Here is a 64,601-nt window from a genome sequence, read left to right on the forward strand (position 1 = left end):
TCATGTTGTCTAGTTTCGTATATGCATACATGTTTAGTGTGTTTTCTACTTAGACTCATCATAATCTAACACTACCTTTTATACAAATACAAGTAATGAGTGAGCAAGTAAAAGTAGTTGCGGGATGCTACAGGGGTGCTATGTGAACCATTAATTTGAATCTCAAAGACTTTATTTTAGATTGATTGATTATTTAATTTAAAATTGTTTGTACAAACATTCATTTATTTGATAAATACTTTAAATTGGATATGTTTGAATACTTATAATACATAATGCAGTCAAATTGGTTTGTCTTTGATGGTACCATACTAGATCTAGTACTAAGAGCCTAAGACATGCTTGCATTTACACTTAGGCATGGGCACAATTGGAGTGTAATCATTGATAAGCCTATTATATCATTATGTATTAAAATTAATATTTAAAAAAATATCATATTTTCAGGTTAAAATTTTGAAACATTACATTGAAGGTGTTCATAATGAGAGTGATGGCACGACTCCCAAATTGGATCCTTTATGTAATGCTATACTAATCTTCACCTGTTTATCTTTATTCTACCTAAGATCAAAGAGCTAACTGCCATGGCATCCACCTTAAATCAGAATCGCTCAATGAACAAGTTTGTAAGCTAAAGAACATATAGTATTTAATCAAATTTTAACAGAGCATTCATATCTTTCTTCTACCTAAGATCAAAGAGCTAACTGTGTCCGCCTTGAATCAGAATCGCTCAATGAACAGGTTTGTAAGCGAAAGAACATATAATATTTAATCAAAATTTAATAGATAACACCGACCCTTACAGGTGCTTGGAAGCCCTGTTTTGGTATAAGAGACTGGTGTTGATGGGCAATTTTCTACTACATCATCACAAGGACGTTGCTGACAACTCCAACTTCATCCCCCATTTTCTTCTCTACTACCATCACCCCTCTTATCTCCTCCCCAATACCTGCTCCTAAACACAGCCTTTGTTGCATTCAGTGAGCAAAACCGGATCTAAATGCTAATTGTAGCCACTCGGTTGCAGCATTCTTACATCTGACCAACTTAAAGCCTGCTTATTATATGTACATGTCTATGAAGGTATATACATTATCATCATGGTTCATGGTATCCATATGCATCGAAGGTGGTCCCTTCAGGTTCAGTTTTATCCAAGGCTATCCAACCTAAACAGGGATGACAATGGGGCAGCCTTGGGGTCCGTCAACAAATGAAACCAAATCCGCCTAGTCAGATTTAGTTGAGCTTGTTCCATATCACATTAGATGAATGGTCAGGTTAGTACCAGGTTTCGCAACCAGTTTTGCTAAATCACTTGAAAATATCCAAATTCATTAAAATGTAGATATGGTTAGGCTGTTGTCCATGAGGATTTAATAGATATCCTATTGTTTCGGACCTGGTAAGATGCGGCCTAACTGAATCAGGTTCAAATCTAATCATGGCAGATCTGATTGGATTGGGTATTGTTACGCCAATATGTGAACTAAAGCTGAACCATTTATATTTCATCTCAACATTTATCGGTCAGGTGCGAATTTGGTGTTGGTGCTGAAATCTCCACGAGACATGTCCAAACTACAACAAATGAACCAAAATTCAAGTCATAACCTAATAGACAGAGACATTATAAACAATGAGTAGTGGAAAGGTTCCACACAGACATAGGGAGCCCTTCCATCTATGCGTTCACAAATGTTAGTGGAAAGGACGATACTCGAAACATTAGCTTGAGAAACCGTGTGGTTGGAAACATGCACCAATTGAATAATTTTGTGTGAAATAAAGGGACTCTGGACAGCACAAATCTCGCATATCACCATCCAATTTCCATGTGCATGAGAGTGCACACACACACACATGAATGGGTGCACGTTAGCCTGACTGAATTCGCTAAATCAGAAGTCACTAAAGGCCATGGTTATGCCCAAAATGAGCCATGGTTATGAAACAAAACTTTGAAGAACTGCACACACAAGAGAGACTGAATTAGGGTTACGCAACCAACCCCAGCCTAGAATCAAATGCATGATCCAACCAACCTGTGAAATTGGCCAACCAAATCGAGCCGCTTGCCCCACCCCTTCATTAAGTTGCAAAACACACATGGAGTTGAGCTTCTGATACCAAGTTAAGCTTGATGTGAGAGTGAAGATGTCTTCAACCACAAGGGCCTCCCTAGCATGGTGCTTTGGTGAACAGCAAGATAAGCCGCATTTAATCTGACCATCAGGTAGGCACGGAAGCATTAATAAACACTTAACAATCTTGCTTGCACAATAAAAAGTCATTGTATACAATCCAATACTTCAATCAAGTTAGAATACACAAGGGAAAAATCATAGCACATGACGTCTTTGCAAAATTTGTGTCATCTTTCCTCTATCCAATTCTTTAACATGGTCAAAATCATGATATAACATTAAAATGTGCGTGCACTACCTGCACCACACATAGTATGTCATAAACAGTATGGCAGTGCGTCGACTAGTGATTTCTGAAATTAACAATGGAAACATTGACGGAACAACATTAGAGATTAAATGGCCAGTGCTTATACTATATCACTTTTAAGAAAATCCTTGAGGAATGAACATGCATTATCTGGTTTATTTCTTCAATTCAACAACAAAGATAATAAGAAGACGAATTACTTGTTGACATCAGGTACTGCCAAGGGATCAAAGAGCTCCTCCTTTTGTTCTAGAGGCTGAACTACACCAGCCATCGCTGCCATATCATGAACACCTTCAGCCTGAAAGCAATCACCAGATAAGTGCTCAAAAGTAGAAGACAAAAACTTAAAAGCACCAATTATCTGTCAAATGCTTCCTACACATTGTGGGTCATCTTGACTCCTTTTCAATTTATTATCAATCTATTCATATGCACTAATCTGCATTTTGACGAATTACCTGATGATCCACGATGGCTTATCACTTTTACATACACTACATTTTCCTGTTAACCAGTGACAAAATTCCCTGAAACTCTCTCATGTCATATCAAAGTTAAGCATGCGAACCTAGAAGAATAACATACGAGTTATCTAATTATCTAACACCCAGGAACATGAGTTAGAAATAGATGGAATAAATGGAAAAAAAGAGGTTAATTTATTGCCTGTTGGGGGTAACCGCCATAACCAGTGTAAGCACCATATCCATACAAAGAAGGATCTTGAGCAGCAGCATATGAGTACGGATCATATCCTTGCCCATAACCATAATAAGCTCCAGCCCATTGATTAGGATCTGCATGTTGGGCCCAGCCACCAGATTGATCCTGCAAGGTCTCAGTGCCAGTAAGAATCAAACATTACTTGAAAATAATAATAAAAGCAAGTTCAAATTACTGGTCATTATTGGCAGTTAAAAGCAAAATAACACAGCTCAGACTGACCGGCTGGGTTGTAGGACCTCTACCCCAAGAAAGATGGACCATTTGCTGACCAATCATGGTCCCTTGTAACCTTTGTAAAGCTTCTTCAGCAGATGTCCTACAGCGAAAATAATAGAGAAGCAAAAATATTAAAATAAAATAAAAAAATCGGGAAAAGGATCAATCAACAAAAAGGATTTAAATATTCATTTGGATGTGACTGTCTATCAATAAGATGAGAAGAAAACCACAGGTCAATAGTTAAAGAAAAGCTAATCAAATACCTCGTGACAAACTGTACAAATCCACATCCTCTCCCTGAAGATATTTTAACATAAATAAGATCCCCAAACTGTACAAAGATCTGTCTCAATTCATCCTCTGAAACATTCACGTCCAACCCACCAACAAATATCTGCTAGGAATGAATAAACTGTGGGTGAGAACCTGTCACATGGACTCTTTAAAAGGGTCACCGCACCCGCGTCAATGCAACGCAGGTGCAGGTGTGGCAGTAAATAAAATTTGCCGCACCGGGTGCTGTCAAATACCCCTGGGTGCAGTCTGCACCTAGGGTTATATTTGACCAAAACAGACTCGATCAATGTTGACTGAGTCTATTTTGGTCCTTTAAAAAAAATGGGTTGAGGGCGTTAGGGCACAATCGTGCAACCACCATCCCCACCCCCACCCCGCTCCGACCCCTCCTCCCCCTCCCCGACTGCAACTCTTCTGCCAGTGGCGACGATGACGAGGAAAGGCCACCTCCCCGACTCCTTTTTCGACGACAACGAACCTAGGTCTCTCTCTCTCCTGTGTTTCTTGTTCTTCCTCCTCCCCTCATTGACGCAAGGGCCGAACCCACGCCAGCTGGGTTCGATTCTACTGAACTCAGGCTTGGGTTCAACAAAACCTGAACCATGGACCGGGTTCAACAGAACCAAACCCAGGCATGCTGGCTTCGGTTCTGCTGAACCTAGGCAGAACTGAAACCAGGCCAACTGGGTTCGGCTCTGGTGAACTCAGGCCTGGGTTCACCAGAACCGAAATAGATGGCAGAGCATGAACTCACAGTTGTATTGTTGGCATCAGTGTCAGCCGAATATGCTTGAACAGGTGGAGTGCTGTAAGTTGGAACCTGATAGGCGACTGCACATAAATAAAACAAATATAACAATAAGAACAAACATTGTATATGCAGAGCAAGTTGATGAAATACTGGCCATCATCTCACAGCTTAAAGGAAAGGAAGACTGTATATTGCTATTGAAGGTAATGCAACATGATTTGTCATAAAAAAAAAGAAGGTAATGCAACATGATATAGGACATTTGCAAGATTCAGAACCACAACTATGAAGGTGCGTATAGGACAGATTAAGAACAACAACAAAAACAAAACAATGAACAGGATCCCATATACTTTTGTTGGGTGTATGGTACACAGAACATGCAACTAGAGTTATGAACTGAAGACTGTGCAGCATACAAGAAGTTCACAAAGTATCCATGACTTTGTAAGCATGTGTAACACCCCAATCCGGGACATTTCGAGTCTGAGCTCATAGGTATTACTTCCTAGAGGGAAGAGTATAAAGTGAGCACAGTAAAAACATGGCAAAACAAAAAATTTATACTCACATCACAGTCTCGTGAACTCAAAGCCCTCACAGGCTATATCATTCATCTATATCATAAGTTCAATAAAATAAAACATAAAATAAAGTCTCATCTCCGTCTAACCGCCTAAGAATACCTGTTGAAAGAGTGGCGACTCTGGTCAGTCTCGGGTCAATCACCAGAAACCCACAGTTGTAATTATAAAAGGGAGGGTGAGTCTACAACTCAATAATAAATATTTATAAATAACTAAAGACTTTAACTTATACCTGTAGTACGCTCTAAGCCCTATTCTTAATTTAGTTTTACACCACATATCATACAAGTTTGTTTCTTTTAAATCTCCTCATTAATCCTTTCAAAACTCACAAGCTAGCACCCACTCGATGCTAACTAATGTACTAAATTGGCTATATTAGTAATAGCCTACTTTGGGTATAGCAACCCGTGTAGGATACCTTAATTTTATGATGTTGGTCAAATTATGAATCACTCTTTGTGATCACACAGGAGTTACGAGGCACTGGAAAGAGGACAAGTCGTTAGCTAATTGGAGAGTCAGACTAGAGAGTTATACCTGCTCCCCAAGGTTCGTGGTTCATCCTACATCCCGGTCTGCCTAGAGTATTAATTATTGTGTGAAACATAGCCCCTAGAATGTATTTAACAATTCATTGCTTTCTAACATGAACTACCTTGAGTTCACTATTTTCTTTGTAACTTAGGTAAGTTTCTCAAGTTCTTCCTAGGGTTCTGATATTCACCAAAAAATCTAAGCATGCAGACAATGTAGTGGCACTATATCAATAAATCACTGGCGGCCCACGCTTATGGCAGCTCTCACTCCGACGACCATCAGCTAGCTCTTTCCATATGTCGCCTCTTCCGGGATTTATGGGTGGCGACGGATGGAAAGGGCTACCTAATAGCTGTCGGAGTGAAAGTCGTCATAAGCGTGGGCCGTTGGTGATTTATTGATGCAGTGCCACTACATCGTCTGCATACTTAGATCTTTTGATGAATATCAGAACCCTACGAAGAACTTGAGAAACTTAGCTAAATTACAAAGAAAATAGTGAACTCAAGGTAGTTTATGTGGAAAAACAATGAGTTGTTAAATACATCCTAGGGACTATGTTTCACACAACAATTGGGACTCTAGGCAGACCAAGATGTAGCATGAACCACGAACCTTGATGAGCAGGTATAACTCTCTAGCCTAACTCTCTGATTAGCTATCGGCATATCATCTTTCACTGCAGTGTCTCGTGACTCCCATGAGATGACAAAGAGCGGTTCATACTTTAACCAACACCGTAGAATTGAAGTATTCTACATGGGTTGCTATGCCCAAAGTAGGCTATTACCGGTATAGCCAATTTAATACTGCAGTTAGCATCAAGTGAGTGTTAGCTTATGAGTTTTGAGAGGATTAATGGAGAGATTTAAAAGAAACAAACAAGTGTAAAATTAAACTAAGACTAGGAACTTTAGAGCGTAGTACAGTTGTAAGTTAAAGTCTTCAATTGTCAATAAATATTTCTTACAGAGTTGTATGCTCACACCTTCTTTTATAATTACAATTGTAGGTTCCAGGTGATTGACCAGAGTCGTGATTGTTCCAACAAATGTCCCTAGGCAGCTAGATGGAGATGAGACTTTATTTTATGTTTTATTTTATTAACTTGTGATATGGATGAATGATGTAACCTATGAGGGCTTTGAGTTTATGAGACTATAATGTGAGTATAAAAAAAAATTTGTCATGTTTCTATTGTCCTCACTTTGTACTCTTCCCTCTAGAAAGTAATACCCACCAACCCGAACTCGAGAGGTCCCGGATCGGAGTGTTACAAATTCGTATTAGAGCCAGGTTGGCATAAAAGCTACATCATTTCATCATATGTTCAATAAAATGTTGTCTCCAATAGATAGAAACTTAACCAGGGTCATTCTGTTGATAAGAATGGAGAATTGTAACCACTTAGATCGTATCGCCGTTGTGGTAACACGTATAGCCTTGATAATGTTTGACTTGGGAAAGTGGTTCGAGATATGGCATGGAACCGGTTGGAAGATCGACCGGTACTATCTCCAACACGAGGAGGACAACCACGACCCTGTGCTCGAAGAAGGCATCAATATCATCATCAAGATCCACAGGCGATCCAAGGGAGAGTCGTGGGAGATGACACTTCAGCTAATAGAAGAGGGGCATTTAGAACACGGGCTTAATGCGTGAGAGGAGGGAGGCCCATGATCAGTGCTCGGGAACACCACATGTCCCCTACTCGCTATAGAGCCGCGATGGCAGATCCTTCTCGAGTTGATCTGTCAGTATACAGAGAAGCAATGGGGTATCCAATATCCGTCAAGAGAGGGATTATACATAGAACTAGAGGGGTCATAAGAAGTGCACGAGGACTCTATATGTCTCGTGCAAGCTACAGAGAAGCAGTGGTTGCTGCAGCCATAAAAAATGGTCTGGTTATGATTGGGGTGTCAGCTTTCTAAGGTAGCTCATCAAGCTATCAAGGAGATGACGAACCCTCCTATACCCCAGAGTCTTAGAGTTCCTCAACCATTCTCTTGCTTCACCCTTGTACAACCTGGATTCACCTAACTACACTACTGCAACGCCCCCTTATCACGCTATATCTAGTGATGACGGTTATATGTGATAGTTTTAGTGAAAGTTCTTGTACTTAGCACTCATAATGTCATCATATGTGTATTGCATGAATATAAATAAAATGATTGCTAGAGAAAATTTGTTATATGTTGTGTGTTTATGTTATATACCTGTCTTGAATAAGCATAATTAAGTAATTATCGTGTAACATATTGCCATGCAGTACATTATAACTACTCGTATAAGAACTTCTTACTTATCAAGAGAGACTCATGCCGCTAGGCATGAAGTGGAACAAGTGGAGGCTGGGCATGAGAATGGGGAGCGAAGAAGTGCATTGTCTAAAAAAGCATCATATGCATCTCATACCCTAGGTAGTCGTACTCCACTAAGACAGGAAGCACAACGTCAAGAAGTTCCAACATTGACTCCAGTAAACATTTATGCGGAAAAGAACACAGGAATACCTCTGCAATACACTACAGATCGGGTCCTGTACGAACTACTGCAAACCACTCAAGCACAGCAGAGACAACCGCAGACCATCATCTCGGGTGTCACTTCTTGAGTCGAAAGGTTCAAAAATATACAACCCCCTTTTATATGATGAAATACCGGATGGCATATTAGCGGAAATTTGGCTAATGTAGTTAGAGAAAGCCTTAGATGTTATCCAGTGCTCGGAAGATCAAAGGGTTTGGGTAGCCATATCCAATTTAGCGAGGGACGCAGAACATTGGTGGAGATCCATCTGTGACACCTTAGAATCGAACACTTGTAATGGTCCAAGTTCGTAAAGAAGTTTCACAAGCAGTTTTTCTCTAGGACCGAGAAAATAGAAAAGGAAGAAGAATTCAAAAGGTTAAGACAGGGTAATATGATTGTGGCTCAGTACACGGCGCATTTTAACTCCCTCTTACGCTTTGCAAAGTCTTTGATGGCGGTCGAGAAGGAGAAATGCAAGTATTATGAGAGGGGCTTAAGGGCTGAAATCTTGAGGTTGGTGGGCCACTAGAAATAAAGAAGTACAGTCGGCTTGTGGAACAAGCTTCTAGGTATGAATTTTGGGACAAGAAAACGAAAGAAAATCCCAAGACAAAAGAGAAGCCAAGGACCAGCAATCAAGGCGTGAGACCTCTCAGAAAAAGGCTACGTATGGAGGTCGTTACCAGCAAAAGTACATGAAGTCCTAAGAAAGTCAAAGCAACGAGAATGACAGCAAGTAACAAGACAAGACAATAAGCGGACAATAGGCAAAGAGACAGAGGACACGAAATCAGACTCATCTTGGAGACAAGTGCAAAACTTGTGGCCAGAAGAAGCACGAGGGTCACTGTGATGTAAAGAACGTTAAGTGTTATAACTATAACCAGATGGGTCATTATGCTAGTAAGTGTCTGCAGCCCGACCGTAGGGACATTGCGAGCAAGAAGCAGAAGCAAGTAACAACAGGCCGAGTATATGTTGTCACACTTCAAGAAGCCCATGACAACACTGATGTTGTGGAAGGTACACTTCCTATTTCAGAAGTTTTAGTACATGTGTTGTTTGATTCAGGAGCAACACACAGTTTCACCACCCCATCTTTCAGATATTTGTTATCGGTTGCACCATCACACTTAAACATTCCTTATCAAGTAGAAACACCTACAGGGAATTTTGTCATAGTAAACACGGATTATAAAAATTGTGGTGTGTATAGACAACCATGAGTTATCGGTAAACCTTTTGCAATTAGAATTCAAGGATTTAGATGTAGTCCTAGGCAAGGACTGGTTGTCCAATCACCATGTCACTATTGATTGCAGAAGGAACTATGTTAGTTTTTAAAAACCCCAAGCTCTAACGTTTATATTTCAGGGCGTTAGGAAATTAACCAAGCCAGTTGTCATATCTCGTCTTAAGGCTTACAAATACATTCGAGGAGGATATGTTGGATTTTTGGCCTATATGAAGACAAAGGAACAGGAAAACTTCAAAATTGAGGACGTTGAGATAGTGCGAGAATATGCGGATGTATTTCTGGAGGAACTTCCAGGTCTTCCTCCTGACCGAGAGATTGAGTTACAGATCGATCTTGTTCAGAGAACAACACCCATCTATAAAGCCTCTTACCGAATGAGACCTGCGAAACTCAAGAAACTCAAGGAGCAACTTTAAGAACTATTGGAGAGAGGTTTCATACGACCATCTGTATCGCCATGGCGTGCTCCAATACTTTTTGTCAAGAAGAAGGATGGATCACTACGAATGTATATTGATTATCGATAGTTGAACGCAGTGACTATCAAGAACAAATATCCATTACCACGAATTGATAATCTATTTGATCAATTGCAAAGCGCGGTGTGTTTCTTGAAATTAGATTTGCATTCGGGATATCACCAACTAAAGATTAAAGAGGAGGACATGGCTAAGACAACCTTTGGTTCGAGATAAGGCCATTACGAGTTTCTTGTCATGCCTTTTGGGCTGACTAATACATCAGTTGCATTCATGGATCTAATGGATAGAATATTTAGGTTATACATGAACAAGTTCGTGTTGGTGTTGGCCGATGACATCCTTATTTATTCAGCTACGAAGAAGCAACATGAAGAACACTTGAGAATAGTTTTGCATACACTTAGAGAACATCAGTTGTATTCCAAGTTCTCAAAGTATACATTTTGGTAAGAACATGTATTTTCTCAAGCATATTGTCTCCAAGGATGGAATCATGGTAAGACCCAGTAAAGATTGAAGCAATCACAAATTGGGGTAGACCCAAGAATGCTACTGAGGTTCGTAGTTTCTTTGGACTGGCCAGGTACTATCGGTGATTCGTTGAAGGTTTCTCCTTGCAGCCCCAATGACTAAGCTTACCAAAAAAATTTAAGTTTGAGTTGAATGATAAGTCGAGCAAAGCTTTGAGGAAATAAAGAAACGGTTGACAATCGGCTTTGTCTTAGTTTTACCTTCTACGATGGGCAGTTTCACCATTTATAGTGACACTTCACACAGGGGATTAGGGTATGTTCTGATGCAGCATGGCAAGGTGATAGATTATGCATTAAACTGTTAAATTGTAATTCATAAGACAATGTATTAGCTATAGGGGTATTTTAGTCATTTCCACATTTTACGCATATTCATGTTTTTTAATATGATTGTAATTTGTCTTTTTTTATTTTTTCTTATTTTTGTAATTTTTTCATTTCTTATTTTTGCTTTTTTATGTAATATTTTTGTACACAGTCAGTAGAGTGTACAACAGTCAGCCACTGATTGTTGTACATAGTTTAAAAAAGATAGATGTTGGGCTGATTCCCAACAACTCTTTAAGTATGCTTATAAATAAGGGCTATGTGAGCCCATAGCAAGTATGTATTATAAACACTGTGCATTTATTGCACTTCTTTTGTAGTGTAAAGCTTATAAACATTGTGCATTTATTGCACTTCTTTTGTGGTGTAAAGCTAATAAACACTGTGCATTTATTTTGTGTCTTGAGTATTTGAAATATCAAGTTATTTGAAAACTTGATTATTTACAAGGATTCTTCACATGGTATCAAAGCAAGGTTGGAGAAAGAAAGATCGTGTGGATTCTCACTTTTTGGGTGCCTTGAAAAGCGTGCCTTCGATTTTTTGGTGATTGAAGTGGATCCTCTTGTTCATCCAATATTTTAGAAGACTCTTCTATCAAGAAATGTCTAAAAATCCTGTGGTATGTATTGTTTTTCATCATCTCTCCTATCTAATGGGTGAAAAAAACTCATTTTTCTCTCGGCTTCAAACTCAATAGGTCCAACTATCACGTTTAGGCCGGAAACATGAAGGCTCATATTAAAGGGAAAGGGTTTTGGGGCTATGTCCAAGGCTCGATTCCCGAACCGGAGCCAAAGATAATCTTGATGGAGAAAGGAAAAATAAAAATCCTTGAAGGCGAAGAAAGAGCCAAGGCTCTTGAAGACTACACCAAAAAGCATGCAGAATGGGAGATGAGAAATTTTAAAATCCTCTCATGGATTTTCTCATCCGTAGAAACAAGAATTAACGCCAATATTATCAAGTTTAAGAAAGCTTCTCAAGCGTGGGAGTACCTTGAGAAGATGTACACCTCTAGGGACTTGTCCCATAAATATTACATCTAAAAAAGGGTGCTAACTCTTCATCAAGGAGAGATGACTATAAGGGAGTATTTTGCCGAACTCTCTTCTATTTGGGATGAGCTTGCTATACTCGAACCCAAGTAGAGTGGAGAAGTCATAGAGCTTCGTCATAAACAATTGAAAGAAGATAGATTTTTTAATTTTTTGAATGGACTTTGGCCTGAATTCGAACAAATCCGGTCTTCTCTTTTATTCGCCTTCACTTCCCCCTCTCTTAAAGATGTAATTACTAAACTAAGTGGGGAAGAGACTCGTATAGGTATAAGCAAGAACAACACAAGTGTTCTAGCTACACCTTTCAATAATAAAGAAAATGAAAGAGTTAATGTCGTCTCAAGACTAAGGAGCAACCTAAGGACCTACAAGCCTCCACACTTTAAGAATCAAAACTCAAGTGGTCAAGAAAGGAAGAAGGATTATAGCAAGCTTTTATGTCATTTTTGTAAGGAACCGGGGCATATCAAGCCTATTTGCCCAAAATGAAAAAAGTTACTTGCCATGACTATTACATCTCAACCTTAAAAGGAAGAGTGCTCATCATCTTCAAATAGAGCTCTCTCATTGCAACAAATCGTGTATGCACTTCAACCTCTTCTAAAAGAGGTTATTTTCGGAGCCGCCATGTCAACCTCTTATCCTCCCGGTAAGACCTCTTGGCTTTTAGATTTGGGTGTTTCTTTTCACATGACCCCAAGTTTTAGTTTTTTTTTTTGAATACTCAAAAAATCTCTCTCCATCTTTTGTTTCAACCGCGGATGGAACATCTCTTGAAGTAAAAGGAATATGAAATTTTGAAAAACAAGGGTTCTTTATTCCAAAAATTAGATTTATACCCAAATTAAACTTAAATTTGTTTTCCGTTTCTCAACTCTCGGATCATGGGTATGATATAAAGTTTTCATCTAACAAATTTTGGATACAGGATCGCCGATTCGGGAGATTTATTGGGGAAGGCTCTAGGAAGAGCGATCTATATTATGTTGATTCCCTTTAAATTCCAAAGAACCCGTTTTGTAATGTTGTCCAACAAAAGGATATTAAGGTGTGGCACAAGAGACTTGACATCCAAATATTGCAAAAAATTCTCATTTACCTTTTGTTAAAAGTCTATATAAAAGTGATTTCACCTGTAACGACTGTATTCTTGAGAAAATGAAAAAATTGCCTTTTTTTGTCAAAGATCTATGTTTACAACAAAACCTTTTGAAATTATCCATTCGGATGTATGGGGACCGGCACCCATCCTATCAAAAGGAGGCTTTATATATTATGTCATTTTTGTTGACGACTACACGAGATATTGTTGGATTTATTTTCTTAAACACAAATATGAAGTTTTCTCGATTTTTAAAACCTATCATATGATGATTAAAAATAAATTTAATGGGAATCTAAAATTTTTTAGAACTGACTCTAGTGGAGAATATCTTTCAAGTGAATTCAAAAATTATCTTGAAAGTCATGGTATTCTTCACCAAAGATCTTGTCCGAAAACCCCTCAACAAAATAGATTAGCCGAAAGAAAGCATAGACATATAATAGAGACAACTCGAACATTACTTGTTTCTCAAAACATCCCAAAAGACTTTTGGGCTGAAGCGGTTTTAGCATATGTCTATCTGATAAATCGGCTACCTTCTAAAAACTTGAACAATATCTCGCCTTTTGAAAAATTGTATACCAAAGAACCCTACTACAGTCGGTTGAGAATTTTCGGTTGTAAATGCTTCGTTCTTACTGACAAGAACGACAAGCTTTCACCAAAAGTCATTGCCTACGCTTTTCTTGGATATTTCAAAACCCAAAAAGGGTTTCGTTGTTATGATATTAAGAATGACAAGCTATATGTTTTCAGAAATGTGAGTTTTCTGGAAAATGTTAATGGTTTTGAAAGGAGTGAACCCTTTGAAGAAAACATGGATTACTCTTTTTTATTTGAAATGTTAGCACATGATGATGATGATAGTGATGACGATTTTATTCATAATGATGTCAATGATAAAGAAGATGGCTCTTCCCATCCACCTATCTCTCAACATAGAAATGAAGGAGCATTGAGAGATCCTATAACATATACCCATAGAGATAGAAACTGTTTTAGGAGTGCAATTGAAAAATTCAGCGAACCCAGTGGGTCCAATTCAATAAATGATGAAAACCTACGAAGAACTGAGAGAAGTAGAAATATGTCTTCTAGGTTTATTTCATATGATTCGTTTACTCCTAAACATAGAGATTGTCTTAGCGTCATTCATTCCTATATAGAACCCAGAAACTTCGAAGAAGCCAAAAAGAATGATGAATGGCTGAAAGCAATGGAATGTAAGCTTTCAACTCTCAACAGGGCAAAGTTTTGGAAGTTCCAAGATCTTCCTAAGGGTAAGAAAGCAATAGGACGTAGATGGGTATTTAAGGTAAAAACTAAAAGTGATGGATCTCTTGAGAGATATAAGACTCGATTAGTTGCAAAGGGATATAGTCAAGAATACAAAATTGACTATGAAGAAACTTTTGCCTCTGTGGCCCGAATGGTCATTGTCCGATGTCTCATTACCGTTGCCTCAATCAACAAATGGAACATCTATCAAATGGATGTTAAAAACGTTTTCTTTAATGGTGATCTGAATAAAGAGGTATATATGGATGTTCCACCATGAATGGAGACTCCCAAAGGGAAAGTGATTCGCCTTCGAAAAACACTTTATGGTTTAAACTTTAAAACAAGCCCCAAAAGCTTGGTATGATAGATTTAACTCCGTAATGTTAGAAAATGATTTTTCTTCCTGTTTCACTAACACTGCCTTATTTGTTAGAAAAAACAATGCAAGGATTGTCATTCTGCTCTTATATGTGGATGATATGCTTATAACCGGAAGTGATTCTAAAGGGGTTAAAAGCATAAAATCAATTTTGAAGAATAGGTTTGAAATGTCTGATTTGGGATTTCTAACTTAGTTTTTGGGTATTGAAGTAGCATGCTCTCATAGAGGGTATTTTTTATCTCAAACTAAGCTTGCCTTTGAGATTATTGACAGGTCAGGTATTACGAATGATAAGGTTTGTGAAACTCCTGCTATAGTAGGAGCCAAAATGAAGATTGATGATGGTATTCATCTCTCCGATCCCACCCCCTACAGACAACTTATGGGATCTTTGATGTATCTGAGTATTACTAGACCAGATATCTCTCATGCAGTTCATACTGCAAGTCAGTTCCAACATGCACCAACATCAGTTCACATGAGTGTCATCTTGCGGACTGTGAGATACATAAAGGGCACACTAAACAAGGAAGTATTCTTATCCTCTTCTTCTGAATTAAAATTAATTGTTTATACTGCCTCTGATTGGGGAGGTGACCTAAATAACCGTCACTCCACCACTGGTTTTTGTGTGTTTTTAGGAAACTCGCCGATTTCATGGAGATGTAAGAAGCAGTAAAAAGTGTCTCTATCCTCAATAGAAACTGAATATCGTGTCATGGCGACTACTACCATGGAAATTGTATGGATTCATCAGCTATTAGAAGACATGGGGATCTCAATAGAAGGGTCCACCAAGTTATGTTGTGATAACAAGAGGGCAATATACATTGCCAAAAATCATATTTTTCATGAGCGGACTAAACACATTGAGATGGACTGACACTATGTTCGGGAAGCGTATCTGAAAGGAGTTATAGATCTTCCATATATAACTTCAGAATATCAGTTGGCAGATTTCTTCACCAAAGCCTTGTGTGCTCTGCGGTTTAATTTTCTCCTTGGCAAACTTTCGGTCATCTTGCCTTAAGTTTGAGTGGGGGTGTTAAATTGTAATTCATAAGACAATGTATTAGTTGTAGGGGTATTTTAATCATTTCTATATTTTACGCATATTCATGTTTTTTAATATGATTGTAATTCCTCCTTTTTATTTTTTCTTATTTTTATAATTTTTTCATTTCTTACTTTGTTTTTTTATGTAATATTCCTGTACATAGTCAGTGACAACAATCAACAGTTTAATAAGAGTCGTTGGGAATAGCCCAACAACTCTTTAAGTATGTTTATAAATAAGGGCTATGTGAGCCCATTGCAAGTATGTATTACAATAAGGAGTTGTCTCCTTAAGCTTATAAACATTGTGCATTTATTGCACTTCTTTTGTAGTGTAAAGCTTATAAACATTGTGCATTTATTGTACTTCTTTTGTGGTGTAAAGCTTATAAACAGTGTGCATTTATTTTGTGTCTTGAGTATTTGAAATATCAAGTTATTTGAAAACTTGATTGTTGGTAAGGATTCTTCACATAAACTACCCCACACATGACTTGGAATTAGTTGTTGTGGTGTTCGCTCTAAAAATATGGAGGCATTATCTATATGGCGAACAATTTGAAGTGTTCACCGACTATCAAAGCTTAAAGTATTTATTTTCACAAAAGGAATTAAACTTGAGACAACGGAGATGGCTTGAGTTCCTAAAAGATTATGATTTCGAGATAAAGTATCACCCAAGAAAAGCGAACGTAGTGGCTAATGCCCTTAACAGAAAGTCATGAGCATTAGCCAGATTAGCGGGATGGGATTTATTTTTCTCGATAGTTTACTAGAAAGCGAAAGCACAATGTCTTCCAGGTCGGATATTGTTCGTGCAAACCACCTTAAGATCTGAATTATGAGATCAAATTAAAGAGAAGCAACTCTCAGATCCAAAGTTGGAAAAGATAAGAACATGAATCTCAAAGAAGGAAAAATCAGATTATAAGGTGGACGATCAAGGAGTTTTAAGATTTTGAAACTGTGTATGCATTCTTAAAGACGATGGACTTAGGAAATTGCTATCAGAGGAGACACATCATTCTAAGTATTTTATCAACCCTGGCAGTACAAAGATGTACAGAGACTTGAGAGAATTTTTGGTGGAATGGAATTAACAAGGATGTCTTAATTTGTTAGCAAATGCTTGATTTGTCAACAAGTAAAGATCGAGTATCAAAGACCTGGATGATTGTTGCAACCGCTGCCCATTCTACTATGAAAGTGGGCGGATATTACGATGGATTTTGTCACTGGATTCCCAAAGACTAAGGAGTGATTGAATGCAATTTGGGTTATCGTAGACAGGTTGACAAAATTTGCATATTTTCTCACATACAAGACAACTTGTTCTTTTGAACAGTTAGCTCATATCTTTATTCGGGGTAAGATTGTATGGAGTGTCAGATTCTATCGTTTCTGATAGAAATTCAAAGTTTACCTCTAAGTTCTGACAAAGTTTTCAAGAAACAATGGGGATGCAGTTGAAGATGAGTACCACATTTCATCCTCTGACGGTGGGCAGTCAAAGAAAACCATCCAAACGTTGGAGGACATGTTGCAAGCTTGTGCATTGGAATATCATGACTCATGGCATGAGATATTGTCACTAATAGAGTTCGCATACAACAACAGTTTACAAGCTAGTATTGGTATGGCTCCCTAAGAGACTCTTTAAGAAAGACATTGAAGAACACTTCTACGTTGAGACCAAGTAGGCGAGAGAAAGTTGTTGGGACCAGAATTAGTTCAGTAGATAAAAAAATAAGTCAAATTTATTCTTGAGAAACTGCTAACAGCTTAGAGTCTCCAGAAAAGCTATAGAGATCATAGGCGACTAGAGTTAGAATTTGAACAAGGTAATCATGTTTTCTTAAAAATATCACCTTTCAAAGGAATAATAAGGTTTGGAATAAAAGGAAAATTGAGTTCAAGGTACATTGGGCCTTTGAGATTTGACGGAGAATGGGACCCACTGCTATAAACTTGCATTGCCCCCATCATTGTCTAGAATGCACAACGTGTTTCAAGTATCGATGTTAAGGAAATATATGTCAGATCCTTGATACATATTAGATAAGGTTGAATCAGTATTAAGACATTCACGAAGACTTAAGTATTAGTGAGGAGTCAGTCAAGATTTTGGAATTTAAAGAATATAGACTAAGAAAAAAAGTCATTCTGATGGTTTTAGTCAGATGGAAGCATCACTATAAAAACGAGACTACCTGAGAGTGCGAAGCAGACATCCGTGCAAAATTCCTACATCTGTTTTCAAGTAAGATTTGAAATGAATCTTCTTTTAAGGGGGGAAGAATTGTAAGTTGCCATTAAAGCCCCTTTCCCACGATGAGAAGTAATGGAAGGGTGGGGAGGAGGAGGTTACGGTGAGGAGTTGGTTCCTCATAATAAATGAGGATAGTGTAGGGGGTGACCCTCACATTCTCGTGGGCCTATAAGAATGCTCACGAATTCTCTCAACCTCCTCATTTTCAGAGGAGGATTGAGAGGGATATCAAGACAGAGAGAGAGATTGAGAGAAAGTGGGAAGGAGGAGGACAGTTGAAGAAGAGGGCAGTGCGGGAGTTCACGTCCGGTAACCAGTAAGTCTTCTTCAAATGTTCTCATATTTTTTAGATTATGTTCATGACATCGGCAACCATGGAGGTTGTCCATGTCGATGATAAATCCATTAGGGTCGGCAACCATTTTGGTTGCCAGCGCCAGGAACTGAGAGACGGTTGACTCGGTTTGGGCATGCCCAAAGCTAGTTTGGTCAGGTGTGGTAGGATAGAGAGCAGGAAGGCTCTCTGTCACTACTCATATCGAGTCCAGCTTGGTCTGGGTAGGGATGAAATCGTAACAGAAACAGGGAGCTAAAGCGTCTTGTCTCAATATACTCCAGTGATCGACTCGTTCTGGGTCTCCCAGAATGAGCCTAGTCGCTAACAGGCAAGACAGAGAGGGTAGTCTTTGTCTGAGCCATCGGGTGACCTAACTCAGTTTGGGCTTAGTCCAGACCGAGGCAGGCAACCATTGTCAGGTTGAGACGACAGGAGAAACCACCTGTCTCGGTCTGGATTTTTCCAAATCGAATCGGGTTAGTGGCCCAAGGCAGAGAGCACTTGCTCTCGGTCTGCATTTTCTCACAACAACTCTGTCTGAGCTTGTGCTCAGATCGAATCAATCCTGAAGGAAATGAGATAGAGAGGAAGGGCTCTCTGTCCCATTTGTTGGCATGTCCAACTCTGTCCAGGATCACCTGAACCGAGTCAGATTACGAGACTGAGACAATGAACTTTTTGTTCACTGTCTCGGCCGATTTTAGCAGACCAACTCAGTCTGAGTTACCCAGACCAAGTCTGGTAAAAAAGATGAACGAGACACGACTCTGTCTCGGTTTCATGGCATACGCGCAGACCAACTCGGTCTGGGTAATAACAGACCGAGCTAGGTCTGGCGCATTAGGGCAAAGAGGATTTTCCTCTCTATCTCGGTCTGGCGAAAAAAAAAGAGACGAAGATTATATATATATATATGTATTAACACACATAATTGTGGAGAAAACCAAGATAAGGAGTATTTTGATTTTCTACCATACCGTAGATCAAATAAGACCAAGTCAGTCCAGACCGGATCATGATTGGATCTAGTTAGCGGATTTGGATTCAATAGGACCAAAATGGAATAGAGCAAGTTTAGATCCAATTCGGACCCAAACCTAGATTGTATCAGTCTAGTTTAAATTTCTGCATCAAAGCGGAGAACCAAGGTCCGGATCTGTTATATTAGATTTGGAGCTAGCAAAGATCTGCAGTAAATGGATTTGGATCTAAGTCGAGGAATCCAGAACTGAATCAAGAAGGTTCAGGTTCAAATTAAACCTAGACCAGACAAGTACTAGGTTAGGTCGGTGAGAGGTTTAGATTCAAAGAATCCAAACCTTTTCGAGAAGGAAAATGACCTTTTTGCCCTTATCAATAATCTGGGCATAACCCTTCAATCTGTGCTCGAAACTAGACAAATCTTGTTGTGTTAGATTCGAGACACAAAGAGGAATCTGTCTGTCTTGTTTCCATAGTCAAACATACAAAATAGAAAAACGAATATCAAAAAACCATTCTAAGGAAGGTAGTTTGATAATTTTACAAAGTATGAGAAATGTCGGGTTGACAATTAAGTAAGTTTGATGTATTGAACATATCCTAATACATTAACAAGTGATTCAACTGCAGGTTAGAAGTTCAATATCTGCATTTCGAGGTAAGGGATATTATAAACATATTTAGTTAATAATAGAGAGACATTGTGTTACTTGTTTTCATGTATTTATAAGTTCTCAATACAAATTGCATGTTAAAAAGCTATGATATTTTAGACAAAAATACATATACAAAATGTAGAACAGGTTTTAATGAAAAGTAGAACTAAAATTGTATGCATTTAATAGAGACATGCATGCAAAATAAAACTCTCATAATAACTTAATAATATGTTCATGCATGTGTATTAAAATCATGCATATTTACTATTCTGCATTAGCACATGCATTCTTACGTGTTATGTTTCAAGTGAGATATTGTTGTTGCGTGATAATTGTTGTTAAATGCATGAATGATTAATTGAGTTATGAGATTGTTGTAGTTTATTTTCTCTGAAACTTACATGAATTTGATTTATGTTGTTTCTGAAATGAAATGGGGATCTTCGAAACACGAGCTTAGATTAACAAAAGCAAGTGTCAAGAATGACACTAAAGCATAACCCTTAAAAAGGGTATAACTGGAAACAAAATAAAAATAAAAATGTATTTTTTATTGATATGAAAAACCAATTGCTTAAGAAACATTGGAGTAAAATACAAGAGGGGCTGCACCCCTTTATAAACACAGCTGAAAGAGGACTCAATAGAGTTGTTGGGCACAGTCCAACAGCTCTATTTAGAGCTGTTGAAATGTGTCAGTCCAACAGCTCTATTAAGAGTTGTTGGACTGTGTCAGTCCAACAACTCTATTGCTAGTCAAGTCTGGACAAGACTTGACTAGCAACAGTCATTCTAGTTCAAACTGAACTAGATGACATAAAGACAAAAAATAAAAATAAAGGAAAAAAATTACAGAAAAGAAAGAAATGAAAAATGTATTTATATATATATAATAATATAATATTATTATATATACATATATGTACAGTTTTATATTTTAACACTCCCCCTCAAACTTACGGTACAATGAGCGAAAGTTTGTCTAAGAGAAAGTGAAATTGGAGAGCAGCGAGAGGCTTTGTAAAGAAGTCTGCTAACTGATATTCTGAAGTGACATATGGCAGATCAATTATCCCGTGTAGATATTCCTCTCTGACGTAGTGACAATCCATTTCGATGTGTTTGGTGCGTTCGTGGAATGTTCTGTTACTGGCAATGTAGATCGCACTTTTGTTGTCACAACACATTTGTGAAGCCTTTGTTGCTTCAACTCCCATGTCAGCAAGCAGTCGTCGGAGCCAAACTACTTCCATGGTCGTGGTTGCCATGGCTCTGTATTCAGCTTCGGTGGATGAGAGAGATATCTTCTGCTGCTTTTTACACCTCCACGAGATTAATGATTCCCCTAAAAAGACACAAAAGCCAGTGGTTGAGTGTCTGTTATTGGGATCACCTCCCCAATCAGCATCAGTATATGCAATTAAATCAAGAGAAGAGGAGGAAGATAAGAAAAGTCCTCGTGAAAGAGAGGACTTGATGTATCTGATAATACGCATGACTGCTCCCATATGAACAGAAGTAGGAGCATGTTGAAATTGACTTGTTGTATGAACAGCATGTGTTATATCGGGTCTGGTAATGGATAGATAGGAAAGTGCCCCGACAAGCTGTCTGTAAGGAATAGGGTCTGCAAGAAGTTCTCCATCATCAATCTTCATTTTAACATTAACAACTTCTGGAGTGTCAACTTTCTTATCATCAATAATACCAGACCTGAAAACAATATCAAAAGCAAATTTAGTCTGAGATAATAAATATCTTCTAGGAGAATAAGCAACTTCAATGCCTAAAAAATATCTCAACAAGCCCAAATCAGTCATTTCAAAATGAGAGTTAAGAAGTGTTTTGATTGTTTCAACTCCCTATTTATCGCTTCCGGTGATGATCATATCATCCACATAGAGAAGAAGCACAATGATCCCTGCATCAGAATTCTTAATAAACAAAGAGTGTCAGTTAAACAGAATTGAAAACCAATATCAATCATAACACGACTAAACCTATCATACCAAGCTTTTGGTGCTTGTTTAAGTCCATAAAGAGCTTTTTCTAAGCGAAGGACTTTACCCTTAGGAATACTTAGACCAGAAGGGGGTTCCATATATACTTCTTCAACTAGCTTTCTATTTAAAAAAACATTTTTGACATCCATTTGAAAAATAGACCATTTTTTGATAGAAGCTAAGGCAATTAAGGTTCGGACAGTAGTCATACGAGCCACCGGAGCAAAGGTTTCTTCATAATCAATCCCATATTCTTGGGCATAACCTTTGGCTACTAAACGGGCTTTATATCTTTCAAGAGTACCATCACTCTTGGTTTTAATTTTATAAACCCATCGACATCCTATAGTTTTCTTCCCTGGAGGAAGATCTTGAATATTCCATGTAGAAGCCTTTTAAAGTGCATCTAATTCAGCTTTCATGGCTTCTATCCATTTGATATCATTTTTTGCTTGAAAATATGTGGATGGTTCTTCATGTGAGTGAATTAATGCAATAATTGCCCTATATGTGGGTGAGAAAGACTCGTATGATACAAACTTTCCTGGAGGCCTCGAGATTCGGGATGATTGTCTAGTTGGAATGTTAGAATATTTCTCAAGTGCACATAGAGGATTAGACTCTTGTAGCCTGGAATATTTAATACTAGTACTCTATGAACTTCTTCATTTTCAACATTAAGATCAATAATTCTTTGATCATCATCAAAGTTACAGTCAAGGTCATATTCATTAGATGTTGATGTTAGATCTAGCAAAAAGGAGTACTCAGTGACGTCTTTTAATTTTCTAAAATCAAAGAAGCTCTCCTTTTCAAGAAAGAAAACATTTCTAGACACATATAGTTTATTATTTTTGAAGTCAAAACATCTATAACCTTTCTGGTTTTCAGCATATCCTAAAAAGGCACAGGGAATCGCACGAGGGGAAAGTTTATCATTTTTGTCAGTAAATATGAAACATTTGCACCCAAATATTCTTAGTCTAGAGTAGTCTGGAGAAATGTTCATAAGTTTTTCAATGGGAGTGATATTTTGTAACGAAGAAGATGGCATCCTATTAATGAGATATGTGGCAGTTAAGGCAGCTTCTGCCCAAAAGTCTTTCGGGACTTGATTTGCTATTAATAAAGTCCTAGTGGTTTCTATAATATGGCGATGTTTTCGTTCTGCCAGTCCATTTTGTTGAGGTGTATAAGGACAAGATCTTTGATGTGTGATGCCATGCAATTTAAGATAATTTTGAAAATCTGTGGATAAGAACTCTCCCCCTGAATCTGTGCGAAAAATAGTAATATCATTTTGAAACTTGTTTTTAACCATATTATGAAAACTTTGAAAGTATGAAAATACTTCAGACTTATGTTTGAGAAAGTACATCCATGTATGTCGGGAGAAATCATCGACAAAAATAACATAGTAAACAAATCCTCCTTTAGAAATTACTGGTGCAGGACCCCAAACATCCGAGTGTATTAATTCAAGTGGTCTTGAAGAGAAAAAGGTTCTGTTCTGAAATGGTAATCTTTTCATTTTGCCGAGAATACAATCTTTACAATCAAATGATTCAGAATTACAAAATTTCCCTAGATTTGGAAAATGTTGGATTTTGGCTATATGTGAGTGACCAAGTCTCTTATGCCACAGTTCCAACTCTATTTTTTGAATATTATAACAAAAAGCTTTCTTCGGCATTTCCAAAAAATCCATGTAATAGAGTCCTCCTTCTCTATGGCCTTCCCCAATCAGCTTGCCTGACTGGCGATCCTGTACCCAACAACCATGAGAAGAAAAAGAAATATTACACCCATAATCAGAAATTTGAGATACAGATAAAAGATTTAAATTTAATTTGGGAACATGTCTAATTTCTGGAATAAAAAATTTTTTTGTTTTATAAATTTTTTCAAAATTTCCTATTCCTTCTATTTCAAGAGAAGTCCCATCAGCAGTAAAGACCTTTGACACACTTGTTTTATTTTTAACACATTTGGATAGACTTTGATTATTTGGGGTCATATGAAAAGATGCACCAGAGTCAAGAAGCCAAGAAATTTTACCTAGATCAGAAAAAGATGAGGCTGCTGCGCCGGTTGAAGCTTCAGATGAGGAAGAGGCACCTTTGATGAGAGGCTGAAGAATCTCCATTAGTTGGGCCAGAGAAACTGGTGCATCCTGATCTTTAGGCTCCGATCCAGCAATTGCAGCTCTTATTTCTCTCAGCTCCTTAAGTTTGGGACATTGTGGCCTGTAGTGTCTCGGTTCATGACAGTGATGACAAATAACTTTCTTCTTATCATAGTCACCATTTTGTCGGTTAAAGTGAGGAGGCCTATATGATCGAACATGATTCCCTGGTCTAGACACGGCTAAAACGGAATCATCTTCAATTTTTAAAGAACCTTTCCGGAGACGATTTTCTTCCATTGTTAACTCTTCAATAGTTTCAACAATAGAAGGAATTTTTCCCCGGTGAAGTAGGGCCGATTTAGTGGTTTCAAATTCCGGCATTAATCTAGTGATAAACTGGTAAAAATGTTCAGCATCGAGTTGTTTCTGACGAAGCTCGATGTCTTCGGCACAATGCCACTTTGGTTCTAAAAGGAAAAGTTCTTCCCAAAGTTCGGACAACCCATTGTAATATTCACGAATAGTTTTGTCTCCTTGTGTCATCATTCGAACTTTTTCTTGGAGGTTGCAGACGTGTGCAATATCTTTAAGGGAATACATATTCTTAAGGTATTCCCATGCCTTATCGGCATGATCAAATTTGGCAAGACTTGAGCATTTTTTAATGTCAACGCTATTGATAAGCCATGACATTATCTTCGCATGAGATATTCTCCATTCTTTCCATTTCTTCTCGTATGAGGCAATAGCCTTGATTTTCTCTTCTTTCGATAGAGGGACCTCTTTATCTCCCTCCTTTTTAGTAAGAGATAGCTTAGGTTCCGAATCGGAACCATCCACAATCCCCCATAAGCCTTTTCCCCATATATGGTGCTTCATGATTGAAGCCCATGTTACATAGTTCGTATCGCTTAGTTTCATAGGCATGATGGTGACTTTATCATTGTCATCCATCGATTACAATGAGAGAAAGAATAGGGATAGAAGAGAAACAAGAAGGGAAATGAAAAAGAAAGAAAAAAAACAATACAACAAGATGTGAAATCTTCTCCAATGAAGTAATAAAACACTTCTCTTCAAGTGGCGAACACTTTTGCAAATGGGCACGGAAACCGAGGCAGCTTTTCCTCAAGATTTAGTACTTCCGCGGCTCTGATACCATGAAATGAAATGGGGATCTTCGAAACACGAGCTTAGATTAACAAGAGCAAGTGTCAAGAATGACACTAAAGCATAACCCTTAAAAAGGGTATAACTGGAAACAAAATAAAAATAAAAATGTATTCTTTATTGATATGAAAAACCAATTGCTTAAGAAGCATTGGAGTAAAATACAAGAGGGGCTGCACCCCTTTATATACACAGCTGAAAGAGGACTCAATAGAGTTGTTGGGCACAGTCCAACAGCTCTCAGTCCAACAGCTCTATTGCTAGTCAAGTCTGGACAGGACTTGACTAGCAACAGTCATTCTAGTTCAAACTGAACTAGATGACATAAAGACAAAAAATAAAAATAAAGGAAAAAAATTACAGAAAAGAAAGAAATGAAAAATGTATTTATATATATATATATAATAATATAATATTATTATATATACATATATGTACAGTTTTACATTTTAACAGTTTCTTGCCTATTTGAATCTTTAGAGGAATTCGTATGCAGGATCTTTGATTCTGACCCTCTGCCCTTTATGTTTTTCATAAGATCCGAAGCCTAGTGATGAGATCGATTCTCATAGGAAGCCTACGAGACTCTGTGACTGTTTTTGAGATTTTCTTTAGGATAGTGTGACTCCATAATTATAGACATTTATTCGATTATGTTTTTAAAGTGTGATTATTGATGAATAAAGTTAATTAGTTGATTGTTGGTTTAATATAAGATCATGTGTGGTTTGGGTTGTGTTATGTCTGTAAGGCCTTGGATCTCTGAGTTTGGTTTTCGCAATTGTTTTAAAAAAAATCACTTTTAAACGGGGATGAGTTGGGGTCGTTACACGAACTCTCTAGGCAGACACTTGGCTGGACTGAATTTGGCATAGTCCAAACCCAGCCAACCCAGCGGCTGGGCTGACACTGTTAAAAAAAATAGATATTTTGAAAGAAATAAAACGTTTAAGTGTTTAACTGCTTGTTGATCGGCTGGGCTGGATATTAGTGATACCCCAACTTTTTTGTTACCATCCAGCATCATATGGTTGGAAATCATAAGTTGGCACTGGTGCTCATTATCCAACCGTTTATGGCCAATCCAATGCCAAAATGGTGCCGGTCAATGGGACAAGTCTTTCTATAGTCGAACAGGGACTTACATTGACCTATTTGCTGGTACAAAGGATATACACGCAAAAGAGATGTACTCAAGCCTCATCAAGAATGAATGTTCACAGAAGGAATGACACCCTTCAAAATGGTACTAATCCCATTCCAATTTCCATCATCACCATCACAGAATCGGATAAGTACATTCGAAGCATTGTAAACTCCAGTGTATAGGAACATGCAACACACAAAAGTATATTCCATTGTGGAAATTTTTTATATAAACCATCAAATATACAGTAATTAGGTGAACTATTCAACTCTGTAACTTCTTCATACGCTGATTTCCCCATCTACTCTAACTGTCAAATTTCTGAAGATTCAAGAAGTTGACATGTCTGTGATGGTAGCACTTGATTTGTAGAGTCCAGGTAAAAGACTGCAACTAAATGTAGTATCAACGCTAGGAAACTCTTTCAACATTTACATATAAAAATTTTAGAACAGAAGCATTCATGGGAGCCTAGTTGCAGATGCTATATGTTACAGCTCGGTGGAAAAAAAAAATAAACCCCTGAAGCATTTCAACAAGACTGAATCGGCTGGACTGAGTCCTTCCAGAAAAAAATGCTTATATGTTTTGGAAACAGAACAAAAAAAAATTCTGTTTGAGTTTTTAGCCAACTCAGTTGGCTGGACTAAACTGAGATAGTTCAGTCCCAGCCAACTGGGTTTGGCTGGGCTGGTTCCTGTTCAGCGGGATACAGGCCCAGCCGACATGTGGTTAAAAAATAATAATAATAAAGTTTTTTTCAGTTGGGCTAGCTGGCAGCCAGCCAAACCAGGTTTGGCTGGGCTGTTACAGGACCTGTCAGGCCCAGCCGAACTCGGTTCGGCTGGGGCTGGGCCAGGTGTTTGTGCAACTACAAAAAAATATATTTTGCTGCATGTGTGCTGCAGCTGGGCAGCCTGACAACCCAGCCGAGTAGTTCGGCTGGGCAGACTTGGCTCTGTCAGGCCCAGCCCAGCCACACGGCTGGACTGGTGCAGGCCTGGCAGACCTCTACCAGGCCTAGTCTGCATGTTTTAATATATATATATATATAAAACCCCTTTGTTGTTTGGGCTGGCTGGCAGCCAGCCGAGTGACACTCGGCTGACTGCCAGGCCCCGAACAGAGTGCCCACAGGTCCGGTCCGGACCTGTGCAGTGGCTGCCAGACCCAGCCGACTGGGTCGAGATTAATACTCAAAACCAAATTTTTATTCTAGCATGACCATAAACACGTGAAAATATATATATATATATATTCCAAAATAAGCTTCAAAAAGAAGGAAAAAACATTGACTTCCACTATGGATCTTAGAGTAAATATTCAGATTTATTCTTTTCTCATGGGTGTTCATTAAAATATTGCATGAAATACAAATTCATGCTCTTTTTCTCATTCGAAACAAGAGAGAAACTCGTACCTTTAACCGTAGATCGAAGAATCAAGGAAAAATAATGGTGAAAAACCGGATGGCTGGAGAAGAAGGCTCCTCCTTTTTCTTCCTCCTTCCTCTCTTTTCCTCTCCTTCTCTCTCTTCTTTCTTTTCTTCCCTCCCTTTCTTTTTTTTCTTTCTTGATTTTAAATAGAGTGAGAGGGAGGTGAGTCCCCCCCCCCCTTCTCCAGCCCTTGGAGAAGGAGAGTTTCCTCATTGGAGGATTCTCTCTCTTTTTTCAAAAATTTCCAAAACTCTTAAGTTTGACTTTTTTTGAAGGTTTCCAATTTGCTTTAGAATTATTTCTAAAATTTTCTAACCTTCTAAGTCATGTACAAGGACTCTTTTAAGAAGTCCTAATCAACCCTAAAATAAAAATTCGGAATTAAATGGAATTAATTAATTATTTAGTATTAAATAATTAATAATTATTTAAAAGTTTTCAAAAATAGCCAAATTAACTAGGGAGACTTCTTAACCTTATTTAACTCCAAATTAAAGCTTTTAAATGAATTTAAAGCTATAAAATCATTAAACATGGATTTGGATCCGGATCCGGATCTAAGATCCAAATCCACCTTCTAAAATCCAAAATGAAATTTAGATTGGACCAAATCCAGATTAATATGGATCATGGATAGAGTCCAGATCCATATTGATTCGGATCAAAATTATTTAATCCAGTCCGATCCAAATCCGGATTCAAACAGACAAACTTTGCCTTTTTCGAAAAAATACGATTTTCGGGCCAACCGGAACTCAAATTCTAAACAGTAATATATTGTTGCGATCGGCATTTCAAGACGCATCCAATGGTACATTACAGGAATATAAATTCCGAATTTTGCCCGAAAATAACCCGAATTTTGCTCGAATTTCGCTTGAATTTAAAGGTCAAAAATAAAACTCTTTCTTAAATTTTAAATAACTCGCTTAGACCTAGTTGATGAGACCTGAGCCAAGCCCAAACTCAAAAGCATCAGTTAAAAAAATCGAGGTTCAAACGATTTTTCTCTCATACTTAGCCAAATTTTCGAAAAAACTGAAAATGACTAAATATGAAAATACGTGACATTACAATTAAGATCTTAACCCTCTTCCTAGCACTCACTATTCACAAGATATATTAAAAACGATCCAGTGAAAACAATGGATGATGCCTTATGTCACCTCCAATTTTTGGATATTCTTGTAAAAATGGGCCACTTTGATAACTCAGTAGGTTAGCTCATAATGTCCCACGATGGCTTACTATGTTAGGTCTCAAAAAGGCATATGACATATGGCATTTGCATCCTATCTTTAGTGCGGTTGTAGACACAAATGATGAGGTTTGCATGTCAATGCTAGCCGTCTCTCTCATCATCAGAAGTGTTCTTTTACATGCTACTCAATACCTACAGGGTGTTAAACAAGGGAATCCAGTAATGTGATGCTTTTTAGCTTGATCTGCAAGATGCCTATTTATGCTTTTCCACATGGTTCCTCATCTTCACTATGCTATGTCGTGATATTTAGACTAATATGCTACCTGAATTTAGGGTGACTTTCAGCTTTTCTCTGATTCTTTTAGTGAAAATAAGAGGCCCACTTGTATCTAATGACCACCACTCTCAACATCCTAGATGGCTATCACTCCTAACATATCCTCCCTATTTTGCAAGATAGATGTATGACATCCTTGCATTTTTCCCCATTTGCATTTCTCGTTTAACCTTCTTTTACCTTTTTCTTTGTCCTCAAATGAAGGGTCTATAAACCAAATATCATTTTAGGAATTGAAATAGATTAACAGAGAGGTAACATTCCACTTATTCAACATAAATATGTCATGGACCTAAACCTCTTATTCAACATAACTGTAGGCAACCAATTTTTTACGATGCCCATGAACTAATGCTCGAACAAGTGTGTTTTTCCAAGTCATACGGCAGAACCTCCAAATGGATCCAAGTCAAACCCTAGTCCTATAAACCACACCTGCAGTTCAACCATGTTTTTCACCCTCAAAACCTATGTCACATGGGTGCGGGTGCGGGTGCGGGTGTGGGTGCGGGGATTCAGCACTTCCAAAAAACCCGGGTGCGGGGGTGCGGCAAGGGCAAATATATATATATATATATATATATATATATATATATATATATATATATATATATATAAAGGGGGTCAGCTGCTGCAGCTGACAGCAGCTGACAGACAGCTGCTGCAGCTGTCAGCAGCTGACAGACAGCTGCTGTCAGCATTACTTTTTTTTTTAAATTTCGCAGCCCATTTGGGCAAATTTTTAAAAAAAAAAAAATCCAAAACAAGAATGGACCTAAATGATCCTGGGTGCGGTCAACGCACCCAGGATAGGGTTGACCACACCCGGTGCCGCACCCGCACCCGCGTCGAGTCGCGTCGACGCGGGTGAGGCACCCTGCTAGCCGAATCCCTGTGACATAGCTCAAAACGTGATTCAAGTAGAAGTCAAAAGCTTTCAACGAGCCAAAAATCACTTCAAACAGGCACCCAAATCAAAAGTTATGGCCAAAACAAGTTTTGCCATCAAAACAGATTTGATGAGATTCAGATATAAACTTAATGATCTTTGGACTTGATCCATATCTAGTTGATCCATATCCAACTGTCATTTGGATATTTGAACCTAATCCAAATCTAATTAGATTGTCATGGATTTGGATCCTGAATTTGGTTGGATTATTATTTAAATCCACATTCAATAAACCCATCAAATTGTCCACATTCAGTAAACCTAATATTTAGAAGACCTTCCCTACCACATTCAATGAACCTCCATCTTTAGAGATGAACCTCACCTACATTCATTGAACCTGGTCCGTTTCAGGTTTCTTAGCCCCTAAGGGTAGCACTAGCCAATAAGATTTAACCATGTCATCCTCAACAAATAAAAAAGAGTCATGCAATTTGTCTAACTAATCAGGAGTTGGTTGTTGTGCAACCGTTAGATTTGGATACTTAGGACCAAGATCCATAATCCAAGCCCATAACCTGTTCTTAAAACCTATAAATAGAGGATGACCCTTAAAACCTTACCCATCTAAGAAGTTCATACCTAAGCACTAGACCTAGAGAGAATTACCTAACCCCATCCTTACGCAGCCTCTCTCTCACCTTGATCCTGGAGTCCCACGCGGAGGTTCCGTTAGATCAGCTTCACAAAATATCCTACCTACGCAAAGGTGCGGTCAGATCATAGGGAAGTGACTCTTAGATCACCTACTGGGCCTTAGGAGGGGGCTCTGCCAAAACAAATCTACATTTTGAAGCACAAAAGGCTAAACTGACCCTGAGTCTGCAAAAGATAATATCTAGATCAATTCTGCTATTTCTGCTCCATTTTCATTATCGTTGCAAAAAGTGTTTATACATATGTTTGGTCTGAATTGCATGTAACATCGTTCATTAAGAGCTTGGGATTCTGGATACGGATCTTCTCGATCGTGGATTTCAAGCTACGAGGTTTGAACCTGCATTTGCTCTCATGGAGAATGACGGCCGAGGCTTGAAACAAGTGACCCAAATCTTCTAAATTATAATTCAAAAGAAATTTTGCAAAATCAAGGTACCTGTATTTCATTTGTCATGAAATTATTTGCTAACACTAACCCTATCTAACTTCATCTTGTTAAAATTTGTAATCTCATAGATAATCTCATATGTAAATATCCCATAATATGTAATCTTTTTTCCCAGTTTAGTTACAATAGCATAGGTTAGTTAGGTTTTTACTTTTTAGTTTATTTTTCATTTTTGAACATAATATAGACCTTTTGCTTTTTGACTAAGTCAAAAAGCAAAAGATGTGAGAGTCGTTGGACACTCCAACGGCTCTATTTAGAGTTGTTGGAATGTCCAACAACTCTCCCTTGCCCTCTCTTTTTGTGTATATATACAGGGAGTTACCCTATTGTATTTTATCTTGTGTATGTGGGTTTTGTCCCACTTAAATGAAATCACTTTTTCATTTGGAATCTCTCTTTTGAGTATTTTGTGTGTGAACCCTAGTGGTTCTTAAGTGTTTGCCTTTTGTGTGAACCTTTATGGTTCTTGAGAGAGTTTATTCGTGAGAAAGCATTTAAAGTTTGTTTGAGGATATCATTTTATTACATGGTATCAGATCTTGGTTGAAACAATCAAGATAAGTTCTTTTGGTGCATTAGAAAACGTGTCACACAAGTTTCTTGCAAGAAAGTGATCCTTCTTGAAGTGGTGATCGTGTGAAGGCGTAAAAAGCTTGAAGGATATTCGTATTCAACATTCGTCGTAGAGTATTCTTCTATTTAGTTTTTCTCTTTCGTCTCTTATCTCTTTTCCCAAATATTGTAAAATGGATGACAATGATAATGTCATCATTAAGCCCATCAAACTAAATGATTTCAACTATGTCACATGAGCTTCAATTATGAAGCATCTTATATAAGGGAAGGGTTTATGGGGATTAGTATATTGAACCGATGAGAAACCTACTCTAATTCTTACGAAGGATGAAGGAGAAAAGGAAATACCTCTCACGGAGGTAGAAAGAGTTAAGGTCATATCTACTTACGAGAAAAAGTGAAAAGAATGGCGTATGGGACATGCCAATATCATGTCTTGGCTTATTTCAAGTATTGATATAAAAAAAATGCTCAAGTTTAGCAAAATTTGAGCATGCAAATGAAGCTTGGGACTATAAAACGTATGCCCTTAAATATATTGCACATGTATGCAATCTTCAAATTAAAGTAATAAATATGGTTCAAGGAGACAAGAGAATTAGATAGTATTATAATGGCTTGTCAGAATTGTGGGAAGAATTAGCTCTTCTTGAACCAAAGTGGCATTGTCCACAAGATATTAAACTCCGTCAAAACCAAATCAATGCAGAGCACTTTTTTCATTTCATTAGTGGATTAAGATCGAAATTTGAATCCACTAAGTCTATCCTCCTTCATCATGGAAAAGTGCCTTCAATAGAAGACACAATAGAGGAGTTAAGTATGGAAGAAAATAGACTCAAAAGTAGAATCTCCAAGAATGATGACTTAGTTTTAGATATCTCGAAACCTGAAAACTATGTCAGGACTTACAAACCTCCTAACTATGGAAGGGGAAATGATGAAAAACAAGAAAATGATTTTAAGAGAAGAAAAATCATTTGCTACTATTTTCGTAAACCGGGACATGTAAAAACCCATTGCCCAAAATTAAAAAAGCCTTATGAGAAAAAGGTGGTCGTCGTCGGACCACCGCAATAATCAAGTGAATCTTTCATTGAAAGCATGTCACTGGCACAAATGGTGGAAGCTCTTGGACCTCTACATAAGAGAGCATCTTCATCTACGGGAGCTGCAGTCTCTTCAGTTAGCACTTCCGATCTAGGTAAAACTCTATGGCTTCTTGACTCAGGTGCTTCTTTCCATATGACTCCGAATATTGAAATGTTATCCGAATGTCGTAACTCAAATGCGTCCAATGTTTAAACTGCTGAAAGAACATCACTAGAAATTAAAGCAATAGGAAACTTTGAAAAAACTTCTCAAAACTTAAAAGGATTTCATATTCCTTAAATTAGATATATTCCAAAATTGAACTTCAATCTCTTATCCGTTTCTCAATTATCTGACAATGGATATAATGTTTCCTTCTCTTCTCATGGTTGCCAGTCAGGGAAGCTGATTGGGGAAGGCCATAGAGAAGGAGGCCTATACTACATGGTTTTTTTGGAAATTCCCAAGAATACGTTTTGTTGTAATGTTCAAAAAATGGACTTGGATTTATAGCACAGGAGACTTGATCATCCTAACATATCCAAAATTCATTTTTTTCAAATGTGGAAAACTTTTGTAATTCTGAGACATTTAAATGTGAAAATTGTATTCTTGGAAAAATGAAGATATTACCGTTTCAAGAAAGAAATTTTATCTCATCTCGACCTCTTGAGTTAGTACATTCGGATGTATGGGGTCCTACACTTGTCATATCAGAAGGACGGTTTTCATACTACGTCATTTTTTTAGATGGTTTTATAAGACATACCTGGATTTATTTTCTCAAACATAAATTCAAAGTATTTTTACAGTTTTAAATATTTCATAAACTGGTTAAGAACCAATTTAAGAATAATATCTCTATATTTCGCACTGATTCAGGGGGACAGTATTTATCAATAGTGATTACTTAAATCTACATGGTATTTTACATCAAAAGTCATGCCCATATACCCCCACAGCAAAATGGTTTAGCAGAACGAAAACATAGACACATTATAGAAACAACAAGAACTATGTTCATTACTCATCAATTCCAAAAAAAAATTGGGCCGAAGCAACTCTAACCGCTATCTCATTAATAGAATGCCATCGTCTTTGTTAAAAAATGTATCACCTATTGAAAAACTTTTCAAACAAATTCCATATTATTCGTGATTAAGAGTATTCGGTTGCAAATGTTTTGTTTTCTCCAACAAAAATGACAAGTTTTCTCCCCGGGCCATTCCTTGTGCATTCCTTGGTTTGCAAGCAAACAGCTATAGATGCTTTGATCTCAGAACTAGAAAGTTATATGTGTCACAAAATGTATCTTTTTTAGAAAACGAAAGTGTTTTTGAAACTAAAAACCCTAGAGAGGTTGATGAATACTCCTTGTTGGACTTAATTTCAAAAATTAATAAAGAAGAAGTTGATCAAGAAGATCAAAATAGTATAATCAAGGTTGAAACATCTCATTCAGACTACATTCAATACTTCAGGAGAGGAAATCTAGAGCAACCTTGTTCTCTAGAAAAATATATTAAAGCACATAATCAAATAGAAACCAGAAAATCGTCTAGGGTGTCAAAGGTGCCCGAAAAATTTGTATCCTATGAATCTTTTTCACCAAAACATTAAGCATATATTGCCCTATTACACTCCTATATAGAACCTTCAAACTATAATACAGCAAAAGAACATTCAGAATTGACCGAAGCTATGACAGTCGAGTTAAATGCCTTTAAAAAGGCAAACACGTGGACTATTCAAGATATTTCACTTGGGAAAAAACCCATAGGATGTCGATGGCTATACAAAGTTAAAACTAAGATTGATGGCACTCTTGAACGATTTAAAGCTCGACTAGTCGCCAAAGTCTATTCCCAAGAATATGACATAGATTATGAAGAAACCTTTGCACCAGTCGCTAGAATGATCACAGTAAGAATTCTAATAGCCCTTGCCTCCATAAAGAAATAGCATATTTTCAAATGAATGTCAAGAATGCATTTCTCAATGGAAGTTTAGTCGAAGAAGTCTATATGGAACCACCTTCTGGCAGTAAAGTTCCTCAAGGAAAAGCCCTTCGGTTACATAAAGCCTTATATGGTCTTAAGCAAGCCCCAAAGGCTTGATATGATAAATTCAGTAAGGTTATGCTTGATTTTGGCTTTCAATTTTGTCTTACTGACACAGCTTTGTTTATTAAGAAATCTAATGCAGGGATCATCATTCTTCTTCTCTACGTGGACGACATGATCATCACAAGAAATGATAAACAAGGAGTTGACAATATCAAAAAAAATCTCAAAACCAACTTTGAAATGAGTGATTTAGGTTTTAAAAAAAAATATTTGTATTGAAGTAGCTTATTCTCCTAGAGATTATTTACTAACTCAATCTAAATTTGCTCTGATATTATTGACAGGTCAGGAATCACAGATGACAAACATGTTGATACCCCTGAAGTTGTGAACATCAAAATAAAAATTGACGATGGGAAGTCTCTTGAGAACCCAGCACCTTATAGACAACTTGTTGGGGCGTTGTCTTACCTCTCCATCACAAGACCTGACATTGCACATGTTGTTCACACAATAAGTCAATTCCAGCATGCCCCCACCTTTGTTCATATGGGAGTTGTATTACGCATTATTAGATATATTAAAACTTTCATTTTTAGAAGATTGTTTTTGTCGGCTTCTTCCACACTAAAATTAACTGCTTATATTGATGCAGACTCGGAAGGTGATCCAAATGATCGACACTCAACTATTGGACTGTGTGTGTTCCTTGGAGAGTCATTGATCTCGTGGAGGTGTAAGAAGCAACAGAAGGTTTTTCTTTCTTCTACTGAAGTCGAGTACATAGTCATAGCTACCACCACCATGGAAGTGGTCTGGTTGATACGACTACTTCATGATATGGGTGTTACAAGTACAAGTGCATCACGGCTATGTTGTGACAATAAAAGTTTCATTTACATTGCCAGCAATCGGACATTCCACGAACGAACCAAACATATCGACATGGACTGCCATTATGTACGTCAGGAATTTCTACAAGGCACCATTGATCTTCCCTATGTCTCCTCGAAACTTCAACTGACAGATTTCTTCACCAAACGGCTTGTTACTCCTCGATTTCACTTTCTCTTGGACAAACTTTCGGTTGTTCAACCGTAAGTTTGAGGGGAGTGTTAAAAATTGTAATCTCATAGATAATCTCACATGTAAATATCCCATAATATGTAATCTCTTTTTTAAAGTTTACTTACAATAGCGTTAGTTAGGTTTTTACTTTTTAGTTTATTTTTCATTTTTGGACATAATATAGACCTTTTGCTTTTTGACTAAGCCAAAAAGCAAAAGCTGGACATAATATAAACCTTTTAGTCAAAAAGCAAAAGATGTGAGAGTCGTTGGACACTCCAATGGCTCTATTTAGAGTTGTTGGAATGTCCAACAACTCTCCCTTGCCCTCTCTTTTTGTGTATATATGCGGGGAGTTACCCCATTGTATTTTATCTTGTGTACGTGGGTTTTGTCCCACTTAAATGAAATCAATTCTTCACTTTTTCATTTGGAATCTCTCTTTTGAGTATTTTGTGTGTAAACCCTAGTGGTTCTTAAGTGTTTGCCTTGTGTGTGAACCTTTATGGTTCTTGAGAGAGTTTATTCGTGAGAAAGCATTTGAAGATTGTTTGAGGATTCCATTTTCTTACACATCTCACAAATAAGAGACTTGTAGAAGAAATTTAATCTCAAATGTCAAGCTCTTTGACATATCACATCTATTAGGCAGATACAACAAATATTGTGAACCATTTCATGCAAGTGATCAAAATAAGATACATGAAACAAAGCCGAAATGATACTCCTATATGTTAACAAACTCAGTTCTTGGTATAGTATTACAGCAAGAAACAAGAAAATGAACATATGGATCAAGTTATTGAAATGTGAAGACCACATTACAGTGGCAAATGATGTAGTGAGCACTTATAAGAGGTGTAATGAATGTTGTTAGTCAGCCACATGCCACTACCACACTCTATTTGTGACAACGTTCAACTATCCAGTTTCCCATAGCAGAAACCCAGCATATTCAAATGGATCAACACTTTGTTCATGAAAAGATAGAAATAGCAAACCTCAAGTTATGGACTATGTCACATAGGTGCGGGTGCGGGTGCGGGTGCGGGTGTGGGTGCAGGTGCGGGTGCAGAAGCGGATGCAGCACTTTAAAAAAACTTAGGTGCGGGGAGGGTATATATATATATATATATATATATATATATATATATATATATATATATATATATATATATATATATATTATCAGTTTAAGTTAACACTAATAAAATAAAACCATTATCATATCATCAATTCATCATGCATAAATTCATATAATAAATCAAATTAACAATCTACAATTAATATTCCTCATCAATAAAAAATAACACCACACTGGTGCGGATATATATATGTATGTATATGTGTATGTGTGTGCATTTATGTATTTATATATATAATATAGATAAATCTGGACTTGGTTAGGGTTAACTGAATCTACTTTTGGAGAAAAATTGACTTATTGACTTCACCTGACACAAAGGAAGCCGTGTGATGCGGGCGTGGTGCCCTGTTAGAAGAGTCTGCGTTACATAGGTTATGGACATAATAACCAAGCATCAAGTGCTTGGAAATGCTGAAAATTGCCACTGGACCAACTTTTTTTTACTTAAAATCAATCTGTACATGATAAAAATCAATACATAGCTTGAGGTAGAGTATAAAAATGAAGATGACCATTCATTCAGCCACTTGTTTGCCTGCTAGGTCAGAATGCTGAAGTAATGATCATGTCAGGCAGCCCCAATGGATTTGTAGTAGTGGGCTAGGGCCTAGGCCGTTAGACAGGCAGTTTAGGTTCTAATCTCACTGGCTCAACCCCATGCGCAAGCCAAAGCAAGGTGACTCCTTGCCCTGGGGGCGAGGGGTAAGCCATGGTTTTACGCTACCGGAGAAGTGACCGTGGGTTGGCAGGCTTAGTCCAGTGCAGCCAGGTCTCTTATTCCGGGGGTGGTTTCTCTGTCCTATTGGGAAATAAAATTTGACAGAAGCCATACACCTCTTTTAATGACATAGTTGCTTCTGTTATTCATTTTCGTGTCACTTGATTTGCAACAGAATTCTTCATTAGTTGCCGCATTTAGTTTATTAGTCAAAGACATTTTAGGAACTATGCTAGGATCTGCGTTGTTGCTTATGTCATATTCTTCCCTCACCCTAATAGATTTGTGAACAGGAATAGTATTTTCCCATTTGTTTTTCGAAATTTCAAGCACCATCATAGATGACAATAAAAGAACAGATTTGGATTTATATCACAAAGGCAAAAAAGAATACCCATTTTTATTGGTGAGAGTTTAACAAAGATTGAAAGATACAAGGAAACAATTTTGTGCATTACTTTTATGAATCAAGAGAAGCCTACAGTAAATTAAGTATTTCACATGGCTATATTAAAATTATCCAGTGCATGTATGCCAAGACAGAAACAAGTGTTAGGACAAAAAGTTATGGTTAGACTAAAATAGATGTTCTGTCTGAAATCATAATATTGGCAGAAGTTGTGTGACAAGGAACCCTGGTTTATGATTTTGTAGATAATAGAACAATTAGCTAACAGAAGACAAAGAGGAAGTTGTAAAAAGAACCTAGAAAAAGTGTAAAATTCGACAAAAGAAAAAGGAATAGGTTGAGTGTATAGGCAGACAAATAAAAAAAAAGTTATAGACCTTACAGTGCTACATTTAGGTTAGACATGAGAATGGCAACTCGATGGGCTTTAATGCTCAAGATGAGCCAAACTTAGATCTATTTCGGGCCCAAGACTGACTATGCTGAACCGAAGCCTGCACAGGCTGTGCTTAGTTCTAGAGAGCATAGTTATTGTAAGATTGCATGTTGTATTGCCAACCCCAGCTAGCATGCACAGAACTGATATTTCCCCAGCCAAATAGGCTCTTACAAGTCCAACCTAAAGCCCCTACTTGGCCTTAATGACAACCATAAGAAACAGTGAAATAAGCATTGATGTTTAATTTCTACAATGGATGATGTGTTTAAGAAACGCACCATTAGCATAATAGGTGCAAGACGTATAAAGTGTAAGGACAAATTACTTGACAAGTACTTCGTGTTTAGTTTTTGGCACCCAATTTATGCAATTTGTACTTGCGTATAAACATGCCATCATAAAAACTCCCAATGACATTTTCTTACCATGCTAAATAGACAGGGATGCATGATGTAAAAACAGCAGTCACAGTACGAACACAAGCACTCAATGACATTAATAGAAAACAAATAGCGTGAACACCCAAAAAAATCAACAAAAAGGTTACAAACAACTTGCCTTGAAACGACATCCATTCAATAACAATAATTAACTAATTACCATTTTTTTCTTGGAAGCATGAGAGATATTGGTTAAATATATGGCATAGAATAAACAGCTAACGTGCTTGCCTCCTAAGGAATAAAAGCCAAAAAATCCATTAACCATAATCAGAGACATGGCGTATAATTGATAAGCAAAATAGAGTAATGTTCTAAGTAGACTAGGATGGAACTGGACTGCCCACAAGCTGACTGTGGCTTGGTCTTTTGAGCACAGGCCCATCCTGTTGATGGATCACAGGTCAATCAAACAGCACGTGGCCCATCAACAGGCTGGGCTAGGCAGAGGCTGTTTCTTTATTAGCCTTCCCAGCCGAAAGACCAGAAAACAGCCAAGGGTGGGGCCAGCCCAAACCGACTGGTGTTATTGCTTTTCCAAATAAAGGGCTGCCATGCAAGATGCTCGTGGCCTGGCCCATGCAGTGTGGGCGGGCTAGGGTCATGACTCCTGTACTACCCTTTTTAGTTTCTACAGGCTATGATTGAACAAGCTCAGCCATCCAAAAAAGGTAAAAAAAAAATAGAGCTGGGACAAGCTAGGCCAGAACCTTCCACCCATGGTCTCAAAACCTTGTGCACCTCAAGAAGAAGCTTAAGGGTTTATATGAGATTTTCATCAGATGTATGCTTAAATCCTACCATAGCTTTTGGATCGAGCCCACTCAACATCCATGTTTATATGAATTTACAAGCAAAGGATCTCAAATCCTCAAAAGACCTAAAATCTACCATTTTTCAGGCAAGACAAATCAATTTCTCATCCCCAGTGCCCAACCCAACCGTAAATCCATGATTTAACTTCTTAGTCATTTAAATTTGACATTCTCCAAACCTTCCCCCATTTAATATCTGAAGTAAACTAATGCCCCTCAAGTTGTAAACAAGGTCTATAATACCTTTTACTTTTTCCCTTAATTCTTCTTTTCCGCCATATTTTCGAAAAAATGTAGGATAGAGCCAAGCTGAACTGAAAACAGATTTGGATAGAGTAAGGGCTTGAAACTCCATGGTAAAAAATTGACAATACTCTCAGTTGAGGATCTAATGTGTCTCTTATACTTGAACTGAAAACAGATTTGGATAGAGGAAGGGCTTGAAACTCCATGGTGAAAAATTGACAATACTCTCAGTTGATATCTCCTACACTCGTAGCCTAGAATGAACTCTTTTTGTTACATTTCATCTACAAGTTGCATTTTATTTCGAAGGGATCCCTATTGACGAAACAACAGCTCTGTCCTTCAAAGGCAAAATATCATCCATGCTAAACATAACTGTAAATTTCTCAATCTTGATTTGTCTCCTATTTTACTTTATGCAGTTCTTCTGAATTCTGATTACATTATGCCTGTGTCTATGCCTAACCTCATGCAACAATAGAATTGCTCACCTTAATGTTATTCACATCATTCATTACACTCAAAAACGACATCACATAGGCACATGTAGGGTGGATATAGAAGACAAACACATATACACAAATGCACATGAATTTGAACACCAAATTCTGCAGGCTGAAATTGTTAAGCATATTATTTGAAAAGATAAAGTAAAAGTGATACTTTTGATATAAGGGATGTGCAATAAATAAGTACAGCCACACAGAGAAAATTACCTTTAGTTGTAGGATACTGTTGCTGAGTAGTAGTCTTCTTTGGAGTAGCTTGGCTTATACGCATTGGCCTAGATGAACAATAAACTCCATTCATTTCAGTCAATGCACGATTTCTTTCTGTCTCGTCAGCAAATTTAACAAATCCATAACCCTTTGAGCGACCAGTATTAGGATCTGTTACAACCTTAGCACCCCTTACAGATGGATATGGGGCTCTAAAGGTCTCTTGCAACAAATAGTCTGTAACATCAGGTGATAAATCCCCCACAAAAATGGAATGTTCAGGTCCAGCATCTAGACGTCTTTCTCCAATTCCAAAAGAGGCCCAATTTATCCTAAAACATTGTTCAGTTCCAGGCATTTGTGTCCCATTGTACGTCTGCAAAATCCTTTCAGCTGCTGCATGTGATACAAACTCAACAAACCCATAACCTTCAGGGTGACCAGTAATCTTGTTGTGTATTACTTTTACTGAGACAACCTATTCATTCAACACCAGCATAACTTCAGACTTGATAAAAGGCCACATGCACACAAAAGCCATACCACAGAAACATATCTAGCTACCCATATGCACATAGGCATGTGCAAGATATTTCTGTTTTAGTGATTTAAAAAGAAAAAAGACCAGTTAATGATTCCAACTGCAGAATTCCACCTTATGTTTTGGTTGTGTGCCTTGGCAATAGTCTTATGTCATGGGGTGTGTGGGGGCGGTCGGACCTCATCCATCTTGCCCAAAATATTTTGACACAGTCGTGATTGGATGATAATATCAAAGCATCTAGTCTACAGATGGTCTTGGATGCAACTCCCACTATAGTCAAATTTGGGGTGATGAAAAGAAAGACATCAAGAGTATCCATCCAACAAGACCAATGGTATCAAAATCAATCTGAATCAACCAATTCAGATTGAATCGACCCCTTTCTGAAACAAAATAGGGGTGGATTCAACTCCCCAACCTAAATCACCCAATTTTGGCATAATAGGTTCGAATCATTTTTTATTCTAAATGGGAGGGGGGGGAGTGTACAAGCACCCATGCCCCAAACACCACCTCCAAAAAAAAAAAACTAACGCCTATTCTTCATTTTCCTCCATTGTTGAATGTGTGATGTTGTACGAACACAGGAAACCGCCATCATTTTCAAGCCTTGAACCTGCCAGAAGGCCCAGAACCTACCGAAAAACAGCCATTCTCTTTGTCTCTCTCATTGTTCCGGAGGTCTTATGGTTATTGAAGGTTGAGTCATGCTTGTGCTTTTATGGGCACATTTCACAGGTCTTATGGTTATCGAAGACTGAAGCATGCTTGTTTTTTTGCAGGTCTTACGGTTATTGAAGAGTCAATCATGTTTGTAATTTTATGGGTATGGTCATTGAAGACTGAATTATGCTTGTGTTTTTATGGCTATCACTGCTGATTCTTCTACAAATTGATGATTGGCATCTTGTCTTCTGTTTGGATTTCTCTTTTCTATTGATGTGGTTTCAAATCATAGTCACATATATCAGTGATATTTTCAAAATATCATGATATTATTGTAATGAGATATTGCGGAAATATAAAAAGTGCTTACAAGCACTTACAACAATGAATAAAAGAGACAATATCACAAATCCACTAAGGGATAATACAAGCACAAGCCTTTAAGAAGGCAACAATATAAAAAACCTCTTATTGAAAAGAGAGAGAGCTCTCAAGAATGAGAAATATACAAGGGGTTCACCCCTATTTATACAAGAGGGAGAGGAGAGAAGGGATGGCCAAAGGCCTCAAAAGGAGAGCCCAAAAGGGGGCTCCCATAGAGTCGTTGGGGGCTCCAACGACTCTATGGTTGGAGCCCCTTTTAGTCCTCAAAAAATACAAAAAAGAATTCTAAAAAAGAAAAAAAGAAAATTACATTTTATGAAACTCGAAAATAGTTGTTTTCTAAAACAACGATGTGAAATTACAAAAATACCCCTATCGGGTAATGATGTAATATATATATATATATATATATATATATATATATATATATATATATATATATATATATATATATATATATATATATATATATATATATATACATATGTATATATATAAGAGATACATTTTAACAACCCCCCTCAAACTTTACGGGGAAATGACGGAAAGTTTGCCAAGAAGAAACATGAAGCGAGGAGCCGGAAGAGCATTAGTGAAGAAGTCCTCCAACTGATATTCTGAAGTGACATATGATAGAGCAATGGTTCCTCGTAAGAATTCGTCACGAACATAGTGACAATCCATTTCGATATGTTTTGTACGCTCATGAAAGGTATGATTGCTTGCAATATAGATGGCACTCTTGTTGTCGCAACATAATTTTGAGGCTTCGGTAATATCAACCCCCATGTCTTTAAGCAGACTGCGAAGCCATACAAGTTCCATTGTCGTGGTTGCCATAGCCCGGTACTCAACTTCAGTAGATGATAGTGAAACTTTCTGTTGCTTCTTGCATCGCCAGGCAATCAAAGAGTCTCCTAAAAAGACACAAAAACCAGTAGTTGAGACTCGATCATTGGGATTACCTCCCCAATTTGCATCAGTATAAGCAAGAAGATTCAAGGAAGAAGAGGAGGATAGAAATAGCCATTTATTGATGGTATTCCGAATGTAGCGGATGATTCGAAGAACAACACTCATATGCACAGTTGTAGGAGCATGCTGAAATTGGCTAACTGAGTGAACCGCATGGGCGATATCTGGTCTGGTGATGGTTAAATAGGTAAGAGACCCAATGAGTTGTCTGTAAGGTGTGGGGTCTTCCAGAAGAACCTCATCCTCCAACCGTAATTTGGCATTAATAACCTCAGAAGTCTCTACTTTCTTGTCATTAGAAATCCCAGACTTAGAACATATATCTGCAGCAAGCTTCATCTGTAACAAAATATATCCTCTAGAAGAATATGCAACTTCAATTCCAAGAAAATATCTAAGAAAACCTAAATCAGACATATCAAAATTATTTTTTAACATCAATAATACTATTTTGATCATTCTCAGTGATAATCATATCATCAACATAAAGCAACAATATTACGATACTAGAACCTGCATTTTTAACAAAGAGAGCAGTGTCAGTATAAGAAGAGTGAAATCCTAACTTTATCATGATATCACTGAAACGATCATACCAAGCCTTAGGGGCTTGTTTAAGGCCATACAATGCCTTCAAAAGCCGAAGTGTTTGGCCTTGCTTAACATTAATTCCAGGTGGCGGATCCATGTAAACTTCTTCACTTAAACTTCCATTTAAAAAAGCATTTTTTACGTCAAATTGATAAATAGGCCATTTTTTGGTTGATGCGACCGCTATTAAGGTCCTGACACTGGTCATTCGAGCTACGGGAGCGAATGTTTCTTCATAATCAATGTCATATTCTTGGGAGTATCCCTTAGCGAGTAATCTAACTTTATATCGTTCCAAAGAGCCATCGCTTTTAGTTTTCACTTTGAAGACCCAGCGACAACCAATAGGTTTTTTGTGAGAGGGTAGATTAACTATTTCCCAAGTATTAGCCTTTTTAAAGCATTTAGTTCAACTTGCATTGCTTCAACCCAATGTGGTATAGATTTAGCTTGATTATAGTGAGCAGGTTCAAAATAAGAATGTAGTGTTATTAAGCACGCCCGATAGTTGGGGGTTAAGGAATCATAGGATACAAACCTATTTGGGGGTATTGATATTCTAGAAGAATGTCTAACTTGTGGTTCCTCAGTAGATTCAGAAATTTGAGAGTATTTTTCGAGGGCACTAATAGGATTTTCTTGATTTCTTCTTGAGTAAACATTTATATTTGTATCACTATCATAAACATTTGAATCACTATCATTTGAGGGTGTTATATCAAGATGGGACACCTCACGAGTATCTTCTATGTTTTCAAGAAAATCTTCTTGTATGTCATCAATAAAATCATATAAGAATATATAATCAATTTCATTTGTTTCTTGTATTTTATCAAAACCGTTTTCTTCTTCTAGAAATGTTACATCTTTTGAAACATATAGTTATCATTCTTAAAATCATAACATATATACCCTTTTTTATTTTCACCATATCCTAGAAAAACACATTCAATTGCTTTTGGAGATAACTTATCCCTTTTGTGTAATAGGACAAAACATTTGCAACCAAAAATACGAAGACGATTGAAATCGGGTGAAAGTTTAAAGAGTTTTTCATAGAGAGAAGCATTTTTTAATTTAGAAGAAGGCATTATATTGATTAGATAAGTTGAGGTTAGAACGACTTCGGCCCAAAACTTTTTGGAATATTCCTAGAAACAAGTAGTGTTCTAGCGGTTTCTATAATGTGTCTATGTTTCCATTCCGCTAGGCCATTTTGTTGAGGAGTCATAGGACATGACTTTTGATGGCAAATGTCATTTTGGGTTAAATAGTTTTGAAATTCATGAGATAAGTATTCGTCACCGGAATCGGATCTTAAAATAGATATGTTATTTTGAATCTTTTTATGAAAATCTTTAAAGAAAGTAAATACTTCTGATTTATGACTAAGAAAATAAATCCAAACATACCGAGTAAAGTCATCAATAAAAGTAACATAATATGAATAGCCCCCTTTAGACATAACCGGAGAAGGCCCCCAAACATCCGAATGCACCAATTCAAAAGGTCTTGATGAAAGAAAAGTTCTAGTTGGAAATGTAATACATTTCATTTTTCCAAAAATGCAATCTTTGCAATTAATTTCTTTTTCCTTACAAAATTTGTTTCCAAAAGGAAATAGATACATTTTGGAATAACTTGGATGACCAAGTCTTTTATGCCAAGTTTCCATGTTTTTCTCTTGGACATAAGAACAAAAATGATTTGTAGGGAGATCGAGATGGTCCATATAATAGAGGTCTCCCTTTCTATGGCCTTGCCCAATACGCTTCCCGGACCGGATATCCTGCACAAAGCAACCATTAGATGAGAAAGATATTTCACATCCATGGTCGGCAATTTGAGAGACCGAAAAAAGGTTTAAGTTTAGTTTGGGAACAACTCTTACTTTTGGAACACAAAAATTTTGAGAATCTTTAAAAGAGCCAATACTTGAAATTTTTTAAAAGGTTCCATCGGCCGTAGAGACACAAAAGTCCTTTGAATTGGTGCAAACATCAATAAGTGCATTTTCATGGAGGGTCATATGAAAAGAGGCTCTGGAGTCAAGGATCCAAGAATACGTACTGGGTGATGATGTCGAAGCAATAGCCGCACCCGATGTGGAGGAAGAAACTTTTAGAATTTGTTGGAGATCCATAGATATTTGTCCAAGAGTTTCTTTGATATCATTGTTCTTGCCTTCATCTTCTTTGGTGGTAGTTTCTTCAAGAGAGGCCACCTTAGGCTTGAAAGTTCCGTTAAGCTTTGGGCAAGCGGGTTTAATGTGACCCGGCTCATAGCAATGATGACAAACAATCATTTTTCTTCCTCCATTGTAGTTTCCTTGTTTCCCAAAATGAGGAGGTTTATAGGTTCTAACATTGTTACCCGGTTTTGATACGACAAGTACTTCATCAACATGTTTACTCATGCCAAGCCTTGTCTCCTCTTGAGTGATTTCGGCAATAGCATTCTCAATAGAAGGAAAAATAGATCTATGGAGAAGTGAGGATCTCACTTGCTCAAATTCGGGACGTAGCCCAAAAAGGAATTGAAACAATCGTTCTTGTTCCATTTGTTTTTGTCTTAAATCAATATCTTCCATAGAAACTCATTTTGGCTCTAAAAGAGCCAATTCATCTCATAGTGGGTTTAGGGCACTATAATAGTCTTGAATGCTAGAATCACCTTGTTTGGTGGTTCTAATCTTTTCTTGCAAGAAATATGCTCTTGCAAGATCCTTTTGGGTATACATACCCTTCATAAAGGACCAAGCCTCATTGGCTCTACGAAATTTAGCTATATTAGCACATACCTTAAGCTCAACATTGTTCATAAACCACGCAAGGATTTTTGCGTGATTGTTTTCCCAATCTTCCACTTCTTTTTAATGATTTTCAATGGCCTTGAGGCGAGCATCTCCTTCAAGAGCCTTTTCTTGACCTTCTTCGTCCTTTGTGAGCATAAACTTAGGTTTCGGAACGGTACCCATGACATAACCCCAAAGTTTCTTTCCTTTGAGATTATTTTCCATTGCCGATGCTCACATCATATAATTCTTTCCATTGAGCTTGAAGGATAGGTCAATCTTTGTCTCCATGATGTTGCCAAGAAGTGAGAAGAGATCCACCAAATATGAAATACACGAACCACACCTTTCCTTCAAGAATCAACCTGGCTTTGATACCATGTAATGAGATATTGCGGAAATATAAAAAGTGCTTACAAGCACTTACAACAATGAATAAAAGAGACAATATCACAAATCCACTAAGGGATAATACAAGCACAAGCCTTTAAGAAGGCAACAATATAAAAAGCCTTTTATTGAAAAGAGAGAGAGCTCTCAAGAATGAGAAATATACAAGGGGTTCACCCCTATTTATACAAGAGGGAGAGGAGAGAAAGGATGGCCAAAGGCCTCAAAAGGAGAGCCCAAAAGGGGGCTCCCATAGAGTCGTTGGGATCCCCCAACGGTCAAATTTGTGACCGTTGGGGGCTCCAACGACTCTATGGTTGGAGCCCCTTTTAGTCCTCAAAAAATACAAAAAAGAATTCTAAAAAAGAAAAAAAGAAAATTACATTTTATGAAACTTGAAAATAGTTGTTTTCTAAAACAACTATGTGAAATTACAAAAATACCCCTATCGGGTAATGATGTAATATATATATACATATGTATATATATATTATATATATATAAGAGATACATTTTAACAATTATCACTGTAAAATCAAAAAAATGATTTTATAAGCAAAATCTTGCGATATTTTGAAAATATCGGAAATTTAAATTTATCACAATATTATCACGATAATATCGGGAAATCTCGAGAATTTATATTTATGTTTTATGTTCATGTTTTATTGCTTCTTTGCTTAACATATATTTTTTCATATTTATATATCATAGGATAAAGGTTGGGTGGATGAAATGGAAAAGTGCTACTGGAGTGCTGTGCGATCGTAGAATGCCATTGCGGTTGAAGGGAAAGTTTTATAGGACGACTATTAGACCCGCTTTACTATATGGTACGGAATGTTGGGCTGCCAAGAGACATCATATTCAAAAAATGAGTGTAGCTGAGATGCGGATGCTTAGATGGATGTGTGGAAATACAATAAAAGATAAGATTCGGAACGAAGAGATACGTAAGAAGGTAGGTGTTGCACCCATTGAAAATAAGATGCGAGAGAATCGTTTACGGTGGTTTGGACATATTCGGCGAAGGCCTAATGATGCTCCAGTTAGAAGGTTGGAGAAATGGGAAAATATATTAGTTAAAAGAGGTCGGGGTAGGCCTAGGAAGACTTGGATGGAGATGATAGGAAAGGATATGAATGCTTTGAACCTCACCGAGGACATGGCGTTGGATAGAAATGATTGGAGGAAAAGGATTCATGTGGAAGACCCAAAATGAATTTCTTTTTTGGTTCATATCGCTGACCCCAATTGTTTTGGGATGAAGGCGTAGTTGTTGTTGTTGTTGTTGTATATTCATGTTTTATTGCTTCTTTGCTCAACATGTATTTTTCTTCTTTTCAAACCTTGTTTAATTTTTTTTTATTTTTCAAAATTTTCCCAATATTTATCAAGAAAAAAACGATAATATCCTAAGATCTTTCTTGGCGGAGAGATAGCCAAGACTGATATTTGTGACTATGATTCAAACTTCAAATACGGGTGATTTGTTCCTAAATTTGTGTTTTTCCTTTTTTGCTTGTTTTGGTTCTTAGACATTAGATTTTATGATTCATTGTTATGTCTATCCTACAATTGAACTATTCTATTTGGTAGTTTTTTATCTTTCAATAATCTAGAATTTTTTTCTGATCTTTTTATATTTCTGGTTTTTGAGTAAAATTTCATTTTTTAATGTTTCAATTAAATTTGAAATTTTTTTTCTACTAACTCATTCACCTGGTAAATTGATTTTCACAACATAGAACTAGACTGAAATATGTTCAATCAACATGCAGCAGTTTCTCTCAATAACCAAAAACCAAGGTTTTCAGACTAAGAAGCGAAAGCGGGAAACGATATGGGAAGCGGAAACTGAAATATGTTCAATCAACATGCAGCAGTTTCTCATAACCAAAAGATAAAACCAAGGTTTCTAGACTAGGAAGCGGAAAACGATACGGGAAGCGAGAAGTAATGCATTTTAAAATGTATAGTAAGCGCAAAGCGAGGAATAAAAAAAGCAATATAAGAATTGAATTGGAATCAAAATGGAACGCAAATAAAAAATAAAAGTGACTATTATTAAATTTCATGATTTTTTAGTTTAAGAATTAAATTTTTAGCAAAATCTAAAAATAATGACTGCCAATTTAGATAAAGCACATGGAAGTGAGTGAGAAGCGTGAGATGAAACACATAAAAAATATGAAAAGTAGAGTGAGAGAACATATAAGAATAATAGATGAAGCGTGTGGAAAGCATAGGAGAAGCATGGGAGAATCGAGATTCTCATCACGTTTCGAAAGCGAGTATCGCACTTCTGAAGTGAGTTTCCGAGAAGCGGGCTTCCTACCTATTTAAGAAGCTTCCGGTAACTCTGGATAAAACTAAAAGTGATCAATTAAAAAAAAGGAAAACAAAATTTTGAAATGACCAACTTTCTTCTAAAAAATTAGAAATAAAGCCAACAAAATATATGAAAGTGGTGAATTTATGGTAAAAATGAATCAATTCTAATTAGATGCAAGAGACAGTAAATCCAATTATATTTCAAAGATGCTTCACTTTTGTCCTTCTAGGACTTTTTTAGCAAGACAAGCAGTCAATGTTAAATCAACAGCCATACAACAAATTCCTTTTCCCTCTAGTCCAAATGGATACCAGTGTAGAACAAGTAACAACATTGTGACAGCCAGAAGCAAAAGTTACTCTTTAAGTTAACTACTCTAATTCTTGTAATGCATTTGAAAAGTTAAGACTTAAGAGTGCTTCCATTGTATACAACTCTTTTAGTTAATTGTTCCGCCTTTATGCCCCAGGGCCAGATGTTCAGATACAAATATTTCATGCATAAATGTTTGCTACATGGAGCATGGTCCATATAAATTATAATATGAGAATCTGCACTATTATGACTTTTTTATTTATCATTTACTACTCATTCTGATAAAGTTCTCACAGTCCCAACAACCCCAGCCGCCAGTGGCGGAGCCAGGGGTGGGCGGTCGCCCACCCCAGAATTAGAATCCGAGGCAAGGGGGGTGGGCATGGTGAGCCAAGAATTTGTTCAATTCCTTGTTTACCACGACATCCTAGACTTTATTCTCGTCCTCGTTATAATTTGCCTACTTTACAATGACAATCTTCTCATTTGCATAAACCAGCATTGAGAAAGGTTAATATCTTAAGAAAGACTTTGTGTGTGTGCTAGCACATGCACACACGTGTTCTAACTTGTCAGTAACCGTTCCACCAATATTGCTATCAGCAACATTCTTAGTTGAAAAATAGTCACTATTTTCCAAAGATCCAGTAAAAATTTTGGCAAAGAAAATTTAAAGAGAAAGACCTTTTGTCTAGCTGAAGTACAATGCATCAACAGCACAAAACATTTTTTAAAAATAAGTAAAAACCACACACAAAATAGATACATGATACAAACTACTAAATATGCAATTTGGGTACAAATTGGATATTTCCTATACTACTTTCACAAATCTGACGGCACATATGTGTTCCACATAGCACATTTGCTAGGAACCAACACATTCCAGACGAAAAAATATAACTTTTTGAGGCTTGAATATTAATGAAAGTTTTAGGCCATTTATTTTCAAACGCTAAAAAAACTTGCTCGCATGTTGTAATTATACGATCCAAGAGCCGATTTCTAAAAAATCAAGCATGGGTGCGCCCCCCCCCCCCCCGAATTAGAAACCTTGGCATGGGTGCCCGCCCCCCTTGCCTCTGCGAGCCCTTCCCGACAGAGGGCTTTGCCCCCTCTGTCCCTTGATTGTCGGCAGGGGCTCTGCTTCCCCTGCCTCCTCTAATTGCCGGCCCTATCCCTCGAATAAATGGATCGTCCTTTAAGACCATAGCATTGTCCCCGAGACCCGAAGTCTGCCCACCCAACGAAAAACTTCTGGCTCCGCCACTGCCAGCCGCCCCACAGACCACAGCTGACAGCCAGGAAAGGAAAAGGAGGACATGCACGAAATAGTTTCTCCCCCCTCCCCCAATCCATCCCAGCCTCTTTCCCTGCCTCTATAGTAGATGACCAGTGCACAATGATTACCACTTATCTCTGGTTTGATTTTTAGTAATTTTTCCTCTCATTAGTCTCGAATGTATCCAAGTCTCCCTCAATGCTAGCATACAAATATTAAGGGATCCCTCAACAGATGAAAAATCAAAACATGCAACAAAGATACTCCATTTTGGCTCCTGCTCTGTATCCCCTTATTTACCAGTCGAATTGAAAACCTCATAAAAATAGACGTATCCATGTGACAGCTATCAAACATATTGCCCCACTCCCACCTGTATGAGCTTCACTTTATGGATCTTATTTCTTCATCCATTCATATCCAAGCTCAAATCCAAGTTGTTCCAATGCTTTTTATGTTGATAGTGTTCTTCAAAGATTACTTCAGTGCTGTTTGACTAATCAGCAAATCGTTTAATTCTGAAATTCTTTTGTTCATTCTACAATAGTGTATAGTAATTTGGTTGCCCAACCAACGTGTCCTATGTTCAAAACTTCAAATAGTACTGGGGATCATCCCCCATCTTGATTCTTGACTACGAACAGAGGAACGAAAGATAGTCTGCTTTAATTTTTTTTCTTTTTACACGAATAATTTAGGTGAACCAATGTGCACATGCATAGTCGATATTACGACCTCTCTAAAATGCAAAAAACTATTTGTTCACGACCAATAGGAGTACAACCCCAGAATCAAAATCAATCTGCAAACCGCATTATAAACGTGCATTAAAGCATTTGTTTAAAATTATTGAACAGAAAAAAGAAAAGAACCATACATATATACTCGAGGAATTTAACGCGAGTTTTAGATATAAACAGTAGGAATTCAGAACCCTCATGGTCACGAACAAGAAGAAAAATCAAGAAATCGACAGTCAACTCCCACACACATAACCCGAAATTCCCACGAGAATAAATAAAACAAAACCTTAGATATCATAGGACAAGAAGAAAACACATTAGATTACTAGACGGAAAAAGAAAAGAAGAAAACGAGTTCCCCTAAGCAGCAACCATTTCCGATTAAAAACAAAAAACAAAACAAAAACATAAAGGAAAAGAACTCTGAATCGAAAGTACGGGATATTTAAGGTTCATTGTTAGGGTTTAGGTTAACCTCTCCAGTGTGGGCAAAGCAGCTGTTGAGGTAGGCCTCGTCCACCCAATACTGGAGGTCGCCAATCCAGAGGGAGCGCACCTCCTCCACCGTTGTTGGCTGGTGGTGGTGGTGCTGCGCAACCCATTGCTGTTGTGGAGCATCCATCTCTCTCTCTCTCTCTCTCTAGAGGGAAAGCGAGAGGGACTGAAAGGTACGGTGGTTTATCGTCCAGGTGACTGGTAAGCCGATTGGGTGCAAGGCGGCAGTAGCTGTGAGTTTTTGTGAGAGTCAGGGATGACAACGGATCGGATTCTGATGGAAAAAGATAAAACTGAAGGATTTGACCTAATCGGATTCAGAGTCGGATGGAAAAACTCAAAACCGAATCCGGATCCGACTAGCTTAAAACCCGATATTTATAGGTTTTAGTCGGATTCGGGTCAGGTTTCAATGAAAAAATAACAAATCCCAAACTGATTTCTAATCCGATCCAGATTTGGCTACCAAATCCGACTAAATAGAATTCGGATTCAGGTCGGATGTGGGGTTATGTCTGAGCCGTTGACATCCCTATTGGAGACCCTAGTGACAAAAGTTAAAAATGGTAAACAAGAATTTGAAAATTTTCATAAATCTCACATTTTTTTGCAAAATTTCGGCAATAAAAAATTATTTTTATAAAAAAATATTAATGAAAATTATTTAAAAATAAGAACACACGGTTTTTCATGATAAATAGCCATTTAAAATGTAAATATCGCATTTAAATTGCTGTATTTATGTTTTTTCATAAATCTCACAGTATTTTGAAAATCTTGTGAGAAATTCCCGTTTTAAACTTTCAGGCAAACAGGCAATATCTCACTATATGAAAATCTCGCGATATTTGTCACTATGTTGGAGACATTTTGGTTGCTCAAGTAGAAAACTTCGTCAAATCTTATGTTATGCACTACTAGGAATTAGGGGTGACAATGGGTCGGACCCTGCTAAAATGGGTGGATTCAAACCCGAATCTAACTAAGTAATATGAGTATCGGATCGGGATTTGGGTTGAATCAGATTTTTCATAATAAAAAATATACATGGATCCAATAAAAATTCACCGTGGATTTGCTGGGAAACATGAAGATTGGGTTGGTTCATTCAAGGGCTTTGATCAAATTCGCTCTTTTTCTTTTTCATATGTTTGTTTTCCGTTACTTGTGAACTTGTTTCACAAGGCCATCATCATCATCTTTGCGTTCATCTTCATAGACCACGTAACTTGATGCGAATCGGTTAAGTAAATAATTTGCTTCTGATCATGGATTTTGTCTTTACATCCAACTTTTATTTTTGGCTTGGTAAGGATGAACGTAGAGGAGAATCAAAGTGCCCCCCAACTTCCATGAAAATAAGAATAAATTATATTAGTAAAGGCCAAGAACATTCCATGTTGAAGGCTTGTTTTTGTAAATAAAAAAACCTTCAGTCTTTTTCCAAATGAAACATTAATATTACAAAGAGTAGGAGAAGAACACATAAAACAAAGCAGCAAAAATTCACATCATCAACAAAATCTGTTAATACTGTTGTGCCGTCTTCCTTTGCCTTCAAGGGAAGCCCTTGGAAAAATGTACATGATTATGATGATAGGCAGCATTATAAGGTCCTTCACACAAGAGAGAGAAGTTCATCATGCCATTGACATATTTTTTTTTAGATAATCGAATGGAAGCATTAAAATAAGCATGGTTTATAAGCATTCAAACACTTAGCACTATTATCATATCCAATTATATAAGATATTCATAACAAAACCAATGATATTCACACAAGAAAGCCCAGTTCATCATGCCATACACATAAGTATTTTTTTTTTTTGGTTTATCCAATGGAAATCCCCCTTACCCCCAAATTCACCGACCACACATAGGCATAAATAAATAGTTTTTCAACTAAACATTAAAATAAGTAGAGTTTATAAGCATTCAAACACTTAGTACTATTATCATATCCAATTATCATAACAAAACCAATGGTATCGCGTGTCATAATATGGCACAATAAAACCAAAGGTATACGCATACTCAACTTAGCCAAAGTAATATGACTCACTATTGACACCCAAAACTTTTTTGGGCTTCAAATCGACTTTGATCGTTGGTCATCAGCACAGTCATGCTTGTTAGAAGACCGGATTAGCTTGTTCACACTCATCGGGATTCGGGGTGTGAACTTTGAAAATATTTCGTTACTCGTCAACAGTATAAAGTATATCAGGAAGGAAGGACATTTTCTTTGGAGTCACACCGAGTTATCTGAGCACACCTGTTGCACCCAAAATTTTGTACGTTCCCCACCAACTGTTGTAGGCCACGATGCCGAAATCACGAAGAGTGACTTGTCGAAGATGGGATGCTTGCTCATATCTTGAGACAAACAAATGTGAAGCTTTTTGCGAAGGAGTCAGTCATGAAGCCCAATTCTAAGCACTATTGAGCATGAAAATGAATTTCAAAAAATAAGAACATTTTCAAAAAGAGGAGAAAACCCAAAAAGATTTAAAACATGTTGAACTATCATGAATTTCAAAGGTATTCTTGGTCTTTTTAACCAAAAAATAAGTTTTCCAATATATTTGGCATATAAAACATTCTCTAAATATTTCACAAAAAAATAAAAGTTTCTAGCTTGCTAATCAAACAAACATCACTTCAATATGACATCAAAGTAAGAAGTTATAATTAAAACAAGTTGTTTTTTTTTTAGCAAAATGTGTTTGAAAAGTAAGGTCATTTCAACTGCTTTTTATCCTTAAAACTTCTAAACTTGATTCCATGCTTAAAAGAAGGTTTGTACAGGAGGATGTTAGCTTTTCAATACATCAAACCATACATCGATCTGATTCCTGAATAAAAAAAAAATCACTACTAAAACCTATCAACTAGAACTTGTTTATCGTCATATGTCTATCGATAAACCAAGGTTTGCCACCAATTGTCTCGTGAAAAACCTTGGTTTGCCACTAAACTTTCTTTTATGGTTTACTTGAAGTTTTGGGCTATAAATAGCCACCCTTTCTCCAACTCTGCTCCATCTTTGATCCAACTCTCTTAGGCATTTAGAGAAGAGTTCTTGCTCTCTCTCTCTCTCTCTTTACGATTTTGATGGTTCTTTTCAAAAAAATCCCTTTGGTCTCCTCCCTCTCTCCCTCTTAGGTTCTTGGGGTTTCCTAGGTTTTTTCTCATAGGATTCTAAGATCTCTCTCTATCTAGAGATACTACTTAAGTCTATCAAAGAAATTTTAACATTCTTCATTCCAGACAAACTCTATTCCTTTCTTCAAAATTTTGTTGAAAGGTTCGCACCTAGTAGCTAGGTTGAAAATAAATCTCTTAATAATCTGAATTTTTTCTTAGAGGTTCTTTATTTGCTTGAGATTCGAAGGTAGAGGCATCTTAGTGATAGCCTTGATCTTGGTAGGATTTATTTTTATGCTCAAATTGCTAACAATAAAGTTAAGAAGTTTATGAGACTCTAAACTAAAGATACATTTTTGGGGATTCAGAGTTTATATTTTCATATATGCTCAAAAACTCTCTTAAGATAATCTAAGTGACTTTCCTCAATTTTGAACTTGACTAAGAAATCATCTACATAGACTTCTATTAATTATGGATTTGTTCATGAAAAATAAAGGTCATAGTTAACTTGTTTCTATCCTAAAAAATTATCCATAAATAAAAACATTTCATGTTTAGTAGTGATATGTACTATGCCGTCAATGTTCGGTAGAGGGAAATCATCCTTAGGTGTATTTTTTTTTTGAGGTCCCTAAAATCTATGCAAGCTCTGACTTTACCATCGGGTTTAAGGATGATAACAATATTGGCTAATTACTTGGGGTAGTCTATAGGCCTAATGAATCCTATTTTAAGCATGTTCTTTAGGTTGTCTTTGACTTGAAGTTCAACACTTTCGTCAATCTTCCTAATTTTTTGTTTAATGGGATTGGCATTAGAATGCATGATAAGACAGTGTTTGATAAGATCCAGATCCAAACCCGACATGTCTTTGTATGACTATATGACTACGTCCTTATATTGGACTAGGAACTCTACTAAGGTTTTTCTTTTTTCTAAGCTAAGGAAAGCTCGATGAGAAACAATCACTGAAATGACTATTTTTTCTTGTTCACGCATGCTTTCAGAGACTGTATGGACAAAATCTAAAGACGAGTCCAACCGCGGAGGCGAGAAACATATAAAATGCCACCACATTTATTTTCTTTCCAACGAGCCTAAGATTGAAGAAAACTGACTTACGAAAAGAGAGATACGACTTTACCAATCTGACAAGACAAAACAAAAAATGAGATTTGGATCCGAGGTGCATCCAAATCTAAAAACACAAAATTAATGAAATCACTAGACTCATAATGCCACATTTTCATAAACGTAGATCTTGGATTGCGCAAACAGTCCCATCATGATCATTATGTTGTGGATCCCTCCTAGATTTTGAAAAACAAAAACAAAGGGTTTTTTATACTAAAAGATATTTTTTTGTTTTAAATGGATCTGAACTTTGAGAGAGTGTGGGGACCATTCTTTAGGGTAAAGAGCATTTCCTCCTTCAATGAGTAGGGATTAGTTGAACTAAGAATCCTTGGTCATTGTTTTTTAAATGATGGTGTTGAGAAGATTCATACTCGCAAGACCTAAAAGAAACGAGTCCAGTGTGAGAGCCATTAAAACTCGAAAAGAAACACAAAAGCAAACAACATACAAATGGTAAGACTGTAAAAAAACTTTAAATATATATATATATATATATCAAATAATCAAAATAAAGATTAAAACAAACTGAATCTCACATTTGGCTTAGGTAGCCCTTTCTACGGTTGACGAGGATGGGAGAACATAGGCGACACTTTGGGTATATGGAGGCTCCAAAAGCGGGTGAGACAAGGGATCTGAGTCCTAGGCTAGGCCTTGTAGAGACTCGGGCAGAGTGACGGTACTAGGAAAGATAGATGTCAGATGATAGAATAATCTCATCTCTCTTCATTTGGACCAAGAATAGAGGACATGAAATAGGGATAGAGGTTTAAATCAAAACTCGCCTTGCCCTGCCTCCCCCCACCCCCGATCCCTATTAAAAAAAATACTATTATACCCATATATATTATACAACCCTATATATATATATATATTCATAACCCTACCGTAAAACCATTGCTCAAATCTCTCCACTCTCCTTCCTCTAACGAGCCGTGTGAGCTCTCATTTCTCTCCTCTCCTTCCTCTAACGGTGGAAGTAGACAATGACGGAAGGACCTAAAAAATGGAGCCCCAACCCGCCTTGTCCCATTTGGACCGAGGATGGAGGACATGAAACGAGGAATGGGTCGGGAATAGAAGTTAAAATCAAAACTTGTGCGAGGATAAAGGCGGGGATGGAGAGCAAAATTTTGAGACGAGGCATGGGTGGAGACCATGTGCCCCGCCCTCACCTTGGTCCACTGACATCCATAAGCGGGGGGGGGGGGTGTCTCCCTATTTATAGTTTTCTAGGTGGATTCAGATATGTTTTTTGTGTATTTAGGATCTATCTAGATGGATGGCTGATAAATGGCTGACTTTGAATGAAAGACTTAGATTCATCCAAGGTTTATTATCGCGGATGAAGTTTTTTTTCAAGAAAAAAGAATTTTAGGGATTAGAAGGTTTCCAAATGCGAATTTAAAAGTATGAACAGGCAAATCCTGACCCAAATGCACACAAAAAATATGGACGACCAGTGGTGCTAATGACAACTTAAGCTTTAATCACAAGTGAGTTGTCGTCAGAGGTAGTCATTAACGACAACTAATGAATTGAGCCAGTGAGGGTGACAATCAGTAGCAGTCTTGATGATAACGTGGGTGTCATCAGGGGTAGATGACATCATCTTTCCATAATAGAAGGTCCTCTGACTACATTTCAAGGACAATGCTGATAATTCAAATACGATGATGACAACACGGCAAGGGTGATGACAATTCAAGATAGCTCTGATGACAATTCAATTGGGGCAACAATAATCTAACGTGTCATTAGAGACTAAGAAGTTGTTTGGGCCATAACTTTCGATTTTAATATCAGCTTGACCAAATATTTTATTTGTTGAAAAGCTAAGAATTTTCACTTTAACTTTCTTTTGGTTAAAATCTTGCAAGAGGTTTTTTTTTTATGGTTAAAAAACAAATTGAAGGTACCTTGCTTTGGGGAGAAGATAAAATTTTGGATGAAAAATATCTCGATCAAAATTTGAGTGTCTACACAAAGCTAAACCCTTGATCCAACTTTTACACCCTCCTCTCAAAGAGAATTTGAATTGGGCTCACCTTTCTGCATATTCATGGTGTTCTAAATCCATAACACAAACTTATCAAGACCAAAATGTTGGAAAAATACTGTTGAAATCAAATAGAATTAAAATGTCCTAAATTAGTCTATTCAAATCGAATAAGTACTTCACCAATTTACTGAAAAACTGCTTGAATTGGATTTTCTTTTTTTAATATTTTGTGATAGTTATGATATGTTTTTGTTATTATGTTTTTAAGTTGTCAAATGTGTACTTTAGAATTTGATTGAACCTCTAAATTATCATTTTACTTTAATTTTGTATTTTCTTTTTTAGATAATTTTTCTTAAAAATTTTATTTTTTGGATTGCTTATGTTTTTTATTTTTTTAAATCCAATTTTTTAAATAAAGTATTTCAAACTACTCGACATGTTAAATTCAAGCCTATTGTTTTATTTTTCTTTAAAAAAAAGATTTAGTGCATAAACTGATTTGACACCAATGAGTTGGTACTACGAGCCCATTGTCCTCGATATCGGTTTCATATAGGAAGACGGTCACCAAATCATGCTTCGGGACTCAAGGGAGGTCAAATGTAGAGATGGCAGTGGACCGGGGTGGGTGCGGAGAACAAGGTCTCCACCCCGCCCTATCTCAAAATTTTGCCCTCCATCCCCACACAGGTTTTGATTTTAACCTTCATCTTGATCAATTCCCCACTTTATGTCTTCTATTCCTTGTCCAAACGGGGCGAGGTGGGGCAAGGCTCCATTTTCTTGGTCCTTTCATCACTGTTGGCTTTCACCGTTAAAGGAAGGAGATAAAGGAGAGGAGAGAAATGGGAGCTCATGCAACTCGTTAGAGAAAGGAGATGAAGGAAAGATTAAGAGATTCAAGAAAGAGTTTTATGTTAGGGTTAAGAATATATATATATATATATATATATATATATATATATATATATATATATATATATATATATATATATATATATATATACACACACACGAGTATAAAAATAATTTCCTTAACGGAGTTAAGAGACAGGATGGGACGGGGCAAGAATAAGTCCATCACAGCACAAATTTTGATTTTAACCTCCCTCCCTTATCCATTCCTGCTCTTCATCCTTGGTCCAAACGGGATGAAGCAGGGCATAATCCCGTTTCTCCCCGGTCCACTGCCATTGAAATGGCAATTAGGCTCACTAGAAGTCTGAAATATTTAAATAAAAGAATTATAAAAAAAAAAGTCCTAGTAAATTATTAAAGGGTTGTTTTCAAAACCATCCTTAACTTATAAGCTATACTCAAAATCACCCTTGCATTTTATAACCATTCCGCATGCACCCCACACCCTCCAGGTTAACTCCCGTTGGAGGAGTGTGTGGGAAGCGTTTGGCCGTGGCAAAATGACATTTTTACCCATCATAGAAGGATGTTACCATTCTTAAATACGATAATGGTGGAAACATCTTTGTCGTCTTTGCTTCGAAGATAAACCATTTTGTTTTAGTGTCTGTAGCATAGCTTGCTGCTATGAGATCATCACTGAAAATCCCTCGTGTGCCCTCTCTGTGGCTCCTAATGATGGTTGCTGTTGTATGGACATACCATGGGCCTGTTTGAGGAAGCAATTGGAGTATTCTTTGTAGGAGCTTCCTTTTTTGGTAATGTCTTAAGTTGCTCACGCGTTGATGGTGAATCTGATCACTCATGTATATGAGGTCATTTGAAATTATATTGCTTGATGTTTTATATCTCTTCGTCACCCAAAAAACACCACTACAACAAGGATAATAAACAATGCATCCACAAGGCAAAGGAGAAGTAGATCATTATTCTGAAATCCATCAGCACCCAATCCATTGCAACAAAGGAAAAAACACATCATATATACATAGAGAGATTAATGGTTGGAAATGTGTACAAGTTTGGGGGTACATTGGTCATTTCATGGACCACTTTACCATAGTCAATGTTTGACCATGGTTACATTAAGGTGAGGTTTACCGAAGCATGAAATTTTCCTCGCAGTGAAAAATGTAAAGACGATTTTGACAATAGCTACAAGACAGGGATGATTTCGGTATTTTAGTTAGTGATGATTAAAAAAAAAACATTATTAAAGGACATGCTGTCGGTGGAGAGAGAGAGAGAGAGTCACGCTGGCTGTAGCCTTGGACTCTTTGGATGGTCCACCGACAGACCCCCATAAGATAAACAGTGACAATGCAAAATAAAAGTGCAAAATAAATCTCTTGATTTGCATTAAACAAAAAGGATCTTTGCTTGCGCCTTCCTACGAGGACAGCGTATCCACGAACGACACTTAGCCGTCAAGTTCTGTTACCTCGTGCCGTCAAATGTCAAACGGTTTTCTTCAGCGTGGCATAGATTCGGCTCTTTGTGTGCTTATCATACATGCACAAAAGTATTGTCTTCCATATGCCAATGCCCACTTCTCTTTTTCTGTATATAAATTTTGTAACCACAGAGAGTCAGCAAGGTCGTATGTCTTAATCATTTTGTCCCAATCTGACTTAAAGGTGACCTCGTCTACGCTATGAAGTGCACACCTTCTAAAATGTTTGTCAAACCCTGTATTCTGATTAAATATGTGTCTTGTGTTCTTTGCTGCATTTTGAAAGATATGCCACAAACACAGGCGATGATGTGCATCTGGCCACACATGAAGCACTGCAGCCGCAATTGCGTGATCACCATCTGTGAGTACAGTTTCAGGATGCTTCCCGTTCATTGTCTGTGTAAATACTCTGAACAACCACTCAAAGGTTTCCTTGGTCTGGTCATACACAAAAGCACCGCCTAATATACAACTCTGTGCGTGATGGTTCACTCCCACAAACTGCGCAAATGGCCACTGTTCAGTGTTAATCTTTACTGTAGTATCAAACACAAGCACATCATTGAAGCATTCATAATCTAATCTAGACCTTGAATCTGACCAAAACATATTCACGGCATATCCATCTGCGTCCACTTGCATTGCACTAAAGAAACCATGTTCATTGCTTGATTTATTCTGTAAGTAACGAACCAAACAACATATTTCTCCGTTCTTCATGTTATCTGTCCTCTTCCTGCTCAAGTGGTTTCTAAGATCCAAATGTGTGAATGACACATTTTCGCGACCACCATCTATGCGGGTAAACAAATTGTATGTCTTCCTTGGTGCAATGCCGGCGCTATCGGCTATTTCAGCCATTGCAGCATGAGCTACAGTTACTTTACGATGTGACCTTAGCATAGGAGTCATAAATGATGCAGATAAATCATGATTATGATCACTGATTAAAGTACGCACGACAAATTTCCCATTCGGATGTCTTCTCAAAACCAATCTCGCCTGACATCCACATCTTGATTCTGGCGTGCTCCTAGTTGGATTTCTCATTGATTTCTTCCAACCTTGCTTGGAACAGACATATGTCTTTCTAACCAAGACACCCTGTGCATTTTTTGACCAAGAAAACCTTCTCACACTGAAGCCAACTTTTAAGGCATAATCATTGTAAAATTTATATGCATCTTCTTCGTTATTAAAATGCATTCCTTCTACAGGAACATAGTCAAGTGCAATTCCATGTACATTCCCAGTTCCTACGGTTTTATTAAGTGTACTGACATCAAAATCAGGATCATTACTGAATTGCATTTCTTCTCCTGGAACATTGAAGTCAGGTGTACTTCCGTGTACATTCCCGGTGCATACACTTTTATTATGTGCGCTGTCATGGTAGTCTACCTCATCATTGAATTGCATTTCTTCCACTGGAACATTCAAGTCAATAGTGGGTCCAATGCCTGCACACTTCTTTTCATGTGCATCGTTAGTGCAGATGTTCAATTCTTCAGTTGGGTCATAAGTATAGATATTCAATTCTCTAGATCTTTCTATTGATTGAGCTACATCGTCTTTATTACAACCTGATGATAAGCTCAATAATGTTTTAAGCAATATATCAATTTGTGTTTGCAGTAACATGGCAAACAATCGATATTATCTCACAAAAACGAGAGTCTGTTACTAATACAGCGGTTTGAGATACAATGCATATGATGAGTGAATGTAGGATACCTGATGGGGTAGAGGCCCTTCCTAGCATCTGCAAACAAGCATTACTGTCAACAGGTCCCAGCGTCTTACAAATATCGATAAGTTTCCAACCTTCATAAGAACAAGATCTACCTGCAATAACCAAACAAAGCCTTAATGACACACAAGACGACATGCCTTCTTCATCGATAGCATGATGATGGGAAGCTACTCACGCCGCCTTGATGGAACTGGTTGGAATGTTTGTGCATCATTGCTTTCTTCCTTAATGCCTAACAACAACGACAAATAAAAGAAGACAGTGGAATGTTTTGTAAGCAATATATCAATTTCCGTTAGCAACCGGCATAAGTTTACTACGATTTAATCAGGATGCATATAAGAACGGATACCACTAGGGTTACGCAAGTCAAAGCAACGATTTAATGAATGAAAGTATCAAAGCAAGTGCGGTTTGATGTTTGCTTGTGCTGAGCATCGACGTGTCGCTTACCATGCCAATAAAATAAACATGTCGTACATGTGTGTTGACGATAACGCTCTCATAATATCCACGAGGCTCTAAAGCGAGTTCAATAGAAGTCGCTGAGAGAGCAACGATATGCATGCAAAAATCGCCCCGCCATGCGTGTCAAGATGTGTTTCTGCACCCAAACGTTTTCAAAGTCTGTGTACAAATATCTTACAAATACATATTACAAAACATATAATATCTTACAAAACGATATGTATAGCGATTTGTCAGATATTGAAAATCGATACGGCAGTTCAGTTTTTATAACTTATAACTCGATGATACAAAAACATACTATCTAAAAGGTCGATAAATATATCGCACAATAAATTACAAATCGATAAGGAAGAACTTGAACATAATAGCAAACAAATCGATATTAACTAACAAAAATGTATCTCACAAAAACAAGAGTCAGTTACTAATACAGCGGTTTGAGATACAATGCATATGATGAGTGACTGTAGGATACCTGATGGGGTAGAGGCCCTTCCTAGCATCTGCAAACAAGCGTTCTTGTCAACAGGTCCCAGCGTCTTACAAATATCGATAAGTTTCCAACCTTCGTAATAACAAGATCTACCTACAATAACCAAACAATGCCTTAATGACACACAAGACGACATGCCTTCTTCATCGATAGCATGATGAGATGAAAAGCTACTCACTGTGCCTTGATGACACTGGTTGGAATGTTTGTGAATCATTGCTTTCTTCCATAATGCCTAACGACAGCAGTAATGAAGAGAAGACACTGGAATGTTTTGTAACACTGGAACGTTGATAATGGGAGCACTGTTACAGCAGATGGCGCAGGCGAACGTCTCCACTTTAAATGGTTAACATCAAACTTTCTGGAAGGAGGACTTTTTTGTCCTTTTCCCCACCCGTCGTTTCACAACTTTTGAATGAAGAATATTTTTGTCATTTCCTCGAACCGTCATTTCAGGGCAAGAAAAGCAAGTAAGGGTGATTAAGTCTTTGCAATAACACCAGAGTCCGATGCAAAGTTATATCAACATACACGGGAATACGAGCCCCATGTGCATGAATACTTGGCGCTCATTCGATCCCCCGAACACGGACGTGGGATTCAGTGAATCATGGGGG

The 64,601-nt window shown here is 37.3% G+C and overlaps 1 protein-coding gene across 2 annotated transcripts; it reads right to left on the minus strand.

The window, feature by feature from the left end:
* Nucleotides 1-1,757: 1,757 nt before the first annotated feature.
* Nucleotides 1,758-52,901, minus strand: LOC149815987 (polyadenylate-binding protein RBP47B'-like). Of its 2 annotated transcripts, XR_016428103.1 has the most exons (9): nucleotides 52,579-52,901; nucleotides 41,082-41,562; nucleotides 4,466-4,542; nucleotides 3,678-3,808; nucleotides 3,415-3,511; nucleotides 3,136-3,297; nucleotides 2,667-2,767; nucleotides 2,055-2,234; nucleotides 1,758-1,978 (listed from the first exon to the last, which is right to left on the minus strand). XR_016428103.1 is itself a non-coding variant. In XM_089990285.1 (8 exons), the coding sequence occupies exons 1-8, from the start codon at nucleotides 52,723-52,725 to the stop codon at nucleotides 2,144-2,146; spliced, it is 1,287 nt and encodes a 428-aa protein (XP_089846411.1). In that variant the 5' UTR covers nucleotides 52,726-52,901; the 3' UTR covers nucleotides 1,758-2,143. The 2 variants fall into 2 exon arrangements, 1 of the variants encoding a protein (XP_089846411.1); XM_089990285.1 differs by having other exon boundaries at nucleotides 1,758-2,234.
* Nucleotides 52,902-64,601: the final 11,700 nt, after the last annotated feature.

Source organism: Nuphar pumila, chromosome 15 (genome assembly GCF_984573655.1).
Source record: "Nuphar pumila chromosome 15, dmNupPumi1.hap1.1, whole genome shotgun sequence".
Taxonomy (NCBI): domain Eukaryota; kingdom Viridiplantae; phylum Streptophyta; class Magnoliopsida; order Nymphaeales; family Nymphaeaceae; genus Nuphar; species Nuphar pumila.

Excerpts from the sequence above, each read along its gene's own strand:
- LOC149815987 (XM_089990285.1), bottom strand. The coding sequence starts at position 52,725 with ATGGATGCTCCACAACAGCAATGGGTTGCGCAGCACCACCACCACCAG. Across the intron at positions 3,298-3,414 it reads GAGGTCCTACAACCCAGCCG|GATCAATCTGGTGGCTGGGC; the intron begins GTCAGTCTGAGC and ends GAGACCTTGCAG. Across the intron at positions 2,235-2,666 it reads GCAGTACCTGATGTCAACAA|ATTAAATGCGGCTTATCTTG; the intron begins GTAATTCGTCTT and ends CCTGATGGTCAG.